The sequence below is a fragment of the Rhineura floridana genome, chromosome 3 (assembly GCF_030035675.1).
Source record: "Rhineura floridana isolate rRhiFlo1 chromosome 3, rRhiFlo1.hap2, whole genome shotgun sequence".
Taxonomy (NCBI): Eukaryota; Metazoa; Chordata; class Lepidosauria; order Squamata; family Rhineuridae; genus Rhineura; species Rhineura floridana.
In genome coordinates this window covers 223220693-223281640 of record NC_084482.1, presented here as the reverse complement: position 1 = coordinate 223281640, position 60948 = coordinate 223220693, and the positions used below count along the sequence as shown (strand labels likewise).

General features: G+C 45.8%; 1 protein-coding gene across 1 annotated transcript; it reads left to right on the top strand.

Annotated features, from left to right (window-relative positions):
• Nucleotides 1-10224: 10224 nt before the first annotated feature.
• Nucleotides 10225-39551, top strand: LOC133379050 (vomeronasal type-2 receptor 26-like). The gene is made up of 8 exons (XM_061613659.1): nucleotides 10225-10410; nucleotides 10903-11029; nucleotides 12544-13436; nucleotides 30372-30611; nucleotides 31864-31915; nucleotides 35520-35671; nucleotides 39120-39347; nucleotides 39453-39551. The coding sequence occupies exons 1-8, from the start codon at nucleotides 10225-10227 to the stop codon at nucleotides 39549-39551; spliced, it is 1977 nt and encodes a 658-aa protein (XP_061469643.1).
• The last annotated feature ends 21397 nt before the right edge of the window (nucleotides 39552-60948 follow it).

The window sequence follows — 60948 nt, the reverse complement described above, 5'->3', positions numbered from 1 at the left end:
ATAATGATGTGATATTAATATTATGTAGGAGAGGAACCACAAAGTACTGGCAAATCCTCTCCTTCTTGTTTGCCATTCAGGATATCAACCAGAATCCCAGGCTCTTACCCAACATCACCCTGGGCTACAGCATCCATGAGAACTTTTTTCAAGAAAGGTTGACGTATGAGGTTTTGTTAGACCTGTTGTCTACTGGGGAGGCGAATGTTCCAAACTACAACTGTGGAAGATGGAATAATTTACTGGCTGTTCTTGAAGGGGCTGACTCTCAAAACTCCATCCAGATGTCAAGCTTGTTGGGCATCTATAAAGTCCCACAGGTAGGAATGGAGAGGGGTGGGGCATGTGCTGGCTGAGCCCAATTCCAGAGAACTTGAAAAGTGGGTGGGATGGATGTCAAAAGCAAGACTGGGAATATTCAGTAGGCCTGAGGAATCACACAAGTATATGAGGGCAAGGCATTAGGAAGTCCCTGCATGCTTCTTCCTTCCAGAGCATCTTGCTAGGGGTCCCTTAAAAAAAAAAAGATTGCCCAGAATCCTACAAAGGGAAGCAGTGTCCCCACCAAAGGACCTTGCAATTGATCGGGGCTGGGGAACCTTTGGCTCTCCAGACATTGCTGAACTACAACTCCAATCAGCCCTAGTAAAGATGGGCAGGGTTGATGGGAACTGTGGTCCAGCAACACCTGGAATCCAAGAGGTTCCCACACCTGCAATAGATGGTTGCGGCCTATTGCCGAAATAAACACAGACACCATTCTTTGGGTTAAATCATGGGCCACTTTATTAAAAAAAACAGAGTCAATTATAACCAATGAACCTGCAGAGGGACAATCCAGTGCGGGGGAATTCGGCTGATCCAGGCAAAGCCTGCTTGCAGCTATAGGGCAACCAAACCCTGCCAGAGCCTGGGGCTGCCCTGTGCCAGGCCCCAGCTCCGGCCACACCCTGAAGATGTGTAGGGGGTCCAACCCGCATCACCGCCCCCCGGAGCCATGAAACCCCGAGCGGATGAGTCACGTTGGCCGCAAAAGCGGCCCGTGTTCTGCTCCCCCGGGATGTATAGCCCAGAGCTGCAGGCCCCCGGACCGCCAATCACCCCTAAAGGTGCCTAAAGGTGTCACCTAGCTGCCCTTTCCCTTTTAACCTTTCCCCCGCGCTTCCTTGCCACAAAAGGGGGACAAGCCTCTGCTTAGTCTCCCCTTGCCCCACAACCGATAAGAATCCGGTGCACACCCCCGTGCAGGTCCATTAGGAAGATGTCATTGCCCACGTCCGTCAAGTGCACGCCATCTGGCCTAAACAACTCCAGCCTATCTTGCTTGATCTCTGGGTGGTGTATGACAGAACCCCCTAGGCCCTTGATGGCCCTCTGAATCTGTCTATTAACCTTCTTCCGCATCCTGTCCATTCCCCGTGGGTCATCAGCCCAATTCCACGTCCTGCGCGGCAGGATGTCAGACCATACCAAGTGCACCCCCGGCCAGCGCAGCGCAATGGCCTGGAGGTCACTGCATGCCTGTTCGATTAGGGCCTCGCCCCTCAACAGACCCAAATTGTTACCTCCCAGGTGGATGACCAGCACCCGGGGCACTGCCCAGTCCACAACCGACCGGAACAAGGTGGGCAGGAGGCCGTCCCAACGCATCCCCCGTCGTCCCAGCCACCGCACTGAGGCCCACTGACTGAGCCCCAGCTGCGTTCCAATGCGGGACTTCGCAGCCCTGCAGCCTGCCCAGAAAATCATGCCGTGGCCGCAGAGGAGGATGCTCACTTGTTCCGATCTTTCCCAGCGGCCTGCCAAAAACGACAACATTGCCATTAGCCGCTGGCCTCATGCATCTCCGTTAGTGGTCTAACATACGTCTTATATGCATCCGAGGACCACCTGCCCACTGCCTGCAGCTGCCCTTTGGAAAAACCCAGGTGAGCAGCGGTGGAGGCTGCCCCTATTCGGAAGGAGTGTGTCCCGAACTTGCGGGCGTCCACACCTAGCCGCTGGAGTGCTGTCTTTGCCACCGACCAAAATTGGTACTTGGTAAGGGGCTGGAGGTCCCTCTGCCTGAACAGGTACCCTGGCTGCAGCCCATGGGCTGCCAGAAAAATGCGGAGGGCCCTGACCGGGCAGAGCTCCTCCTGTTGGCATGGGGATAACCCAATCAGGCAACCCTTCTGGTGTTGGTCCGTCTTTGACTGCCTGAGTCGCAGGCGGACCCCCTCTGCCTCCCAGCTGAGATCAGAAACCAGGAGGGCCCGAAGGGAGCTATCTGTCTTAGAACCTGCCACCACCTCCCCTATTCGGAAGGCCCTGAAGAACAAGGTGAGGGCCGCAGCGTGGTATAGCAGTGCCTCAAAATGGGAAGAACATAGCACCCTCCACTGTCCCCGCAGACCCAACAGTAGCTCTGGGGAAAAGGGGGAGCGTGCATCAGGTGTGTGCGGGCGCTCACGGGACCACCCTTCCAGCATCCGGCGGACCCTAAAGTCACCGGAGTAGTCCTGAAAGCCCCATGCTTTCCCTAGGAAGGATAGACCTGAGAGCTTACCTCTGATGGTCCTGACTGAAAGCCCCCTCCGCTTCCCTTCCACGCAGAACTCCATAAGATGCTCCATGGAGATGGGCCACTCCTGGGTGTAGCCTCTGGACTCCCTGAAGGTTGCCAGGTCCCTACCTGCCCCCTGGTAGCTGGCCAACATGCTGGGTGCCACAGAAAGGCTTATGGCCCATTCTGATTCGGTCCTCCAATCTCCCATAGCGCTGGGGGTACCACGTCCGGTTGAGCCCTTGCCTACGGCGCCAGCTGGTGAAATCTCTCCATCTGGTTCCGTGATAGAGCATCAGCAATGCTATTATCAATACCCGGGACATGGCGTGCAAGGAACTGTATATTATAGCGAAGACATGGGAACACAAACACTCGAACCAGACACATAACATTGGGGTTTCTAGAGGACAGGGTGTTGATGACATGCACCGTGGGGAGGTTGTCGCACCAAAAGTGGACTGAGGAATTGCCCAGTTTGTCAGGCCAAAGGTGTACGGCCACGACAATGGGGAAGAACTCCAGAAGGGTCAGGTCTCTGGTTAGGCCAGCCTGCACCCAGTTCTGTGGCCAGCTGCCATGACACCATGAGTCATGGAAAATGACCCCAAAACCGCAGGAACCTGAGGCGTCAGAGCTCACCTGTAGCTCCGCTTCCAACAGGCGATCCTTTCTCCATAAGGAGACCCCATTGAATTCCCATAGGAAGGTGGACCAAACTGCCAGGTCCTCCCGGAGAGTGGCTGTAACACGTGTGTGGTGGTGGGGGCATGATAGGCCCGCCATGGACTCATACACGTGCCGCAAGAATGCGTGCCCAGGTGCTACCACCCTGCATGCAAAGGTCATATGTCCTGCCAGCTGTTGAAGTGTGGCCAATGTCACCTTCTTCGCCCCAACCACCTCCGAGATTTTCCCCTTAAGGGCCACCAGCTTATCCTGCGGGAGCCTGCAGCATTGGGCCACTGTATCAATCTCTATGCCCAGGAAAGTGAGGGTAGTGGACGGGCCCTCAGTTTTCTCAGCCGCGAGGGGAACACCAAATTCCCCCGCCATCCCCGCGAACTGCTCCATAAATGCCTGACAGGTGCCCGAGTCTGCAGGGCCCGCAAACAAGAAGTCGTCCAAATAGTGCACCACTGATTGCCGGCCAGCCCGTCTCCTGACTGCCCACTCCAAGAGAGAACTGAAGCACTCAAAAACCGAGCATGAGATGGAGCAGCCCATAGGCAATGCCCTATCCACATAATATTTGCCCATGAAGGCAAAGCCTAACAGCTCAAAGTCCCGTGGGTGCACAGGGAGGAGACGGAAGGCAGATTTGATGTCACACTTTCCCATGAGGGCGACCATCCCACAGTCCCTAACCATACGAACCGCACAGTCGAATGACGTGTAGCGGACAGAGCAGAGGTCTGATGGGATGAAGTCATTTACTGACCCACCTGGGGAAAGGACAGGTGGTGTATAAGGCGAAATTTGCCTGGTCCCTTCTTCGGAACAAGGCCCAACGGGGAAACTCTGAGTGAAGGGATGGGTGGTGCCGCAAAGGGGCCCAGCACGTAGCCTGCCATGACCTCCTTCCTAATTTTTCCCCCCACGATCAATTCCATGCCCGCCACTGATTTTAGGTTGCGGGACATGAAGAGGTGCCTGGGACCCAAATAGGGAATCCGGAAACCCTCTGTAAAGCCCTGTAGCAAAAAGTGGGCGTCTTGGACTCGGGGGTAACAGCAGACCAAGCGCTGGAGTTCGGAGAGTTTAACTGGACTGGGGCCCCTTTCCTTGAGCTGCACTAGCAGCTCCCGGTCTCCTTGCGCCAGGTGAGTCCCTGGTCCCACCTCTGAAGGGGCGGCCCCTGGGGCAGGCAGCGCAGGAATGCAGACCCCGCATATTGCGCCCTCGTGTTGAAACCTGCAGGGGTTACGACCACAGCGGCCTCGGGAGCTGAACTCCCAGCAGAGCAGGCGGGGTTGAACCCCCTGCCCTGCAGGCCTGTGGGAAGGAGCTGCTGCTGCCTGGCGGGCCAGGAGGTGGCCGCTGTCCGTTCTATCCCCGGCTATGGGCTTGGAGTGTGACATAAACTGTAGCCACAGGTCCGCTTCCTTTTTGTCCCAGGGGAGGGAGGTATCAAAGGCCGCCCTCATACGAAACGCTTCGTCATAGGCGAGCCATGCTGCCCCCTGGAACTCGGAGTAGCCCCGATATACGATATCGAGGTATTTAATCAGAATAGGGCCCCTCTGTGGCTGTTTCTGCATCACCACCCCCATGTATGTCAGAAATGCAGGCAACCAATTAGCCCAAGTGCGTTCAATGCCCCGCCTCTTGGGCTTGTCAGGTTCTGCCTCTTCACCCTTATCCTTCTCCCTCCTCACTGGTTCCCTGTACAGAAGTGAGAATAAGTCGACGTACTCCCCTTTCCAAATTTTTTGTTTTGTAGCGGGCAGCAGGTGAAAGCCCCGTGGGGCTGATGTCTCCCTGAAAGGTATAGCCCCTTCCCTCACTGAGCCCAGAGGTCAGTGTCCTCTGCTGGGGGGGGTACCGACCAGGAGCGCTGAGCCCCCACTCCCATCCCTGTTCCGGCAGCGGCCTGCCAGACCTGCTCACAGGCCACCCCTAGGGGAGGCAGCTGTTGTGGTGTGCCATGCCCCACCCCCATGGTGATCCCCGCTTGCCCATACCGCTCGGTTTTAGCTGGTGGGGAAAAGGGCCAGTATGGGAACCCCCACGGGGGCCAGCCCCACTGGGGCTGCCCCTGTTGTTGTGCTGCCCAGGGAGACTCACCCCCTATGTTGTCCACTGCATGTGAAGACAACGCTGTTCCAGCTTCTGCTCCGGGCGCTCTTGCTGCGGCCCCACTAGGCCCTGCCTGCAGCGCGTCCAGTCGCGCTAAGATAGAAGTAATAGCCGCAGCGTTAGCCCTGCCAACTGGATGCTGCACTTTCTCCCGGGGCTGCTTGGGGGGTGGTTCCCTTGTTCTACCCGTTGCCGGCTGGGCAGGGCCCCTCTCCAGGGCTTCTAACCTAGCCAGTATAGTGGTCCATGGTATGCCTGCCACCTGTCCCCCATCCTCCGCAGCAGGGGGTGGGCGTCTACCCTCTGCCCTGGGGGCCCTTCCCTTCTCTTTTGGCCCAACTTGACCTTTTTTGGGTGGCATCCTGAGCTAGCGTGTAGGGGGATGATGTCTTCTGCAGTAATGAGAGGTGGTCAGCCTGGGGATACCTAAGGGGGGACCCCGCACCCTCACCATCCAGCTGGACCGTGTCCCCTACTCAAACCAGTCCCCTGCTCCTGGGCCCCTTTATCTCACCCCCACAATCCTGGCCCCTGGGCTGCTAAGCGACCAATGGGGTGGTGTGCAAGATGGGTCTGGGAACCACTCCCTTGCTATGGGCTGAGATCCTTCCCACAGGGGTCCCCTGGATAGTAATTTAAAGAGTAATTTAAAGAGTAATTTAAAGAGAAAAGAACGCGGCCACAAGGCCGCCTCGCCTGAATTTCGCCGCTGCCGCTAGGCCGTGCTGCCGTCGCCGTGCAGCTTCGCTGTGCTGGAGGGCCTCCCGAGGCCTAGGGCTCTCTCCCCCTCTGGATGGCCGCTGCCACCACACCTCCGCCGCTGGATGGCCTAGGGCTCCCTCCGCTGCCCCACCGGGCCTGCCGATGTCTCCTGCAGGCCGTGCCTCCGCAGCTGGATGGCTGCTGCCGCCACACCTCAGCCGCTGGGTGGCCTAGAGCTGTCCCCGCTGCCCCACTGGGTCTGCTCCTACAGACCGATCCTCCGTAGCTGGAGGGCCTCTGGAGGCCTAGGCTCACCACTGCCCCAGCCCGGAGCCAGGGGCTCTTCGCCGCTCCCCAGCCGCACCGCTCCGCGATCGAGCCGCGCTGACCGCTCCTCGCCGCCGGCCCCGCACCAAGGCCTGGCCTGTAGGCCTGGAGAAGCCGTGTGCGTCGGCGGGCGATCTGAGCCGCGTCGCGCCGCCGATGCAGGAGGGCCTCCCGACCATTTAAAATTGCCGCCAAAAATTTGCAGTGAGGGTGGGCGGCTGGCGGTACGGCCTTAAATGGCCGTCTGCCACCCCGCCACCTAGCTGTGTGCTACGTCAGCGCACCAGCATGCTGAGTGCATGACCCCTCACCAAGATGGCGGCTCGGCTACGGCCGCAAAACACGTCCCTTCTCCCGGTAAGTCCCGGGCGTGGAACGCGGGATGGATGCAAAGGATGGAGGACTCTGTCAACACTGGTTTCTCTCACTTTCTCAGTTTTCCAATCCTATGTTCAGTTGTCCACATTCCTACAGCAATTTGTAGGTTGTTTTTTAAAAAATGCTCATAGTTATTCATCAGCATTTTAATGCAAATATCTACTTATACGCATGTTTGCAAGCAATTTCCCACAATAAAAAGCATTATTGCACTTTCACTTATGTATGCATTTTATGTGCACTTCCTGCTAATATATCCTTTTTCATACACGTTGTTTGGAGATCTGCATCACAAAAATGTGGTGAAGTGAAGATTGTGAAGGCTACTTGGTTTGAAAAGTGTGGATTTGGTGGTGGTTCATTAAAATGTAAATTTCTCCCCCATCCCTCATGGGACCTCCCTCCTCCATCCAGCCCTTATCGACCATATTGGGGTAAAAATATTTGGGCCTTGATCCTAAAGAAATCACCACAAACCAAAAGCTCTCTCCTTTCCAGGTCAGTTATGCTTCTGTCTCTCCTGCTCTGAGTGATAAGACCCAGTTCCCTTTTTTCTACCGGATGGTCCCCAAAGAAGAATTCCAGTACCCAGGGGTTGTCAAGCTGCTCCTGCAGTTCAGATGGACATTCACTGGTCTCATCGCTCCAGACACTGACAATGGAGAGAGGTTCATGAAGACCTTGACGCCTCTGCTGCTCAGGAGTGGCATTTGTGTTGCCATCTCAGAAACCTTCCCACGACCGAATACAGATGACGTTCTGATCAATCCATTTCCATTTCTCAAATGGAGACAAGTCCATGTATTTGTTTACTATGCTGAGCCTATTTATATCTCAACAGGAATATTCACTGTACAAAATTTATTCAACACATTTATAAAGCCCATTGAAGGGCAAGTCTGGATCACAACAGCTATGTGCGACATCTCTTTGAACTTAATGTACAGTGGCTTATCTTTCCAACACATCCATGGTATTTTTTCCTTCTTTATTGAGACAAATAAAAAGATACACTATGATGATTTTGTACCTTTTTTCTTCATGATCATGGGGCTTGAGGAGAGAGCTTTTAATTGTTCCTATTCAAAGCATGCATTGTCGGTGAAAAGTTGGACAAGATGCAGAGAGAGAGAGGACCTGGAGATGTTGTCCCAAGACGATCTGGAAAGAGTCCTCTCTCTAGACAGCTACTGGATTTACAACACTGTCCAAGCTGTGGCACGGGCCTTAGATGTCATTTATTCATCTAGATCTAAATGGAAGGTGAAGGACAGACTGGAAGTTCAAAGGCTAAAACCATGGGAGGTATTTCCTTTCCCATCAAAGGCATCTCTGCTGAACATGACCATTGATCGTACAATTCCAGAATCATTGTCTTGGCTTTAGAATCTAGAATGTAGTGGGGAGGTGTAATTTTGCAAACCCAGTTGTGAATCTGTTTGCTGTTCCTTCTTTGTGCCCTTTTATACTGGTCTTGGAGGCCACGGCCTGTCTAGTAACAACCCCCATCAGTGGCTCAACCCCTCCCTTTGCCTGCAGTGGCCCATTTGAAGTAAGCCCTCTTTATCAGAATTCCTTTGAGCAGGGGTGATTCTGTGGCACAGACTCTCTCTAAGCTTTTGTGGCTCCTGACTAGGGATGGGCATGAATTCCACCCACGTTGGTTTTAAAATTGGAATTTCAACAACTTTGCATGCTTGCACTGGGTGTGGAGCAAACATGATTGCCATGAACTCTACACCGGATTTGCTGCCCCTGCCTGCACGGTCAGGCACGCTTGCCCTTCCTTCCCTTCCTTGGGCCCACTCCTACTTCACTGAGGGGTGCCTGGGATCTAGCCCAGCTCAGAGGAGCCAGGGCTGACTCTCTTTCCTTCAGTGGGGGTTGGGACATCCCACCCTGCCAGTTCCTCCTGCCTTTCCTGCTTTTAATGGCAAAGGGGGTGCACAGTATTTGGGGGTTAATACTAGAAAGTGAAAGGGAAGCCTAGAGGTGGTACATGCCCTGGTCACCTCTCGTTTAGACTACTGTAATGCGCTCTACGTGGGGCTACCCTTGAAAACGGTCCGGAAACTACAACTTATACAAAATGCGGCGGCTCGACTACTTACAAATTGTCGTCGCCGGGAGCACATCACCCCAGTGCTGTTCGATCTGCACTGGCTCCCAGTTGTTTTCCGGGCCCAATTCAAGGTGTTGGTATTAACCTTTAAAGCCCTACACGGTCTCGGCCCAGTTTATCTGATGGAGCGCCTCCAACGCCACCAATTATGCCGCCCGACAAGATCAGCCACACAGGGCCTTCTCTCAGTCCCACCAACTAAAACAGCTAGGCCGGTGGGGACTAGAGAGAGGGCCTTTTCAGTGGCGGCCCCCACTCTCTGGAACTCCCTCCCATATGATCTTCGGCATGCCCCTTCCCTGAATGTATTCCGCCAGGCCTTGAAGACCTGGCTTTTCAGACAGGCCTTCGGGACTTCCGGGGAGGGTTAATCTTTTTGACCAATTGCCTGCTACTCTGAACTGTCACTGTTTTACTGTTTTATTCTTGTACTGTATTTATTATGATGTATTTTTAACTGAGTTGTACGTCGCCTAGAGTGGCCATTGGAAAGATAGGCGACTTATACATTAAAATTATTATTATTATTATTATAGAGAAGCTTGTTGTGCCCACATTAATGCAAACCTCTCTAGGCTTCCCTGTTAGTCTCTAAATGCCTTTTCCACCTTGTTACTACTTGGGTTGGGCTCCACTTGCTATCCAACGCAGGTGAAACTGGAAGTTCAGGGGAAAATCCCAAAGATGGTTTGGAAATGCATTCCAATGTGATGAAATGCTTGTGGACTGGAAGCAGAAAGTGGAGCCAAACCGTACTCCTGATCGAGGTGTGACTTTGGCACCTCCCTGTCTGCACTATGGATGTCCCTTCCTCTTCCAGACTTAATGGAGCTTACTTCTGAGTAGGCATGTTTAGGATTACACTGCTCATGGCTTCAAATTTGCTACTCTTTAAAGGTGCCCAAAACACACTATGTGAAGAGAATGTCCCAGAGCTTGGAAAAGTTACTTTTTTGAACTACAACGCCCATCAGCCCAATCCAGTGGCCATGCTGGCTGGGGCTGATGGGAGTTGTAGTTCAAAAAAGTAACTTTTCCAAGCTCTGTTGTCCTGGTTTTCTGCCTGAAACACCAAGCCCAGCTTGCAAATTCTTCTGAAGGTATTTATACATCTTTCCAAACCACTTAAACAAACAGAGGGCATTCAGGAATGGAACCAGTTCCCTTCCAATCATTTTAAAAAGACACACAGTACTTGAGTCTGCAACCAGCTCTGAGTCAGAGGAGATCCAAACATAAAACGGGCAGAAGTGGTTATCCAATGTGGTTTCACGTGTTCTAAATGCTGCTCTTTTCTCTGCCATCCTAGCTCCACCCTTTCTTGAGAAGCCCCCAGTTTTACAATTCCTCCATGGACAGAGTGTATTTGGATGACAGTGGAGAACTGGCAGCCGACTTGGACATTGTGAACTGGGTGGTGTTTCCCAATAACTCTGTCCTTAAGGTGAAGTTTGGGAATCTGTACAGAGAGGGATCCCCAGACCTACACTTCACCATCAACCAGGATGCCATTGTGTGGCCTAAATGGCTCAACCAGGTGGGAGAAATAATCACTCTCATTTCATTCTATTTCCCATCCCTTAAGCTCTGATAAAGATACCACGCTTTCTGTGTGGCTGTGTTTGAATGCCTGCCAACTCAGCAATTCTTCCAGACCTCAGACAGAGGTCTTAGCTCTGCTACCCAGTTGTGCATCAAAGGCATTACATAGCAGTGGACTCCTGCCACAGTGTCTGTATTCCTTAGAATTCCATGGTGGGCTTTGAGGAAGACAGACAAATGAAATCCTATACCTGGGGTGCCAGAACAGAGAAGGCCCAGTCCCCCATTACCATATAATGTGCTATCCTTCATGCACCTCAAGAGACAACACAGTTATTTCAGCATGAGAGGCTTAAACTTAGTTCCAAGCTTCAAGATGAACCAGAACCTAGAGGTTCCCTTGGGTCCTTCCCAGCGCTGTGTCTCATTTCCCTGGATAATTTACCACTAACACATTCTCCTTGATGCTCCTTGTCTTTATACTTAGACCCTGCCTTCTTCCAGGTGTGTGGAAAGCTGCCGCCCTGGATTTGTCAAGGTGGTTCAGGAAGGAAATCCACTTTGCTGCTATGACTGCGTTCCCTGTGGGGAAGGGACCATCTCCACTCAGGAAGGTGGGTGACTCCAGCGGAAAGGGGCACCCTTGGGGAAGAGGGCAAAGATTCTCACAGATATCCAGGGCTTTTTAAAATGAAAATTTAGAACTGCCCAGTGGTGTGTGATTTTAACTCACATGCAAAGTGCATCTCACTTCAACACCCCTTTGCATTTTCATTCTGTTTGCATATACACTATCTTCCTTGGTCACTCTCCATGACAGTTGGAAGCCTTCTCAGAGTGGGAGAAAAACCTCTAAACTGGGCATCTGACAGCACCAATGCATAAAAGTGTTAGCTGAACTTCATGCAAGAGGCTTCATGATCTCCAACATGTGATTATGTTTTCAAGCACAAATTTACTGTAGTTTTGCCATTTTAAAACTTTCTGTTTTCATCCCAATTAGACTTGTGCAACATTTATTTAGGAAGGTGTGTGATTACACATGTGCAGAATGGCATTGTCTCCTCACTAAAAATAATAATCAACAACTATCTGCACATCTATGGGCAGGGGAAGAGCTTCCATGTGAAAGGGCCCAAGTATGATTTTTAGACAAAATTGGCTCCATACCATTTATTTAGAAATTAAGCCATACCACATATATTGGTTACGTCTACACATCTCTTGCTAAAAAACTAAAACACACATACATTTTTAAAAGGTGAGGAAGCCTTGCTTCCAGTTGCATGAAGTTGTGCAAAGTAGGGGAACCTACACTTTGGTGCCAACCATAAGGAATACTTTTCCTGTTAAGATCATGTGAACACCAACTACGGGGTGCTTTTACCACCAGCTGAAGACATACCTGTTCCCCCAGGATTTTTCTATCTTATAATATTATTAATACCAATTCCTGATCACCTTGGTCATATGTGAAAATTTTATTGATTTTATTGATTTTTATTTGATATACTAGGGGCTCTGCCCCTGCTCGCTTCACTCACCAACCCCACCTACATGTGCCAGTGCACCTCCCCACAGATCACCAGTGCTCCCCCTCCCTCCTCCCCTTCTGTTGCCAGCACTCCCCCTCCTTTACCCCTATGGGTCACCAGAACTCCCCTTCCCTCCTCCCATGGGTCACCAGTGCTCCCCTCCATCCTCCCCTCATGAATCACCAGCACTCCTTATCTTCATGGGTCTCCCTCCCTTTTGTAGTGTGCTTACAAAAATATTATGTACAGATATATATATATTCACTAATAGGCTAAAAACCTTGAGGTTTAAGAACGTACCTATAGCCCACAGCTATTTCTATCAAACTTTAAAAAGCAGGGAAATTGGGCAGTTATAGCGAATGCACCAGAGGAGCAGGAGGCCTGACCTCCTCTATGAGATATTGTACTGCCTTACAAATTTGTCGAAATGCAAACACAATTTGGATTGGTCTTTCACAGTCCAATCCACTTCCTGTGTAGCTTGGAAGAATTGGGTAAGATGTGCCTCTGAGCACTGGTTTGACATTTCTTTCTGTAAATGGGAAGCTGGTCAGATAGATACACATCAGATATTACTCCTCTTTTTGCAGATGCAGAGTGGTGCACCAAATGTCCAGTAGATCAGCATCCAAACAAGGACAAAGATCAGTGTATCCCCAAGACTATCACCTTCCTGGCCTATGAAGATTCTTTGGGGATCCTCCTGGCTTGTCTCATCCTGTTTTTGTCCTTGACCACAGGCTTTGTTTTAGGTACTTTCATTGCATTCCAAGAAACTCCGATAGTCAAAGCCAACAACCGGGACCTCTCCTACATCCTCCTCGTCTCCCTCCTGCTTTCCTTTCTGTCCTCCTTCCTCTTCATCGGCCAGCCAAGAAAAGTGACCTGTTTTCTCCGACAAACAGCCTTCAGCATCATCTTCTCAGTTGCTGTCTCTTCTGTGTTGGCAAAAACCATCACTGTAGTACTGGCCTTCCTAGCCACAAAGCCAGGGAACAGAGCGAGGAGATGGCTGGGGAAGTGTCTGGCCAACTCCATTGTTATTTCCTGTTCCAGTGCCCAAGTTATCATATGCACCATCTGGTTGAGTATCTCTCCCCCATTTCCAGAGTCTGACATGCACTCCCAGCCTGGAGAGATCATCCTGCAATGCAATGAAGGGTCTGTCACCATGTTTTATGTTGCTCTTGGCTACATGGGCTTCCTGGCTGCCATCTGCTTCATGGTGGCTTTCCTGGCCAGGAAGCTGCCTGGGGCCTTCAATGAAGGCAAGCTGATCACTTTCAGCATGCTGGTCTTCTGCAGTGTTTGGGTCTCCTTTGTGCCCACCTACCTGAGCACGAAGGGGAAATACATGGTAGCCGTGCAGGTCTTCTCCATCTTGGCCTCCAGTGCTGGGCTTCTGGGCTGCATCTTCATTTCCAAGTGCTACATTATTTTCCTGAGGCCTGATCTGAATACAAAGACACATTTAACAACAAAAGTTTCTCATGAAACAGCTTTTCAGAGGTGTCATTTATCAAGAGCAATGTGACACATTATCTTTCTCAGCATTTCCAGTTTTGTGGGATGATTCCACATGAGAAACTGTATATCTGGCTACTTTCCTGATTCCTTGCACTGAGTGGTTAAAATCTGCACAGAACCTTTATTTTAATCATCACATAAATTGGGCAATCTCTCAATTGTATTTATTTGTTAATCTAATTAACAATATTTATATATCTCTTGATTGTAGAAAACCTCTAAGTGGTTTGTGGCATAAATTTGCCCTATTCCTGTGACTGCAATCTGTTTTAATAGTTTTGAACAACTGATTGTTACACTGTTGTCATCCACCCTGGGATCTGCTAGTGATGTGTGGGTAAGAAATCAAGCTGATCAATTAGAAAGCCTAAGTGTGTGTGTGTGGGGGGGGAGAATCAACTTTTAATGATTGCTGCTCCTTTCAACTGTACCTTACCCTTCTCTGCTCAAATGTGTATAGATGGAACATAGCTGGAGGCATAGAAAAAGTTGCATGTCGCCCCTCAAAGTAGGGAGGTGAACTGCAGTTCTACTTGTAGTTTGCAAGCCCCCTCCCACCAAATCTGGAGACACATTTAGTTTCCTGGAGGTGTTGAATCTGATTTGCGTCAGCCAAAACCAGCTATTTTGGGAATCAAAGTGACCATTCTAGAGTGTCCGAAAAAGCAGAACGTACAGCAGATAGAAGCCTCTTGGGAACAAAATAGTTGCAAGATTATAGGATTACTGGATTCCAAATTATGCGATTTAGAGGAGCCATCTGGGAAGGTTTAACAGAAATGGGTACAGTTCCTAAAAACGGAGGATGCCCAGCTCTATTTCTCTGTAACATCTGAATCGGGAGAGGTAGTGCAAGCCCTGGACCGCTGCCTGGACTTGGTGGTGGGCTGGATGAGGGCCAATAAACTGAGTCTGAATCCTAGCAAGATGGAGGTGCTATGGGTTGGTGGTTCAGGAGTTCAGATAATTGGTCAGTTGCCTGCTTTGGATGGGGTCGTACTCCCTCTGAAAGAGCAGGTCTGTAGTCTGGGGTGCTCCTGGATCCATCTTTGTCACTAGAGGCCTAGGTGACCTCAGTGGTTAGGAGTGCCACTAACCACTCCTGGTAAGAGAGCTGTGGCCGTTTCTGGACAGGAATAGCCTAACCACTGTTGTCCATGCACTGGTAACCTCTGGGCTAGATTACTGTAATGCAGTCTATGTGGGGCTGCCCTTGAGGTTGGTCCAGAAGCTGCAGCTGGTGCAAACTGCGGTGGTAAGACTGCTCACTGGGCACGGTCTGGCCAACATGTCACCCCGCTGCTGAAAGAATTGCACTGGCTGCCCATTTGCTACTGGGCCAAGTTCAAGGTTCTAGTTTTGGTGTACAAAGCCCTATACAGGTTGTGACCAGGATACCTGAAAGACCGTCTTACCCCTTATATTCTCAGTCCTTCACTGTGCCCTGCCGGTGAGGGTCTCCTGCAGATACCATCTTATCAGGAGGTCCATTCTGCACAACATAGGAAGCGGGCCTTTAGTGTGGTGGCACCTATCCTGTGGCATCCCCTCCCTTGAACCATTAGACAGGCACCATCTCTGTTCTCTTTTTGGCATGAAGAGGATTCTGGCTGCCATTCCTTCTAGGCAGGGGAGTCACGTAGACAATAGTGAATTGAACTGCTGTAGCAGACTGAACATGTGCCAAGGATACTGATATTGCAGGAATGCATAGAGGAAGGTGGCTGGTACAGGGGGTAGAGCATCACTGTAGCTTAGAAGAATTGGAGATATCTATGTCTGTATCCACCCGCCATTTATTCCGACCTTTTTATTCCAACAGGCTTTTGGGATAGAAGGTGTTTAGGATTGGGCTCTACAAGGTTTGTTTCATTGTTTTAGGCTGTTATTTGTATCATTTTAAATTGTGTTTCAGTATTTTAAGTGCCTGTTTCATGGTTTTAAGTTTGTGTATAATTTAATTTTATCTTAATTGTATGTTTTTATAATTTAATTTTATCTTAATTGTATGCCTTTTAAGTTGAGACTTTGTCCCAGGTCTGCTTCTGAGTTGGAATTGCTTTTTAATATGTTTTTAAACTTTTTAAAAAAACAAATATTTTTAAACATTTTTTTGTCTTCAAAACTTTAAAAAAAATTTTTAGTTGTTTTGTTTTAATGTATTTTAAAGTCTGTTTTTATGATGTTTTAAAGTGTTTTTAGTGCTTTTGTTTGCTGCCTTGGGCTCTTGCTGGGAGGAAGGGCAGGATATAAATCAAATAATAAATAAATAAATAAAAAGATTAACAAGAAAATAAACTGAACTGTTTTATTTCAAAACAGAGAAAGATCGATTAAAGCTAGTTCTTAAAACTGTCTGAATCACTGCCAGCTTTCTTCGACTGGTTGGATATTTATGTTTTCCAAAAGAGCAGGTCAGCCAATGCTCTAGGTGAGGGATGCTCCTGCTTTCTACCCATAGGGGCCACCTGCAGCAGCCAAAAGGTTGATTTATTTATTATACAGCCACAACAGCGGCTGTGTAGTACAGCCAGCATGGATTTTTCACCATTCTGATGCTTCCGATAAGCTCATTTGTTGCTCTGCTTGTGCGCCATGTGCTGAAGGGACCATCTGAAAGAAAGAGAATTATACTCAGGACCGTCACACCTAATGGAATGGGACTGTATAGGAGAACAGACAGCAAAGAGAAGGATCCATATTTCAAACATGAGAGTCTTCAGGTGGCAGGATGTTGAATTGTTGCTCTTCATCAATGTGTTTCACTCTTCTTCTGGGATGTTTTTTGCTTTGTGTTTGTATCCTTTCTCCTCTGCCTTCAGTGTACTTATGGATAAAAAGGTCGTAGGATACACAGATTGAAAGAAACAAGCAATTACACCAAAGAGGTTTCCCAGCCATGCCATTCTCCATCAAAAGGGCTTTGCTGAAAATCAGGGCATGGGTCGGTGGAACTACAGGTCCTGTTGAGTCCTTTCCATACTCTCTGAATGACCTTCATAGACACAAACACTTCTAACCCTTTTCCTTTGATGCTCCTTCACTTTATGGTTAGACCGTGCCTCACTCCAGGTGTACCAAAAGCTGTCACCCTGGATATGCCAAGATGGTTCAAGAAGGAGAGCCAGTTTGCTGCTACGCTTGTGATCCGTGTGCGGAAGGGACCGTCTCCACTCAGGAAGGTGGGTGACTCCAAGGGAATAGGAAATCCTGGGAGACTAGAAATAGGGCAAATATTCACTCAGAGACACTTTCTGTGAAGATTCTAAAGATGTGAATCCTTTCATGGCTTCTGCACCTTTCATTGCCTTTATTAATTCCAGGAAGTGAGTTGAAATTAATGGTATTGAGGAAGCAATCTCTGGGTTACGAAGTGGGGAGGAGGGAGAGGGCTGAGCATGTACTGCCCACAATGCATTTCTTCTCCTTTTTTAAACTGTTCCTCCCATGATCAATGAGCAAGAACTACACCAAAAAGAAAGAAAGTGGATTCAAGAATTTAATAACAACTGGCAAATGGCGGGAAATTGTAAATGTGTATTTAAAAAGCATGGTACAAAATATGGTATGAAAATTGTTATGGAAATATGCACAGTAACTCAGCGGTCTGAGCTGTGTGTGCCAGTGTGTGTATTTAGCCAAGTAGCAGGCTTTTACTCTGCATTTAGATCACTGAGACTTAAGACTTAGTAAAATAAGAAAAAGCTACTTTATTTATAGAAATACATAGTAGATAGAAAGGCCTACCTAGTTCAGATGAGCTTCCCTGAATATATCAGTCTACAATGGAAGGAAGTTAGCCAGAGAACAGCACAGGTAAAGCCTAGCCAGCTGGAGGACCCTCACTCTATCTTCCTTCTGGAATACCAACAAAATCCAAACAGGAGTTGTTCTTGCCCCACTTCCAACACCGCTTCTCAACGAGTGTTTGGTTCAACCCATGAGGTTCATGTACCTCTAACGAAATGGTGCTTCACATCTATGTGCTTGGTTCGTGAACTCACCCCTTCTGACTCCATGATGCATCCTTGGTTGTGTCATGCATCACATCAGGCCCAGGTATAGAGATGCCTAATTCTTTGAACAGTTCAAGTAGCCATGTCAACAGTCTTCTAGCTTCAGAAACTGACACATACTCTGCTTCTGTGGAAGAGAGTGCTAGTCTCTGGTTTCTTACTTGCCCAGCTGATGACTGAATCTCCATAGTAGAAGATGTTTTCACGGGTGGATTTTGGATCTGTAGTGTCTTCAGCCCAATCAGCTTCTGTATATCCCACTAGTTTAGGATCTCTCAGGTAGCCACTAACTTCAGTTTCATGGTTGCAGTGCCCTTCAGATACTTCGCCATTCTCTTGATTGCTTCCGGGTCCATGGTTGGTGAGCTGTTTTTTGTACACAGGTATCCCACAGCTGCTGCCACATCTGGCCTGGTAACAGTGCTGATATACAGAAGTTTCCTGATGGCTTGTTTGTAACTCTCATGGTCTTCCCATGGTTGTTTGTTGCGGTCTGGTTTCAGGCATCCTACTTCCATTGGAGTAGGTGCTGGATGTGCATCCTTCAGTCTCGAGAAAGTCTTGGACCTTTTGTCTTGGACTCAGCAAGAAGGATCCATCATCTTCTCTTTCAATTTGTATTCCAAGGTACTGAGTGACATCACCTGGGCACTTCATTTCAACCTCCTTCTTGAGATGATTCAGTAGCTGTTGCTCGTCCAGTGGGTCTTGATAAGCCAACAGTAGATCATCCACGTACATCAGTAAGAAAGTCCATTTGTTGCTCCTGAATCTGCTGTACAGGCATGGCTCTACTCTGCCTTGTACAAAGCCTTCTTTAAAGAGCATTTTGCTCAGTTTCACATACCAGGCTCTGGCAGCCTGTTTAAGCCCATGGATGGATTTTTGAAGTTTACACGCTAGGCTTTCTTTTCCTGGAACTTCAAACCATGGTGGTGGTTGCTTGTAGATCTCCTCTTCTATTTCTCCATGCAAGAACGCTGTTTTTATATCCATATGCTCCATCTGCATTTTCTTGTTAGCAGAAACACTTAGCAGAGTTCTGATGGTTGTGTGTTTGACCACAGGAGCAAATGTGGACCAAAGGAGTCTTGGACCAAAGGAGTCTTGTCCATACTTTTGAGAGCATCCTATGGGTACTAGTCTTGCCTTGTATCTCTCAACATTTCCTTCAGCATCTAGCTTTTCCTTGAATGCCACTTGCAGCCTACAGCTTTTCTTCCTTAAGAAAGCTTGGTCAGTGTCCAAGTTTTATTCTTGTGTAGAGCTTCCAGCTCTTCCTTGGGTGTCTGCCTCCACCTCTCAGCTTCAGCTTTGGGTAAGGCTTCAATCTCTTTCCAGGTCTCTGGCTCTGGAAGTTCATCTCTCATGAGGTAAGTGAGTCTCTCTGGTGGTACACCTTTGTTGGTGTGTTCAGAGCGTCTGGGTGCAGGTGCTTCAGCTGAGGGACGGCAACCCTGGACTTAATCCTCAGTGGGGACTGGGACCTGGTGCGAGATGTAAGTGTTGTTGAACTGATTGGGAGCAGTGACCACAGTGCTATTAAATTAAACATACATGTAACTGGCCAATTGCCAAGAAAATCCAACACGGTCACATTTGACTTCAAAAGAGGAAACTTCACAAAAATGAGGGGATTGGTAAAAAGAAAAAGAAAGCTGAAAAACAAAGTCCAGAGGGTCACATCACTCGAAAATGCTTGGAAGTTGTTTAAAAACACTGTATTAGAAGCTCAACTGGAGTGCATACCGCAGATCAGAAAAGGTACCGCCAGGGCCAAGAAGATGCCAGCATGGTTAACGAGCAAAGTCAAGGAAGCTCTTAGAGGCAAAAAGTCTTCCTTCAGAAAATGGAAGTCTTGTCCGAATGAAGAAAATAAAAAAGAACATAAACTCTGGCAAAAGAAATGCAAGAAGACAATAAGGGATGCTAAAAAAGAATTTGAGGAGCACGTTGCTAAGAACATAAAAACCAACAACAAAAAATTCTATAAATACATTCAAAGCAGGAGACCATCTAGGGAGACGATTGGACCCTTGGATGATAAGGGAGTCAAAGGTGTACTAAAGAACGATAAGGAGATTGCAGAGAAGCTAAATGAATTCTTTGCATCTGTCTTCACAGTGGAAGGTATAGGGCAGATCCCTGAACCTGAACTAACATTTGCAGGAAGGGATTCTGAGGAACTGAGACAAATAGTGGTAACGAGAGAGGAAGTTCTAGGCTTAATGGACAATATAAAAACTGACACATCACCGGGCCCGGATGGCATCCACCCGAGAGTTCTCAAAGAACTCAAAGGTGAAATTGCTGATCTGCTAACTAAAATATGTAACTTGTCCCTTGGGTCCTCCTCTGTGCCTGAGGACTGGAAAGTGGCAAATGTAATGCCAATCTTCAAAAAGGGATCCAGAGGGGATCCCGGAAATTACAGGCCAGTTAGCTTAACTTCTGTCCCTGGAAAACTGGTAGAAAGTATAATTAAAGCTAGATTAACTAAGCACATAGAAGAACAAGCCTTGCTGAAGCAGAGCCAGCATGGCTTCTGCAAGGGAAAGTCCTGTCTCAGTAACCTATTAGAATTCTTTGAGAGTGTCAACAAGCATATAGATAGAGGTGATCCAGTGGACATAGTGTACTTAGACTTTCAAAAAGCGTTTGACAAGGTACCTCACCAAAGGCTTCTGAGGAAGCTTAGCAGTCATGGAATAAGAGGAGAGGTCCTCTTGTGGATAAGAAATTGGTTAAGAAGCAGAAAGCAGAGAGTAGGAATAAACGGACAGTTCTCCCAGTGGAGGGCTGTAGAAAGTGGAGTCCCTCAAGGATCGGTATTGGGACCTGTACTTTTCAACTTGTTCATTAATGACCTAGAATTAGGAGTGAGCAGTGAAGTGGCCAAGTTTGCTGACGACACTAAATTGTTCAGGGTTGTTAAAACAAAAAGGGATTGCGAAGAGCTCCAAAAAGACCTCTCCAAACTGAGTGAATGGGTGGGAAAATGGCAAATGCAATTCAATATAAACAAGTGTAAAATTATGCATATTGGAGCAAAAAATCTGAATTTCACATATACGCTCATGGGGTCTGAACTGGCAGTGACCGACCAGGAGAGAGACCTCGGGTTGTAGTGGACAGCACGATGAAAATGTCGACCCAGTGTGCGGCAGCTGTGAAAAAGGCAAATTCCATGCTAGCGATAATTAGGAAAGGTATTGAAAATAAAACAGCCGATATCATAATGCCATTGTATAAATCTATGGTGCGGCCGCATTTGGAATACTGTGTACAGTTCTGGTCGCCTCATCTGAAAAAGGATATTATAGAGTTGGAAAAGGTTCAGAAGAGGGCAACCAGAATGATCAAGGGGATGGAGCGACTCCCTTACGAGGAAAGGTTGCAGCATTTGGGCTTTTTTAGTTTAGAGAAAAGGTGGGTCAGAGGAGACATGATAGAAGTGTATAAAATTATGCATGGCATTGAGAAAGTGGATAGAGAAAAGTTCTTCTCCCTCTCTCATAATACAAGAACTCGTGGACATTCAAAGAAGCTGAATGTTGGAAGATTCAGGACAGACAAAAGGAAGTACTTCTTTACTCAGCGCATAGTTAAACTATGGAATTTGCTCCCACAAGATGCAGTAATGGCCACCAGCTTGGATGGCTTTAAAAGAAGATTAGACAAATTCATGGAGGACAGAATTACAAAATTCGTACCATTTGCATTCACTTAAGGCATAAGAAGAAATCACACATACAGTAAAAAGTGGAATATGAGAAAGCGATTATCTTCTAAGAACCTCTCTCCAGTGCAGCTAACTTCAAAGTTACCTGAGATGTGTGATAAATATATTATGTACGTAAAATAAAACCACTGAGAATGGAACAGGACAGTTTATAATGAGCAAAAGAGGTGGGACCCACAATACAAAATATCTTAATGCCAGCATCATCGGAGGGAATGTTGCTCTTCCAAGTAGCCAGGAACAACATGAAGAAGAGCAGAGTCAGCACCACGATTATATGGACAGACACTGATATGTAGCGAGGGATGGACAGAGAACTGGGCAAAGGGAAAGCCGCTTTGCTTTCCTTTTTGAAAGGAAGACACTGTTAACAAAACTGTTATTTTCTGGGAGGGGAAAATTGGACTGGTAAAAGCAAAGGATAGCGGAAAAATAGCTAACCTGAAATGGAACCATCCGCCAGTTCAACGAAATGCAATCGAACAGGCACCAACAAGCGGATCCCATCCCTACATGCAGCTAGGCCATTGGAGAAGTGGCCAGTGTGCAAACGGCTTGTGGGGAATGTCAAAACTATGGTTATGCATGTGCACTCCAGTTCTTAGAGGTGAGAAGTTTCAAAGGTGCTCCGCTCACTCATCCAGGGTTCAGTTTCCTTTTATTGAGGTCACAGGAGACTTTTCCCATTTCACAATATTTGCATTGATTTACAGACATAGAAGTTGAGCATAAAGGAGAGGTTCACAGCAGGAAGGCTCTCACAGGGACTACTTCCCCATGACATTTTGGGTGGGGGGAGAGGAACGACTAGTACCACAGGATCAGAGCTTTGAAAAGTTACTTTTTTAAACTACAACTCCCATCAGCCCCAGCCAGCATGGCCACTGTATTGGGCTGATGGGAATTGTAGTTCAAAAAATTAACTTTTCCAAGCTCTGCACAGGATGGGTGTTAACCATCCTCCTTCCTGACTGGCTCTCTCCTCACACTGTCCCATCCCATTGGCTCTCTCTCTCCCAAATATCTGGAGGGGACAAGGCTGGGGGAGTATGCGTGTTGTACATGGAGCCACCCTTGATGAAGGGATGGAAGCTACAGCTAGGCTAGTACAGAATGCAGTTGCAAGACTTCTAACTGGGGCAACTCAATGGGAACATCACTCACCAAAACTGAGAGAACTTCCCTGTTTGCCACCAGCTGGTTTCCCAGACCAATTCAACTTTCTGGTTCTGACCTTTAAGGCCCTATATGGCTTGAACCCAGGACCTAAGGCAGTGATGCCTTCAGGGCTGGACTGTGGGGCAGAAGTCCAAAGGGCTCTACAGAGCCCTCTGAATGCAGTATAAGTCTTCCTAACCTCTCCCTCTCTCTCCCTCCCAGCAAAATGGAGCTGCCAACACTAATCTGCCATCTTTGTTGCACACTTTGGAAACAGGTAGTCTTGCCAATTTTTGTGCCTGTCAGGTAGAGAGGAGACATTGGCACTGTTGGGCCCAAGCTGAAAATACGCAAGCCTGAGGAGCTGCTTCTTGACAGGGGTCTCCATGGAGGAGAGCTGCTGTGTCTCAGTGAGAGTTTAAGAACAAAGTTATGTCAGCCTAGATAGCTCCACTAAGAAGACATGCTGAATAGGAAGAACCTTTGTTTTCTGCCCTGCTTCAAGGGAGCTTCATCCCCCTCCAGGTGGACATGGTTTGGCCAAAACAACCTCAGGGGTCAAACGGGGAGGTCTGGCAGGCCTAATTTGGCCAGAGGTTCCCCACCACTGTTCTAAAAGGAAGTCTTGATCCTGACTCTTGTAGAGTGTGTTCATTCACTAAGTTTAGACATGTTCAGCTGCCCCCTCTGCCATCCATCAGAGAGTTTGGAGCCACATCTGGGAGGTTTCACAAACATGTTTATCACCAGCTCTGCAACTGCGCCTGGAGCTGCATAAAGAGGTCAGGATTATGAAGAGACAATCCTTCTTCCCCTTATTATTATCAAAATCATAGTGATATATTCCATCTTCTTCTGCCCAAAGCTCTAGGGATTTGTCCCAATGATCGCCTTTGAGTCCACTAAAATAAACACCAGAATCAAGAGCAACATGAGGTGGCATCTTGCATCCGAACCAGAAAAGACAGTCGAATAAATGGGTGGTGAGATTTAGGGGAAGTGAGGAGGCCTGTGTGGGTGTGAGGTTGACTTCCTTCCCCTTTCAGATGTGAAGCCTTGACTGGGTCCCATCAGCATTAGGAGAGCCTTACCAGAAGGATTTGCCTTCATCTAATGGTTCTCCTAATTTGTTCAGGGGAAGAGTCACAAGGGAGGAGGCTGTTCCAGGCAGGCAGGCGCAGGATGAACCTTCTTCTGCTTCTGCTCCTGCTTCTGCCTTGTGCTGACTGTGGGATGCTGAAGGCAAAATGCCCCTTGACTTTGCAGAGGGATGGGATGGATGCACTCAATTATTACAGGCCAGGAGATCACCTCATTGGCGGGGTCATCTCTGCCACACAAGCTTTATTTCATCCATATAACTTCAACGAGTCCCCCTTTCCCAGCTTTTCCGTGTAAGTCATTTTCTGGGGATGGAGTGATTGCTGTCCTACTCGCGATTGATTTCAAGACCTCCAATCATCCTTAGTTATCAGGGCTGTTCCTGCTCCTACTAAAACCCTGTTTTTCCTTTTTGTGTGTGGGGGGTGCATCAGTGCTAAGGCACTACTGAATGTTCCCCCTGCTTCTGCTGAGCTCCCTTTTCAACTGCAAAAGATACTAGCATAGGACTATTGTTTATATGTGTGTGTGTGTTATGACTTATGGCAACTCCATGAATCAGCGACCTCCAAGAGCATCTGTCATGAACCACCCTGTGCAGATCTTGTAAGTTCAGGTCTGTGGCTTCCTTTAGGGAATCAATCCATCTCTTGTTTGGCCTTCCTCTTTTTCTACTCCCTTCTGTTTTTTTTTACATAACTTTAATCTACATAAAAAACATCTGATTTTCTATTAAGCCCTGTGAATAGGCAGCAGGTGGGCAGCTAAAGTGGTTCTTCTTTGGTTTTCAAGTTCAAAAGGCCAGTAGTAAATTGGGGCCAAATCCACTCTGAAATTCAGCATCCTCTCAGCTGTTTGCAAGTTTGCAAAGAAGGAAACAGAAGTCATTTCCAGATGACCTCTTTATTGAGCATTCATCCTGATTAGTTTGCATGAAGTTTGCAGGGAAGTTACTGCACTTGCTGTCTGCACTTGCTGTCTGTTGAAATTCAGCATCCTCTCCACTGTTTGTAAGTTTTCAAAGATGAAACGGTTATAAGCCATTCCCAGATGACCTTCCATTCATCCTGACTTGTTTGCACAAACTTTGCAGGGACGTTATATGCAGAGCTTGGGAAAGTTACTTTTTGGAACTACAACTCCCATCAGCCCCAGCCAGCATAACTGGCTTGGGCTGATGGGAGTTGTAGTTCAAAAAAGTAACTTTCCCAAGCTCTGGTTATATGCCACTTGCTGTCTATTGAGCATTCATCCTGATTTGTTTGCGTCAGGCATCACTTTCCAGTGCATCACTTTTTAGTTCTTTTTTAAAAAGTGGGTTTGTTGTGCAAGAGCTCCAAGTCCACTTTAACTGTGCAGCTGGAGGGAAATGAATGAAAAGAGCCGTGATCAGCAGCAGGGGGGGGGCGTAGCAACACCAGAAGCAATGAGCCTTAGAGCTTATCCAAACGGAGCGGGATAATCCACAGGTATTTTTGTGGCACAGCGAAGATTCCTGATTTCAAATAGCAAATCGCATTTTTGCCTGTATTGGAAGGAGCAGATTTAACCTGCAAAAATGCGTAACAGCGCGCAACGTCATTTGGACAACCAAAAAATAATAAACACACATTGCGTGCGTGTCACACATTTTGCAGTTGTCTGGATGAGCCCTTAGTGGGAGACCTTGAGGAGGGCCCGGGCTTACATGCATTTCATGGAGTAGGGTCGGGAGTGTGTGCGAATGTAGCCTCTGCGTGTGTTTGCAGGTGAAGTGCGGCTGCAGGTGAGTCTCGCTGCTATGGCATCGCTCGATTTGCAGTCTGGGATAACTAGGGGTGAGGGAGACATTCGATTCTACTTGCCTTTAAAGAGATTTGGGGGAATTGTGGGTCCCAAACAGCTTCCCAGCCAAGAGACTGGATGACCCCACACACACACCCTGATCATCGTGGGGTAGAAGGGCTCTGAGGGGCAGGAGAACCCAGCATGGAAGACTGACAGGAAAGCTGAGGACTCAGAAGAGAGGTGAATAGGGATGATGGAACTGTGAAAGGCAGGCTGGAGGAGAATTTGTGGACCTTGGATTTGCAGCAGAGAAAACGCTGTCGAGTTGTTCTACTGCTTGACTGGATTTTTTTAAAAAAATCTTTATTAAGGAAAAGGAAAATTACCCAAGAAAAAAAGCAGAGAGAAAGAATAAAAAAGAACAAAAATCTTTTACAGGTACAACTTGTTCATCTTGTATATATAGAAGAAATAATACTAATGATAAAAAGAAGCATATTGCCAAAAGCACATAGTGACATATATTGGATGAGTCTGAGGGAGACTCTCACATTTGCCAATAAAGGGTTTTTTCAATAATCGATATGCTTATATCAGCCTGACACTGATTTTATGCCTTCTACATTAAATTTTACCTTTGTAGTCCCTTTAGTACCAATCCCTATATATATATATATATATATATGTATGTATATATATATATTGTATTTATTTTAATTTATTTTAATGTTTTTGTGATTTTACTGTTTATGATTTTATTATGTACGTGTTTGATTTTATTTTTGTAAGCTGCCCTGAGTGCCCTAGGTAGAAGGGCAGGATAGAAATATTTTAAATAAATATACAGCTAAGAGGTTTTCTTAAGCTCACATATTGAAGGTACATTTGTTAAGCTACAGAGGAAATGAGGAAGTGGCAAGCTGTGGCAGCCAACTCTTGCAACAGAGAAGTTGCGGGCTGAAGCAAGATTTCAAATCTTTCTTGGTACTTTTGAGGGATAAGACCAGTGTCAGGTATGACTGGTCAGGGATGATACATGTCAGCTGAAAAGCATACATTATGTGGATAGGAAACTCCACCTGATGTATTGGGTCACTTGCAATATGTGGAATAAGATCTGGAATGTTCTGTGTGGCACATGTACAAATATATAATAACCCTTTGTGTCCATGGTTCGTGAGGGAAACTCTCTGACTCTCTCTCCTGATGTACATCAGCGATTTCTTTATTGCAATAAACTTGTCCAGTCGACTGCTTCTCCCAAATTTCATTGGTGAATTCATTTTTCTTCCACAAGTGCAAGCAGAGAAAATTATTTGTATAGGTACATATTCTCTTGACACATTTGGCTCAAAAAACAACAACACAGAAATTGCCCAGTTTTCTGTATATTTATTTATTTGTGCATTTCCCCCCTCTTAAAAAATGTTACTTTAATCAAATTGGTGGCGTCCCAAATGACAAGAACAGCAAGTTGGCCAAGGTAAAATGGCTTAGCCCTGAGAGATTGTGGGGAAGATCTTGCATGGGTTTCTAGGATGTTCCAAGCTGAGAAAAATTAGGGCATCACATACAGCTGTGGCTTGTTAGGCTAGAAGGGAGGCAGCTGTATCTTATCTGTACTGCCTGGCACTCAAGGTCAGGAGGCCTGAGAAGCCACAAATTAGGAGGCCTGCGCTTGCAATGAACTTCTGGACTATTCCTTCATCAAGAGGTCTCATGATTAACTCTCTGGCCCTCTCGCTGTTGCCGGGCAAATTCCCATAAAAGAAGGGCTAACTTTTAGATAGTGGCCTGGTTCCACCTTGTTTTACTTGTGTGATGTGTATTGGTATAAGGGGCCAAGGGGACCGGCTCTTATGCTTTCCTGTCTGTAAGCATTTAGCTTAGGCATTGAACTTGTCAAGGATTATCAATACCTCGGCACAGTCATTAACCAAAATGGAGACAATAGACAAGAAATCAGAAGAAGGCTAGGACTGGGGAGGCAGCTATGAGAGAACTAGAAAAGGTCCTTAAATGTCAAGATGTATCACTGAACACTAAAGTCAGGATCATCCAGACCATGGTATTCCCGATCTCTATGTATGGATGTGAAAGTTGGACAGTGAAAAAAGCAGATAAGAGAAAAATCAACTCATTTGAAATGTGGTGTTGGAGGAGAGTTTTGCGCATACCATGGACTGAGAAAAAGACAAATAATTGGGTGTTAGAACAAATTAAACCAGAACCGTCACTAGAAACTAAAATGATGACACTGAGGTTATTATATTTTGGACACATAATGAGAAGATATGATTCACTAGAAAAGACAATCATGCTGGGAAAAACAGCAGGGAGTAGAAAAAGAGGAAGGCCAAACAAGAGATGGATTGATTCCATATAGGAAGCCACAAATCTGAACTTACAAGATCTGAACAGAATGGTTCATGACAGATGCTCTTGGAGGTCACTGATTCATTATAAGTCATAATTGACTTGAAGGCACACAACAACAATAACAATGTAAGCTTTGCTGTTGTCTGTGTGGAACTTTCTTACTGTATTTTTGTACAGATGTTGACTGTACAAAACTGACGACTGAACTGGGCTGGGTTGAGGTTCCAGAGTAGGGAGTGGATAGTTTGGCTTTTGCTCTTGGGAATCTTGGCCAGTCCATTGGTGCTCTGCTTTCCCCTTGACTCAGAGTGGGAGATCAAGTTAAGGGATGGTGGCACTCTGCCTACCTTACAGGATGGTGTTTGGTTTAACTCAGCCCTGGTAAGGGAGGTACAGGTTGTGCCAGGCCAGGTTCAATTGCCCAGGGAGGCGACACCAGCATTTTTGACACCAGATACTGTTGAAACAGTCAAGAACTGATGGTGCTCTAGATTGCTTCCAAATGTTTTGCAATTTCATTTTTTTGCTAATATTAATAAAGTTGCTACCATTTCCAAGTCTGTATCTATAACTACATCTTTCAAGATAATTTAGCAGAACAACATGTGGTAATCTATATCCAGTTATTACATAGGATGTTTTAGTATATTGTCCCAATGTTTTTGTCTTTTTGAACATTGCCAAAAATATGTAGGCGGTCGGCCTTGTTGTGATCTTATCGGGCTCTTTTAATCCCATCTTAGATTCCCTTTTAAACTCAACTGTGACTTCATCAGTCACACATTTATTTTACCCTTGATGACACAATTAAATGGGAATAACAGGAGCATAATAACAGCAGTGGCTATTTATTGTTGTAAGGTTGGGGTGAGTCTGGATGTCACCTGAGGGGTCTCTTACAGCCCTGAGCCTTGGTTGTTTTAAGACTGGGATTTGGTCAGGAGAGGGTTAATGAAACATCCAGATATTGTTTTAATTATAACATTTGCATGTTATGCCATTAATATGAAGTTCTCCCAGCAGCTTACAATAAATAAGTAAAAAACAATTGCAATACTATTATGCGCACCCTAATTTCTGAGTGGTGATAGAATTCGGGGTGCCAGTGCTCACATTTGGTTCAATTTCCTTGGAATGAAGGTCACTGGAGACTGTGGTGTCTTTGTGATATACACAGGCTGAGCCTATCATGGAGGGCCTCACACGATTGATACCCCAAGAGATTTTGCTGCGCAACTGGGATTCCAGGGAGCCTATGTGTCTTGCCACCTCCAGTGGGCACAGGTCACTGTGGAAAGGTGGCACATAAATAAATCCAATCAATCAATCAGATGAGACTAGCACAGACTGGTCCTTGGCCCTTTTCCCTCCTACAATAGGATGATGTGGCCTCAAGCCATGCAAGGGCGAAAAGACCTACCCCTTTAGCTGTTTCTGCAGCATCACATCTGAACCTGAACAGCTCTTTAGGCATGTCACGAGGATGCTTAACAGGCCAGACCAGGCTAGGGCCATGAACTTAAAGAGACTACTTTGAGCACTTCAGCAGTTTTTTCTGCCACAGACTCCACACCTTACAGATATAAAACCATAGACTCAGAGGAGACCCAAAGATGTTGCCAAACCAACCAACCCCCCAATCCTATGACCCACTACAAAATAGAATGATAAAACCATTACAATGAGACACCTAGAGAAATACCACTTTGACGACTCTGACAGCAGACTGGCTCAGCTACCCTGCGTTTGCTAAAGTAAGGTCTCTCCACAGATGAACTCTTGTGGAGGGAGAGCAAGGACCTACCTCTTCCCCTCTCCACCCCCCAGGGCTATCAGGGTTTTGAAGAGGAAGCTTTAATTTTGGAGATAATTTGGGGAAAGAGAGCTGTAGTATTTCTGGGGAGTGCCAAAGGACCTGGTTGTCCCCCTTCTGAAAATGTAGGATCTCTTTGTGCTGTGAACCTTCCACGAAGGCTCAGCCTGCATATATGTGTAAATAAACCCCCCAAAAATGTAAATATAAAAAAAGGCCACAAAACTCCAGCAACCTGTCTTGGCATATCTAGCCTTGACACTGATGTCACCACCGATTTCAAATCAAGCGAAGAGAACCTGTCTCAAAAGATATCCAGAGCATGTCAAGAGCGCAAGACACTGCAACTGAAATGAAGGCAGTCCAACTCTCCCCTCTGTCTCATTCACATAACAGAAAGAGAGAGAGGCTGATTACTTCGCTTAACTCCCTAATTTAGAGGCTGAGTTTTCCATTTTGAAGCACATCCCATTCACCCCACCTTCTACCTAAATCACATAGATAACAGAAAATGTTCCCCATCATTTAACAAACCGTTTGAAGCTTGTATCTGTGATTATTTTTTGTAGGGCTGTGAATGCCTATTTCCATCACTAGAAGGATCATCTGCCTTGGTTTTGTTTTCAAAAGGATAATGGCTATTGATTCACGAACAAAGCTATCCCTCCCCCATCCAGATATCATGCAGTGAGGATTGGCTGTTGAGGTTGTAGCTTTGCCTCTGGATCAGTGTTAGCATAAGGAAAGTTCTAGAAATTAAATCCAGAGCTTTATATTGTCTCTTAAAGCTTGTCAAAAGAGTCAGCGTTGAATCTAATCTATCCAATGATGCATGATAATGATGTGATATTAATATTATGTAGGAGAGGAACCACAAAGTACTGGCAAATCCTCTCCTTCTTGTTTGCCATTCAGGATATCAACCAGAATCCCAGGCTCTTACCCAACATCACCCTGGGCTACAGCATCCATGAGAACTTTTTTCAAGAAAGGTTGACGTATGAGGTTTTGTTAGACCTGTTGTCTACTGGGGAGGCGAATGTTCCAAACTACAACTGTGGAAGATGGAATAATTTACTGGCTGTTCTTGAAGGGGCTGACTCTCAAAACTCCATCCAGATGTCAAGCTTGTTGGGCATCTATAAAGTCCCACAGGTAGGAATGGAGAGGGGTGGGGCATGTGCTGGCTGAGCCCAATTCCAGAGAACTTGAAAAGTGGGTGGGATGGATGTCAAAAGCAAGACTGGGAATATTCAGTAGGCCTGAGGAATCACACAAGTATATGAGGGCAAGGCATTAGGAAGTCCCTGCATGCTTCTTCCTTCCAGAGCATCTTGCTAGGGGTCCCTTAAAAAAAAAAAGATTGCCCAGAATCCTACAAAGGGAAGCAGTGTCCCCACCAAAGGACCTTGCAATTGATCGGGGCTGGGGAACCTTTGGCTCTCCAGACATTGCTGAACTACAACTCCAATCAGCCCTAGTAAAGATGGGCAGGGTTGATGGGAACTGTGGTCCAGCAACACCTGGAATCCAAGAGGTTCCCACACCTGCAATAGATGGTTGCGGCCTATTGCCGAAATAAACACAGACACCATTCTTTGGGTTAAATCATGGGCCACTTTATTAAAAAAAACAGAGTCAATTATAACCAATGAACCTGCAGAGGGACAATCCAGTGCGGGGGAATTCGGCTGATCCAGGCAAAGCCTGCTTGCAGCTATAGGGCAACCAAACCCTGCCAGAGCCTGGGGCTGCCCTGTGCCAGGCCCCAGCTCCGGCCACACCCTGAAGATGTGTAGGGGGTCCAACCCGCATCACCGCCCCCCGGAGCCATAAAACCCCGAGCGGATGAGTCACGTTGGCCGCAAAAGCGGCCCGTGTTCTGCTCCCCCGGGACGTATAGCCCAGAGCTGCAGGCCCCCGGACCGCCAATCACCCCTAAAGGTGCCTAAAGGTGTCACCTAGCTGCCCTTTCCCTTTTAACCTTTCCCCCGCGCTTCCTTGCCACAAAAGGGGGACAAGCCTCTGCTTAGTCTCCCCTTGCCCCACAACCGATAAGAATCCGGTGCACACCCCCGTGCAGGTCCATTAGGAAGATGTCATTGCCCACGTCCGTCAAGTGCACGCCATCTGGCCTAAACAACTCCAGCCTATCTTGCTTGATCTCTGGGTGGTGTATGACAGAACCCCCTAGGCCCTTGATGGCCCTCTGAATCTGTCTATTAACCTTCTTCCGCATCCTGTCCATTCCCCGTGGGTCATCAGCCCAATTCCACGTCCTGCGCGGCAGGATGTCAGACCATACCAAGTGCACCCCCGGCCAGCGCAGCGCAATGGCCTGGAGGTCACTGCATGCCTGTTCGATTAGGGCCTCGCCCCTCAACAGACCCAAATCGTTACCTCCCAGGTGGATGACCAGCACCCGGGGCACTGCCCAGTCCACAACCGACCGGAACAAGGTGGGCAGGAGGCCGTCCCAACGCATCCCCCGTCGTCCCAGCCACCGCACTGAGGCCCACTGACTGAGCCCCAGCTGCGTTCCAATGCGGGACTTCGCCGCCCTGCAGCCTGCCCAGAAAATCATGCCGTGGCCGCAGAGGAGGATGCTCACTTGTTCCGATCTTTCCCAGCGGCCTGCCAAAAACGACAACATTGCCATTAGCCGCTGGCCTCATGCATCTCCGTTAGTGGTCTAACATACGTCTTATATGCATCCGAGGACCACCTGCCCACTGCCTGCAGCTGTCCTTTGGAAAAACCCAGGTGAGCAGCGGTGGAGGCTGCCCCTATTCGGAAGGAGTGTGTCCCGAACTTGCGGGCGTCCACACCTAGCCGCTGGAGTGCTGTCTTTGCCACTGACCAAAATTGGTACTTGGTAAGGGGCTGGAGGTCCCTGTGCCTGAACAGGTACCCTGGCTGCAGCCCGTGGGCTGCCAGAAAAATGCGGAGGGCCCTGACCGGGCAGAGCTCCTCCTGTTGACATGGGGATAACCCAATCAGGCAACCCTTCTGGTGTTGGTCCGTCTTTGACTGCCTGAGTCGCAGGCGGACCCCCTCTGCCTCCCAGCTGAGATCAGAAACCAGGAGGGCCCGAAGGGAGCTATCTGTCTTAGAACCTGCCACCACCTCCCCTATTCGGAAGGCCCCGAAGAACAAGGTGAGGGCCGCAGCATGGTATAGCAGTGCCTCAAAATGGGAAGAACATAGCACCCTCCACTGTCCCCGCAGACCCAACAGTAGCTCTGGGGAAAAGGGGGAGCGTGCATCAGGTGTGTGCGGGCGCTCACGGGACCACCCTTCCAGCATCCGGCGGACCCTAAAGTCACCGGAGTAGTCCTGAAAGCCCCGTGCTTTCCCTAGGAAGGATAGACCTGAGAGCTTACCTCTGATGGTCCTGACTGAAAGCCCCCTCCGCTTCCCTTCCACGCAGAACTCCATAAGATGCTCCACGGGGATGGGCCACTCCTGGGTGTAGCCTCTGGACTCCCTGAAGGTTGCCAGGTCCCTACCTGCCCCCTGGTAGCTGGCCAACATGCTGGGTGCCACAGAAAGGCTTATGGCCCATTCTGATTCGGTCCTCCAATCTCCCATAGCGCTGGGGGTACCACGTCCGGTTGAGCCCTTGCCTACGGCGCCAGCTGGTGAAATCTCTCCATCTGGTTCCGTGATAGAGCATCAGCAATGCTATTATCAATACCCGGGACATGGCGTGCAAGGAACTGTATATTATAGCGAAGACATGGGAATACAAACACTCGAACCAGACACATAACATTGGGGTTTCTAGAGGACAGGGTGTTGATGACATGCACCGTGGGGAGGTTGTCGCACCAAAAGTGGACTGAGGAATTGCCCAGTTTGTCAGGCCAAAGGTGTACGGCCACGACAATGGGGAAGAACTCCAGAAGGGTCAGGTCTCTGGTTAGGCCAGCCTGCGCCCAGTTCTGTGGCCAGCTGCCATGACACCATGAGTCATGGAAAATGACCCCAAAACCGCAGGAACCTGAGGCGTCGGAGCTCACCTGTAGCTCCGCTTCCAACAGGCGATCCTTTCTCCATAAGGAGACCCCATTGAATTCCCATAGGAAGGTGGACCAAACTGCCAGATCCTCCCGGAGAGCGGCTGTAACACGTGTGTGGTGGTGGGGGCATGATAGGCCCGCCATGGACTCATACACGTGCCGCAAGAATGCGTGCCCAGGTGCTACCACCCTGCATGCAAAGGTCATATGTCCTGCCAGCTGTTGAAGTGTGGCCAATGTCACCTTCTTCGCCCCAACCACCTCCGAGATTTTCCCCTTAAGGGCCACCAGCTTATCCTGCGGGAGCCTGCAGCATTGGGCCACTGTATCAATCTCTATGCCCAGGAAAGTGAGGGTAGTGGACGGGCCCTCAGTTTTCTCAGCCGCGAGGGGAACACCAAGTTCCCCCGCCATCCCCGCGAACTGCTCCATAAATGCCTGACAGGTGCCCGAGTCTGCAGGGCCCGCAAACAAGAAGTCGTCCAAATAGTGCACCACTGATTGCCGGCCAGCCCGTCTCCTGACTGCCCACTCCAAGAGAGAACTGAAGCACTCAAAAACCGAGCATGAGATGGAGCAGCCCATAGGCAATGCCCTATCCACATAATATTTGCCCATGAATGCAAAGCCTAACAGCTCAAAGTCCCGTGGGTGCACAGGGAGGAGACGGAAGGCAGATTTGATGTCACACTTTCCCATGAGGGCGACCATCCCACAGTCCCTAACCATACGAACCGCACAGTCGAATGACGTGTAGCGGACAGAGCAGAGGTCTGATGGGATGAAGTCATTTACTGACCCACCTGGGGAAAGGACAGGTGGTGTATAAGGCGAAATTTGCCTGGTCCCTTCTTCGGAACAAGGCCCAACGGGGAAACTCTGAGTGAAGGGATGGGTGGTGCCGCAAAGGGGCCCAGCACGTAGCCTGCCATGACCTCCTTCCTAATTTTTCCCCCCACGATCAATTCCATGCCCGCCACTGATTTTAGGTTGCGGGACATGAAGAGGTGCCTGGGACCCAAATAGGGAATCCGGAAACCCTCTGTAAAGCCCTGTAGCAAAAAGTGGGCGTCTTGGACTCGGGGGTAACAGCAGACCAAGTGCTGGAGTTCGGAGAGTTTAACTGGACTGGGGCCCCTTTCCTTGAGCTGCACTAGCAGCTCCCGGTCTCCTTGCGCCAGGTGAGTCCCTGGTCCCACCTCTGAAGGGGCGGCCCCTGGGGCAGGCAGCTCAGGAATGCGGACCCCGCATATTGCGCACTCGTGTCGGAACCTGCAGGGGTTACGACCACAGCGGCCTCGGGAGCTGAACTCCCAGCAGAGCAGGCGGGGTTGAACCCCCTGCCCCGCAGGCCCGTGGGAAGGAGCTGCTGCTGCCTGGCGGGCCAGGAGGTGGCCGCTGTCCGTTCTATCTGCTTGGGGGGTGGTTCCCTTGTTCTCCCCGTTGCCAGCTGGGCAGGGCCCCTCTCCAGGGCTTCTAACCTAGCCAGTATAGTGGTCCATGGTATGCCTGCCACCTGTGCCCCATCCGCAGCAGGGGGTGGGCATCTACCCTCTGCCCTGGGGGCCCTTCCCTTCCCTTTTGGCCCAACTTGACCTTTTTTGGGTGGCATCCTGAGCTAGCGTGTAGGGGGATGATGTCTTCTGCAGTAATGAGAGGTTTTCAGCCTGGGGATACCTAAGGGGGGACCCCGCACCCTCACCATCCAGCTGGACCGTGTCCCCTACTCAAACCAGTCCCCTGCTCCTGGGCCCCTTTATCTCACCCCCACAATCCTGGCCCCTGGGCTGCTAAGCGACCAATGGGGTGGTGTGCAAGATGGGTCTGGGAACCACTCCCTTGCTATGGGCTGAGATCCTTCCCAGAGGGGTCCCCTGGATAGTAATTTAAAGAGTAACCGCTCCTCGCCGCCGGCCCCGCACCAAGGCCTGGCCTGTAGGCCTGGAGAAGCCACGTGTGTCGGCGGGCGATCTGAGCCGCGTCACGCCACCGATGCAGGAGGGCCTCCCGACCGTTTAAAATTGCCGCCAAAAATTTGCAGTGAGGGTGGGCGGCTGGCAGTACGGCCTTAAATGGCTGTCTGCCGCCCCGCCACCTAGCTGCGTGCTACGTCAGTGCACCAGCATGCTGCGTGCATGCCCCCTCACCAAGATGGCGGCTCGGCTACGGCCGCAAAACACGTCCCTTCTCCCGGTAAGTCCCGGGCGTGGAACGCGGGATGGATGCAAAGGATGGAGGACTCTGTCAACACTGGTTTCTCTCACTTTCTCAGTTTTCCAATCCTATGTTCAGTTGTCCACATTCCTACAGCAATTTGTAGGTTGTTTTTTAAAAAATGCTCATAGTTATTCATCAGCATTTTAATGCAAATATCTACTTATACGCATGTTTGCAAGCAATTTCCCACAATAAAAAGCATTATTGCACTTTCACTTATGTATGCATTTTATGTGCACTTCCTGCTAATATATCCTTTTTCATACACGTTGTTTGGAGATCTGCATCACAAAAATGTGGTGAAGTGAAGATTGTGAAGGCTACTTGGTTTGAAAAGTGTGGATTTGGTGGTGGTTCATTAAAATGTAAATTTCTCCCCCATCCCTCATGGGACCTCCCTCCTCCATCCAGCCCTTATCGACCATATTGGGGTAAAAATATTTGGGCCTTGATCCTAAAGAAATCACCACAAACCAAAAGCTCTCTCCTTTCCAGGTCAGTTATGCTTCTGTCTCTCCTGCTCTGAGTGATAAGACCCAGTTCCCTTTTTTCTACCGGATGGTCCCCAAAGAAGAATTCCAGTACCCAGGGGTTGTCAAGCTGCTCCTGCAGTTCAGATGGACATTCACTGGTCTCATCGCTCCAGACACTGACAATGGAGAGAGGTTCATGAAGACCTTGACGCCTCTGCTGCTCAGGAGTGGCATTTGTGTTGCCATCTCAGAAACCTTCCCACGACCGAATACAGATGACGTTCTGATCAATCCATTTCCATTTCTCAAATGGAGACAAGTCCATGTATTTGTTTACTATGCTGAGCCTATTTATATCTCAACAGGAATATTCACTGTACAAAATTTATTCAACACATTTATAAAGCCCATTGAAGGGCAAGTCTGGATCACAACAGCTATGTGCGACATCTCTTTGAACTTAATGTACAGTGGCTTATCTTTCCAACACATCCATGGTATTTTTTCCTTCTTTATTGAGACAAATAAAAAGATACACTATGATGATTTTGTACCTTTTTTCTTCATGATCATGGGGCTTGAGGAGAGAGCTTTTAATTGTTCCTATTCAAAGCATGCATTGTCGGTGAAAAGTTGGACAAGATGCAGAGAGAGAGAGGACCTGGAGATGTTGTCCCAAGACGATCTGGAAAGAGTCCTCTCTCTAGACAGCTACTGGATTTACAACACTGTCCAAGCTGTGGCACGGGCCTTAGATGTCATTTATTCATCTAGATCTAAATGGAAGGTGAAGGACAGACTGGAAGTTCAAAGGCTAAAACCATGGGAGGTATTTCCTTTCCCATCAAAGGCATCTCTGCTGAACATGACCATTGATCGTACAATTCCAGAATCATTGTCTTGGCTTTAGAATCTAGAATGTAGTGGGGAGGTGTAATTTTGCAAACCCAGTTGTGAATCTGTTTGCTGTTCCTTCTTTGTGCCCTTTTATACTGGTCTTGGAGGCCACGGCCTGTCTAGTAACAACCCCCATCAGTGGCTCAACCCCTCCCTTTGCCTGCAGTGGCCCATTTGAAGTAAGCCCTCTTTATCAGAATTCCTTTGAGCAGGGGTGATTCTGTGGCACAGACTCTCTCTAAGCTTTTGTGGCTCCTGACTAGGGATGGGCATGAATTCCACCCACGTTGGTTTTAAAATTGGAATTTCAACAACTTTGCATGCTTGCACTGGGTGTGGAGCAAACATGATTGCCATGAACTCTACACCGGATTTGCTGCCCCTGCCTGCACGGTCAGGCACGCTTGCCCTTCCTTCCCTTCCTTGGGCCCACTCCTACTTCACTGAGGGGTGCCTGGGATCTAGCCCAGCTCAGAGGAGCCAGGGCTGACTCTCTTTCCTTCAGTGGGGGTTGGGACATCCCACCCTGCCAGTTCCTCCTGCCTTTCCTGCTTTTAATGGCAAAGGGGGTGCACAGTATTTGGGGGTTAATACTAGAAAGTGAAAGGGAAGCCTAGAGGTGGTACATGCCCTGGTCACCTCTCGTTTAGACTACTGTAATGCGCTCTACGTGGGGCTACCCTTGAAAACGGTCCGGAAACTACAACTTATACAAAATGCGGCGGCTCAACTACTTACAAATTGTCGTCGCCGGGAGCACATCACCCCAGTGCTGTTCGATCTGCACTGGCTCCCAGTTGTTTTCCGGGCCCAATTCAAGGTGTTGGTATTAACCTTTAAAGCCCTACACGGTCTCGGCCCAGTTTATCTGATGGAGCGCCTCCAACGCCACCAATTATGCCGCCCGACAAGATCAGCCACACAGGGCCTTCTCTCAGTCCCACCAACTAAAACAGCTAGGCCGGTGGGGACTAGAGAGAGGGCCTTTTCAGTGGCGGCCCCCACTCTCTGGAACTCCCTCCCATATGATCTTCGGCATGCCCCTTCCCTGAATGTATTCCGCCAGGCCTTGAAGACCTGGCTTTTCAGACAGGCCTTCGGGACTTCCGGGGAGGGTTAATCTTTTTGACCAATTGCCTGCTACTCTGAACTGTCACTGTTTTACTGTTTTATTCTTGTACTGTATTTATTATGATGTATTTTTAACTGAGTTGTACGTCGCCTAGAGTGGCCATTGGAAAGATAGGCGACTTATACATTAAAATTATTATTATTATTATTATAGAGAAGCTTGTTGTGCCCACATTAATGCAAACCTCTCTAGGCTTCCCTGTTAGTCTCTAAGTGCCTTTTCCACCTTGTTACTACTTGGGTTGGGCTCCACTTGCTATCCAACGCAGGTGAAACTGGAAGTTCAGGGGAAAATCCCAAAGATGGTTTGGAAATGCATTCCAATGTGATGAAATGCTTGTGGACTGGAAGCAGAAAGTGGAGCCAAACCGTACTCCTGATCGAGGTGTGACTTTGGCACCTCCCTGTCTGCACTATGGATGTCCCTTCCTCTTCCAGACTTAATGGAGCTTACTTCTGAGTAGGCATGTTTAGGATTACACTGCTCATGGCTTCAAATTTGCTACTCTTTAAAGGTGCCCAAAACACACTATGTGAAGAGAATGTCCCAGAGCTTGGAAAAGTTACTTTTTTGAACTACAACGCCCATCAGCCCAATCCAGTGGCCATGCTGGCTGGGGCTGATGGGAGTTGTAGTTCAAAAAAGTAACTTTTCCAAGCTCTGTTGTCCTGGTTTTCTGCCTGAAACACCAAGCCCAGCTTGCAAATTCTTCTGAAGGTATTTATACATCTTTCCAAACCACTTAAACAGAGGGCATTCAGGAATGGAACCAGTTCCCTTCCAATCATTTTAAAAAGACACACAGTACTTGAGTCTGCAACCAGCTCTGAGTCAGAGGAGATCCAAACATAAAACGGGCAGAAGTGGTTATCCAATGTGGTTTCACGTGTTCTAAATGCTGCTCTTTTCTCTGCCATCCTAGCTCCACCCTTTCTTGAGAAGCCCCCAGTTTTACAATTCCTCCATGGACAGAGTGTATTTGGATGACAGTGGAGAACTGGCAGCCGACTTGGACATTGTGAACTGGGTGGTGTTTCCCAATAACTCTGTCCTTAAGGTGAAGTTTGGGAATCTGTACAGAGAGGGATCCCCAGACCTACACTTCACCATCAACCAGGATGCCATTGTGTGGCCTAAATGGCTCAACCAGGTGGGAGAAATAATCACTCTCATTTCATTCTATTTCCCATCCCTTAAGCTCTGATAAGGATACCGTGCTCTCTGTGTGGCTGTGTTTGAATGCCTGCCAACTCAGCAATTCTTCCCGACCTCAAACAGAGAGCTCTGCTACCCAGTTGTGCATCAAAGGCATTACATAGCAGTGGACTCCTGCCACAGTGTCTGTATTCCTTAGAATTCCATGGTGGGCTTTGAGGAAGACAGACAAATGAAATCCTATACCTGGGGTGCCAGAACAGAGAAGGCCCAGTCCCCCATTACCATATAATGTGCTATCCTTCATGCACCTCAAGAGACAACACAGTTATTTCAGCATGAGAGGCTTAAACTTAGTTCCAAGCTTCAAGATGAACCAGAACCTAGAGGTTCCCTTGGGTCCTTCCCAGCGCTGTGTCTCATTTCCCTGGATAATTTACCACTAACACATTCTCCTTGATGCTCCTTGTCTTTATACTTAGACCCTGCCTTCTTCCAGGTGTGTGGAAAGCTGCCGCCCTGGATTTGTCAAGGTGGTTCAGGAAGGAAATCCACTTTGCTGCTATGACTGTGTTCCCTGTGGGGAAGGGACCATCTCCACTCAGGAAGGTGGGTGACTCCAGCGGAAAGGGGCACCCTTGGGGAAGAGGGCAAAGATTCTCACAGATATCCAGGGCTTTTTAAAATGAAAATTTAGAACTGCCCAGTGGTGTGTGATTTTAACTCACATGCAAAGTGCATCTCACTTCAACACCCCTTTGCATTTTCCTTCTGTGTGCATACACAGAGTGGGAGAAAAACCTCTAAACTGGGCATCTGACAGCACCAATGCATAAAAGTGTTAGCTGAACTTCATGCAAGAGGCTTCATGATCTCCAACATGTGATTATGTTTTCAAGCACAAATTGATTGTAGTTTTGCCATTTTAAAACTTTCTGTTTTCATCCCAATTAGACTTGTGCAACATTTATTTAGGAAAGTGTGTGATTACACATGTGCAGAATGGCATTGTCTCCTCACTAAAAATAATAATCAACAACTATCTGCACATCTATGGGCAGGGGAAGAGCTTCCATGTGAAAGGGCCCAAGTATGATTTTTAGCCAAAATTGGCTCCATACCATTTATTTAGAAATTAAGCCATACCACATATATTGGTTACATCTACACATCTCTTGCTAAAAAACTAAAACACACATACATTTTTAAAAGGTGAGGAAGCCTTGCTTCCAGTTGCATGAAGTTGTGCAAAGAAGGGGAACCTAAACTTTGGTGCCAACCATAAGGAATACTTTTCCTGTTAAGATCATGTGAACACCAACTACGGGGTGCTTTTACCACCAGCTGAAGACATACCTGTTCCCCCAGGATTTTTCTATCTTATAATATTATTAATACCAATTCCTGATCACGTTGGTTATATGTGAAAATTTTATTGATTTTATTGATTTTTATTTGATATACTAGGGGCTCTGCCCCTGCTCGCTTCACTCACCAACCCCACCTACATGTGCCAGTGCACCTCCCCACAGATCACCAGTGCTCCCCCTCCCTCCTCCCCTTCTGTTGCCAGCACTCCCCCTCCTTTAGCCCTATGGGTCACCAGAACTCCCCTTCCCTCCTCCCATGGGTCACTAGTGCTCCCCTCCCACCTCCCCTCATGAATCACCAGCACTCCTTATCTTCATGGGTCTCCCTCCCTTTTGTAGCGTGCTTACAAAAATATTATGTACAGATATATATATATTCACTAATAGGCTAAAAACCTTGAGGTTTAAGAACGTACCTATAGCCCACAGCTATTTCTATCAAACTTTAAAAAGCAGGGAAATTGGGCAGTTATAGCGAATGCACCAGAGGAGCAGGAGGCCTGACCTCCTCTATGAGATATTGTACTGCCTTACAAATTTGTCGAAATACAAACACAATTTGGATTGGTCTTTCACAGTCCAATCCACTTCCTGTGTAGCTTGGAAGAATTGGGTAACATGTGCCTCTGAGCACTGGTTTGGCATTTCATTCTGTAAATGGGAAGCTGGTCAGATAGATACACATCAGATATTACTCTTCTTTTTGCAGATGCAGAGTGGTGCACCAAATGTCCAGTAGATCAGCATCCAAACAAGGACAAAGATCAGTGTATCCCCAAGACTATCACCTTCCTGGCCTATGAAGATTCTTTGGGGATCCTCCTGGCTTCTCTCATCCTGTTCTTGTCCTTGACCACAGGCTTTGTTTTAGGTACTTTCATTGCATTCCAAGAAACTCCAATAGTCAAAGCCAACAACCGGGACCTCTCCTGCATCCTCCTCGTCTCCCTCCTGCTTTCCTTTCTGTCCTCCTTCCTCTTCATCGGCCAGCCAAGAAAAGTGACCTGTTTTCTCCGACAAACAGCCTTCAGCATCATCTTCTCAGTTGCTGTCTCTTCTGTGTTGGCAAAAACCATCACTGTAGTACTGGCCTTCCTAGCCACAAAGCCAGGGAACAGAGCGAGGAGATGGCTGGGGAAGTGTCTGGCCAACTCCATTGTTATTTCCTGTTCCAGTGCCCAAGGTGTCATCTCCACCATCTGGCTGAGTATCTCTCCCCCATTTCCAGAGTCTGACATGCACTCCCAGCCTGGAGAGATCACCCTGCAATGCAATGAAGGGTCTGTCACCATGTTTTATGTTGCTCTTGGCTACATGGGCTTCCTGGCTGCCATCTGCTTCATGGTGGCTTTCCTGGCCAGGAAGCTGCCTGGGGCCTTCAATGAAGGCAAGCTGATCACTTTCAGCATGCTGGTCTTCTGCAGTGTTTGGGTCTCCTTTGTGCCCACCTACCTGAGCACGAAGGGGAAATACATGGTAGCCGTGCAGGTCTTCTCCATCTTGGCCTCCAGTGCTGGGCTTCTGGGCTGCATCTTCATTCCCAAGTGCTACATTATTCTCCTGAGGCCTGATCTGAATACAAAGACACATTTAACAACAAAAGTTTCTCATGAAACAGCTTTTCAGAGGTGTCATTTATCAAGAGCAATGTGAAACATATTCCTTCTCAGCATTTCCAGTTTTGTGAGATGATTCCACATGAGAAACTGTATATCTGGCTACTTTCCTGATTCCTTGTACTGAGTGGATAAAATCTGCACAGAACCTTTTTTTTAATCATCACATAAATTGGGCAATCTCTCAGTTGTATTTATTTGTTTATCTAATTAACAATATTTATATATCTCTTGATTGTAGAAAACCTCTAAGTGGTTTGTGGCATAAATTTGCCCTATTCCTGTGACTGTAATCTGTTTTAATAGTTTTGAACAACTGATTGTTACACTGTTGTCATCCACCCTGGGATCTGCTAGTGATGTGTGGGTAAGAAATCAAGCTGATCAATTAGAAAGCCTAAGTGTGTGTGTGTGGGGGAGAATCAACTTTTAATGATTGCTGCTCCTTTCAACTGTACCTTACCCTTCTCTGCTCAAATGTGTATAGATGGAACATAGCTGGAGGCATAGAAAAAGTTGCATGTCGCCCCTCAAAGTAGGGAGGTGAACTGCAGTTCTACTTGTAGTTTGCAAGCCCCCTCCCACCAAATCTGGAGACACATTTAGTTTCCTGGAGGTGTTGAATCTGATTTGCGTCAGCCAAAACCAGCTATTTTGGGAATCAAAGTGACCATTCTAGAGTGTCCGAAAAAGCAGAACGTACAGCAGATAGAAGCCTCTTGGGAACAAAATAGTTGCAAGATTATAGGATTACTGGATTCCAAATTATGCGATTTAGAGGAGCCATCTGGGAAGGTTTAACAGAAATGGGTACAGTTCCTAAAAACGGAGGATGCCCAGCTCTATTTCTCTGTAACATCTGAATCGGGAGAGGTAGTGCAAGCCCTGGACCGCTGCCTGGACTTGGTGGTGGGCTGGATGAGGGCCAATAAACTGAGTCTGAATCCTAGCAAGATGGAGGTGCTATGGGTTGGTGGTTCAGGAGTTCAGATAATTGGTCAGTTGCCTGCTTTGGATGGGGTCGTACTCCCTCTGAAAGAGCAGGTCTGTAGTCTGGGGTGCTCCTGGATCCATCTTTGTCACTAGAGGCCTAGGTGACCTCAGTGGTTAGGAGTGCCACTAACCACTCCTGGTAAGAGAGCTGTGGCCGTTTCTGGACAGGAATAGCCTAACCACTGTTGTCCATGCACTGGTAACCTCTGGGCTAGATTACTGTAATGCAGTCTATGTGGGGCTGCCCTTGAGGTTGGTCCAGAAGCTGCAGCTGGTGCAAACTGCGGTGGTAAGACTGGGCACGGTCTGGCCAACATGTCACCCCGCTGCTGAAAGAATTGCACTGGCTGCCCATTTGCTACTGGGCCAAGTTGAAGGTTCTAGTTTTGGTGTACAAAGCCCTATACAGGGTGTGACCAGGATACCTGAAAGACCATCTTACCCCTTATATTCTCAGTCCTTCACTGTGCCCTGCCGGTGAGGGCCTCCTGCAGATACCATCTTATCAGGAGGTCCATTCTGCACAACATAGGAAGCGGACCTTTAGTGTGGTGGTGTAATATAAGAAAATTGGAAGTTTTCCTGTACCTATAGAAATGCTGACAACACATGTAGAATGATGACAATGACCTTTGATAAGTTGGCAATATTAAGGGAATCAGCAGGACTCAGCAAACTGAAAAGTATCAAACAAATGAACAAGCTAGCAGCTTCATTTCTTATCTGCAGTACAGAGCATGACTAACCCCCACCTTTGGAATGCATGTGAACAAGAAACTATATCTGTGTTGCTGTGTTACTGTAACTTTTAGATCTCACAGACTGACACGAGTCTACTGTGAGCTCTCGACTTGCAAGTGACAATAAACTAGGCCTTGGTTGCTATTCTGAGTCTCCGTTGTTTGATATTGGGCCTCAACCAGCGGGAACGAACCTTACTTCTAGTGTAACAGTTCTGGCGAGCCTAGCAGGCAGGAGTCCTCTGGTAAACCTTGCGGGTGCTTGGGCCGCGCCGGAGAGCTAGGGTAAGAGCGCTCCAGGTCGTTTTGACCTGTCCCTAGGGCCGGGCAGACGGAGAGCAAGCACCACGTAAGTAGTAATTGAGGGCTCCCATAAAGACTCAGATGAACCAACGCTCATCCGGACGCAGATTTCCTCCTCTCCTGTTAGAATCTGGTAAGCATTGCCAATGTATGTGGAGAGGGAGGTGTGGATGACGGCCTGCTAAAAAGCTCAGGGGATCCTGGGGAATATGGAAACTCCCAATTGACTCTGAGTGTTGAACACAAGATGAGTCAGATTTTTCTTGAGGAAACAGGTGAAAAACCTGGAAACTGAGAGCAGGCGTCACGAAGAAAAAAAGCATTGTAGAACCCTGGGTACATGGGATAAAGTTGTAAATGTTTGTATGAAATGGTCATGCGCTTGGGAGAAAAAGAGAAAAAGGATGGTTGGGCATAAGATGTGGTTGGAATGGAATGGAATGGAGTCAGTTGTCTGGCTCCCGTGTGTGTAGCATTTTCCCGGGAAGTGAGAATGATTTTGTTTAAACAGATGTGTATGAAATGAGTACTCATGTGTGAATGTGTGAAGGTTTCTTGAAGTGTCTGTATAAAGGTTTTCTGTGGAAATGTTATAAGAGAATTGTTCCCCCTTGGCTATTGCTGTTTAAAACATCTCTGCTTGCTGCCTTTGTTTTCACAAGACTTAAAGAACCTAATCTGTTCCTTTAGCAATCTTTGAAGTTAGTGTGAAGGAATTTGCTCTGTTTGTTTAAGCAAGTGATTAAGAGAGCTGAGGAACAGGGAGTATAGAGATGGTCCTCTTCCTTAGGCTAAAGTAGACAGAAGGTTTGAGCTACGTAGACAGTGAAAGAGAATGGGTGAGAAATGTTTTGGGCAAATTCGTGGATTGTTTTAGGATGAAGAAAAGAGAAACTTAACAAAGAGAACGTGTGTTTTTGTATGACTTTTGAGAACGTCTTTTTAAAGGCTGGCAACATTTCCTTTGTAATGCAGCACAATTTGGAAAAATTGGGGGTCACCATTTGGGAACTGGGAAAATTGGCAAGAAAACCAGGCTTGGGTTTTTAATAATCATCCAGCCTGCAAAACTAGAGATCTTTAGCACAAATTTTGTAGCTACAGGAGGAGGTGATTCTCTCCTAGAACAGAGTGTCATGGATCACAATGCAAGACCTTCTTTGGCACAAAAGGGACAAGAAACAGTTGAAACCAGGAGGGCTCCTGTCTTTGAGCAAAGTCCTATTAATGTTCTTAAAGGGGAACATACAAAAGCATCTTCTGAAAGTGCAGGCCCTGGCTTAAATGCTTCAGAGTTGCTTGAAAACACACAAGATGTGTCCACTTCCATGGAAAAAATACTGATTTGAATGCTTCCCTTGGGTCTAGTACACCACAGTCTTTTGCTAATGAACATTCTTTTCCAGAGGAACAATCTCTTGCTGGCAAACAGCCTTTGGATCAAAACAAGACTCAAAGTATAGAGCTTCTAGCTTCAGGAAGAGTCTATCCAGATGTTGAATTTACTTTGAAAATTAATATAATTGGGCTTCCAAAATAACAGCTGGTTTCTAATACCATCTGTATGCAAATGGACAAGTTGCAAAGCCCTGATTCCAACAGGGAGTTGCTTTGTCATTTGTGTGTGCAAAATTTTGGCACTGATGTAAATGTGTTATTGCATGCAGTCCTTGATAAGATGAGTAACAAGGAACCCAGAGGAATTGATTTGCAAACAGGGTGTTCACTGGTGAAAATTCCCTGACAGGGTACAAATGGAAGCCAATAAAGTCCAGTGGTTACAGACATTGGATGAATTATGGTAAGAAACAAGGAAAGCGTATTCAGACATAAGGATAAGACTTACAGAGATATTGATAAAGATGCATGCAGGACTAAATATTTTCTTTGGGCCTCATTGAAGGTACAAGTTTTTGTAGTCAAGCAGTGGAAGGACAAACCGCTTGATGTGTTTTCTCCCTCCAGTCCTAGTTGTGTGCATGCATCCCAAATCTAGGACTTCAGTACCCAGGAGGTACAGTAATATGGTATTCTTTAATGGGCCAGCTTAAAGGGTGTGATATGCATGTTTTGTTTTAACTATGCTAATTCTTTTCAGCCAAGTCATGACCAACGAGAAGAATTTGGGAAATTGTAAAAGGCCTTATTATTAAGTTTAGTAGCTACAAAATGTTCTTTTTTTATCACAAATGCCGGCTTCTCTTCCTTCCTATATCTGTGAACTTTTTCTACAGATGGATTTGCATCTTGCAAAGAGAAACTTAATTTTCCTCTCTGGGGCTCCTTTTCCTGTTTTTCCCAGTATTTCTGTATCTTTCCAGCAACCTCTGCACATGATCAGAGGCTAGGGAAACCTGTTGTGTGTTTGTCTGTCAGAAACCTTTCTTAATTGTTTCTTTTTCACTACTAATGGCCTGTATATAAGGCTGCAAAAAGTGTAAATACAAAGGTGCATGAGGGTTTCACCCCTCCTTTTCTTTTAGTAGAGATCTGTTTTCAAATGTTGAAGGCCAAGCTGTATGGTATGTACAGATGTGTGCAAAAATATTAATGATGTGGAAAAACAACATTACAACTTAGTGTTTGGCTATCTATGTGAGAAAATGCATGAATCATACACATGTTTCCATACCTCATTCAAATAATGAGTGATTCTATATCGGGTCTTATAATGTGAGAGAATGTTACAGATGCCATACAAGATTTCACCCAGATCAACTATAAAAGAGTGTTGGAAATAGGGTTTGTCTTTAATTATGACCAAATGGATATGTAAATCTCTGAGGCTAAAGAAAAAGGTCCTCAGGGAAAGATATCAAGGTTATTTATATTGTGCATTGTATTATATTTCATGAACCTTATGAATAGCATTGTAATCAGTCTAGAGTTAAAAAAGCACAGTCTCTTCCCACTAATGTTCCTTGTCATTAGTAAAAGGGGGAAATTATGTGTGAGAAGTAGTAATCTTTTGGATTCAACCTTTTTCAGTTCTTGTATTCCGCCAATATAGCAGTTAAAGCAAAGAAACACAGATGCCCTCTCAACCATGGGACCCTGATGCTTTGTTTTCCTCAGAAGGACTGTTTTTAAAGGATCTGATGAATTCCCACCCCGACATGCCAGTGGGACTTGGAGATTTTTCCAGGAGCAGCTAACCAAAGGCTGTTATTGCCTCTGCCCATGCCAGTGGGAGAAAAGGCATTTCTAAAAGTCACACGGGGAGAGGTGGGTTCTGAGAAATACAGTCTCCATACTTTTTCCTTCCAGAAAGAAAGCTGCTGCAATAAACTGTTTTTCTCATCATTTGAATTTCTGATTAGCATCAGCAACGCACAGACTGATCGATTAAGCTGACTATCTGATCTTTTGAAGATGAACTTTGTACAAACCTGCAGTGTGTTTCAAGACCATGATACTTGTTTTATTTCAATTGTAATGTTGAATGTAACCATTTATGCATTGTGTTTTATGTGACGATTTAACCATTGGCTGTTTTTCCTTACATAGTTTAAGTGTTAAGAATGTTTTGCTCTTGGGATGTTTTTGGCCTTTTAAATCCCTCGTGATGGGGTCTACAGAATTTGGCTATTTCAGAACAATGGTTAGGAATAGTGCAATGCCCAGGAAGTGCACCAGTGGGCTATAATTAAGCATGCAAGATGGGTAACAATGAATGTGAATGGATGACAACACCATAAGAATCTAGCATTTGTTTGTGAAGATGATAGTTTGGAATCCCATCAAGATTGCTTTTCTCTCAAAATGATTAATGTATCTTATGGCTCTTTTATGCTAAGAAATGAATCAAGTTCAACTATTGTATATTCTGGACATGGGCAGAGCTTGGAAAAGTTACTTTTTAAAACTACAACTCCCATCAGCCCCAGCCAGCATGGCCAATGGATTGGGCTGATGGGAGTTGTAGTTCAAAAAAGTAACTTTTCCAAGCTCTGGACATGGGTGCATGTGCCTTAGAACATTTTGTGATTATGTTGTTATTGATAAGTGTTATATACAACCTATGCTAAGATATATCAATGGATCCTTTGTGGTATTGAGGAAATAGTAGGATGTGATTTTTCATTTAAAGTCCCTGTATGGACCATCCAGAGAATAGATCTGTTTCAACACCTCAAACCCATTGCATTAGGTTATGGCCTAGCTGATCTCCAGAAGTTACTTTCTCATCCTATGTTACAGAAACAATTAGAAGCAGTTAAACAAATGGGAGAACAAGCTACACGTCAGATAGCACATGATTGCTATACAGTCACTTACATTATAGATAAGTTCTTATAGATAGAGACACACAGATGGTGGAATTCTCTCTTTGGTTGGGGTGAAGACGCCAAAGGAGGTTTAATTCTTATAGTGCATCCCATTGTGGTGATTTTGATATTTTAATTCTGGTCTTCATTTTAAGGGCCCTTGTGATATGGATTCAAACTCAAATGGCACAGTTACACCGAATGGAAGTCAGCATTGGAGCCTGGGGGCAAGATAGTGACTGAGGGGTGAAAGGACATCTGTATGAGTATGCCCTTCACTGGGGGAAGTGTAATAGCTTGGCTAACCCTATTTTGGTTCAAGTGGAATCTAGGAGGTGCAAGGCCAAGAGCTATAGCTTCCACCCCAACTCTCACACATACCCCCACCTGATGGTATGACTGGTAATGCGTTCCAGAGGTTTTGTGCAAAGGAAAACAAGGGCAGAGTTAAACGCTGTTGCATAAATGTTATCTTATTCCTTGGCGTGTACACTCCCCACCTACAGTGAATCCCATTGTTCGTTAGAAAGAGCCTTAGTTGTTTTTAGTGCCAATTAAAAGCATACATGCAGATATACTCGCACTCATATGAAGTTTTCTGGCCTGAATTAATGGAAAAAGCATTCAGGACAGTGAAACAATCCAGAAGTAACCTTCCTGTGTTAGCCATTTAAGCTAAAAGGTGGTTCAAGCATTTAGTGTAGCAAAGCTCTCCACAAGAGGAAATTAACGGTTTCACTGCCCTAAACGCTTTTTGAGGGAGGATATTGTAATATAAGAAAATTGGAAGTTTTCCTGTACCTATAGAAATGCTGGCAACACATGTAGAATGATGACAATGACCTTTGATAAGTTGGCAATATTAAGGGAATCAGCAGGACTCAGCAAACTGAAAAGTATCAAACAAATGAACAAGCTAGCAGCTTCATTTCTTATCTGCAGTACAGAGCATGACTAACCCCCACCTTTGGAATGCATGTGAAACTGCTTGGAAACAAGAAACTATATCTGTGTTGCTGTGTTACTGTAACTTTTAGATCTCACAGACTGACACAAGTCTACTGTGAGCTCTCGACTTGCAAGTGACAATAAACTAGGCCTTGGTTGCTATTCTGAGTCTCCGTTGTTTGATAATTGGACCTCAACCAGCAGGAACGAACCTTACTTCTAGTGTAACAGTGGTACCTATCCTGTGGCATCCCCTCCCTTGAACCATTAGACAGGCACCATCTCTGTTCTCTTTTTGGCATGAAGAGGATTCTGGCTGCCATTCCTTCTAGGCAGGGGAGTCACGTAGACAATAGTGAATTGAACTGCTGTAGCAGACTGAACATGTGCCAAGGATACTGATATTGCAGGAATGCATAGAGGAAGGTGGCTGGTACAGGGCGCAGAGCATCACTGTAGCTTAGAAGAATTGGAGATATCTATGTCTGTATCCACCCGCCATTTATTCCAACCTTTTTATTCCAACAGGCTTTTGGGAGAGAAGGTGTTTAGGATTGGGCTCTACAAGGTTTGTTTCATTGTTTGAGGCTGTTCTTTGTATCATTTTAAATTGTGTTTTAGTATTTTAAGTGCCTGTTTCATGGTTTTAAGGTTGTATATAATTTAATTTTATCTTAATTGTATGTTTTTCACTACATGTAGTTTTATTTGTCAGCCGCCCTGAGTTCCAGTTTGGAAAAAGGGCGGGGTCAAAATAAAGTTTCATTCATTCATTCATTCATTTTAGTCGAGTTATGTACGTTGCTCCAGTAAAGCACTTTGCTGAATAGAAACCTTAAAACAGCCGTTGGCTTCATTATTGGGTCTCCTCCAAAAATAACCCAATGGTAAAGTCCACGACAGGTGCTTATTGAAGACCTTCCTCTTTCAACAAGCCTTTTAAGGTGAGACCTTGTCCCAGGTCTGCTTCTGAGTTGGAATTGCTTTTTAATATGTTTTTAAACTTTTTAAAAAAACAAACAAACATTCTTTAACATTTTTTTTGTCTTCAAAACTTAAAAAAATATTAAGTTGTTTTGTTTTAATGTATTTTAAAGTTTGTTTTTATGATGTTTTAAAGTGTCTTTAGAGCTTTTGTTTGCCGCCTTGGGCTCTTGCTGGGAGGAAGGGCAGGATATAAATCAAATAATAAATAAATAAAAAGATTAACAAGAAAATAAACTGAACTGTTTTATTTCAAAATAGAGAAAGATCGTTTAAAGCTAGTTCTTAAAACTGTCTGAATCACTGCCAGCTTTCTTCGACTGGTTGGATATTTATGTTTTCCAAAAGAGCAGGTCAGCCAATGCTCTAGGTGAGGGATGCTCCTGCTTTCTACCCATAGGGGCCACCTGCAGCAGCCAAAAGGTTGATTTATTTATTATACAGCCACAACAGCGGCTGTGTAGTACAGCCAGCATGGATTTTTCACCATTCTGATGCTTCCGATAAGCTCATTTGTTGCTCTGCTTGTGCGCCATGTGCTGAAGGGACCATCTGAAAGAAAGAGAATTATACTCAGGACCGTCACACCTAATGGAATGGGACTGTATAGGAGAACAGACAGCAAAGAGAAGGATCCATATTTCAAACATGAGAGTCTTCAGGTGGCAGGATGTTGAATTGTTGCTCTTCATCAATGTGTTTCACTCTTCTTCTGGGATGTTTTTTGCTTTGTGTTTGTATCCTTTCTCCTCTGCCTTCAGTGTACTTATGGATAAAAAGGTCGTAGGATACACAGATTGAAAGAAACAAGCAATTACACTAAAGAGGTTTCCCAGCCATGCCGTTCTCCATCAAAAGGGCTTTGCTGAAAATCAGGGCATGGGTCGGTGGAACTACAGATCCTGTTGAGTCCTTTCCATACTCTCTGAATGACCTTCATAGACACAAACACTTCTAACCCTTTTCCTTTGATGCTCCTTCACTTTATGGTTAGACCGTGCCTCGCTCCAGGTGTACCAAAAGCTGTCACCCTGGATATGCCAAGATGGTTCAAGAAGGAGAGCCAGTTTGCTGCTACGCTTGTGATCCGTGTGCGGAAGGGACCATCTCCACTCAGGAAGGTGGGCGACTCCAAGGGAGAGAGCATTCTTTTGGAGTACAGAAACAGGGCAAAGTTACTCAGAGACACTTTCTGTGAAGATTCTAAAGATGTGAATCCTTTCATGGCTTCTGCATCTTTCATTGCCTTTATCAATTCCAGGAAGTGAGTTGAAATTAATGGTATTGAGGAAGCAATCTCTGGGTTACGAAGTGGGGAGGAGGGAGAGGGCTGAGCATGTACTGCCCACAATGCATTTCTTCTCCTTTTTTAAACTGTTCCTCCCATGATCAATGAGCAAAAACTACACCAAAAAGAAAGAAAGTGGATTCAAGAATTTAATAACAACTGGCAAATGGCGGGAAATTGTAAATGTGTATTTAAAAAGCATGGTACAAAATATGGTATGAAAATTGTTATGGAAATATGCACAGTAACTCAGTGATCCGAGCTGTGTGTGCCAGTGTGTGTATTCAGCTAAGTAGCAGGCTTTTACTCTGCATTTAGATCACTGAGACTTAAGACTTAGTAAAATAAGAAAAAGCTACTTTATTTATAGAAATACATAGTAGATAGAAAGGCCTACCTAGTTCAGATGAGCTTCCCTGAATATATCAGTCTACAATGGAAGGAAGTTAGCCAGAGAACAGCACAGGTAAAGCCTAGCCAGCTGGAGGACCCTCACTCTATCTTCCTTCTGGAATAATAATTTTTTTTTACGGTCATAGACCCAACCTAGTACAATACATTTTCCATATTTGCAGTGTATAATACAGGAAAATTTGGAGTAATAAAATTAAAAGATTAAAATATTACATTGGATTTAAAAGAAAGAAAATTACATTTTTGGTCGAATAAGCTAAAACAGCTAGACTCCCGAGCGTTGTAATTGGGCCGTATAAACAAATTTAGCCACATTCAGTGTAATTTACTTGTTCTGTCCGGATAATAGATAACGTAACCTATTCTCGGGTGACATTTTTGATGTATTCTCTATAATTCTTGATAGAAATTCGGCACGTATAGAATCATATAGAGAACAGTCAAACGCTACATGATAAAGTGTTTCAATTTTTCCAGACCTACAAGGACATAATCGTTTTTCAATTGGTATTCCTTGATATCTCCCAAGGAGAAGGGATGAGTGAAGAACGTTGAATCTGTCTTTTGTAAAAGACAGACGTAGTTTTGGAAGTGTGAGAAAATCTAGGTATAAGGCGTAGTGAAGAGGTATTGGATTTAATTGAAAGTATAGTGGCGAACAGATTTTGGTGGCCATAGAGATGTCATTCTGAAAATCGATATCTTTGAGGCGAGTACGGATTAGTAGCATGGCCGTGGTAAACGGTTGAGTAGAAAGATATGCCATAGATAGCCCTATTGAAGAGAGTTTGCACCCAAAGTTTTTATTCCAGCTTGACACATATGAGTCCCTCCAAATTTGTTTTAAAAGGCCCGGGGGCTGTTCATATGATATTTTAGTCCAGAAATTTGAGGCTATCAACCAGGCCTGAGAATTTGTGGAGGAAATGCCAGCCTCCAATCTGAGAGCTGCCGCCGGAGCGCACCTTGGCACACCCAGCAAGCATCGTAGAAAAGTTGTAAGTATTGCTTCAATCGAAGAGCTAACAGCATGAATCCATATTGGCACGCCAAATAGTAGCTGGGGGATAATTTTAAGTTTGAAGATCTTAATGGCTGCTGGTACATATTTTCCCCCTTTATGGTAAAAGAAATGAAAAAAATTATTGATTGCGATTCGTGCTTTAGCTATCATGGCCTTTATATGTGGGGCCCAGCTTAGTGACGAGTGAAAAATTATGCCTAGGTACTTATATTGAGAGACTAACGCTATCTTTTGGGCATTTATTGTCCAAGTACCAGTAATTCTCCGTGTTGAGAATACCAGTATCTTAGTTTTGGAATAATTGATTGATAGATAATTTTGGGTGCAATAGGCCATAAAGGTTCGAATTAAGCGTTTGAGTCCAACCTTGGAAAGAGAGAGAAGAACAGCATCGTCGGCATATAGGAGAAGAGGACAGGCTTGTTCTCCAATTTTTGGGGGGTGATAATCCTTAGTTAGGCATGTTGGGTTTAGGTCATTTAGATAAAGCGAAAACAACAGGGGAGCTAAAACGCACCCCTGTCTTACTCCTTTGGCAATGGGGATCAAATTGGTTATACTGCCCTCAGAACCACAGCGGACCTGCATTGAGTTCTGACAATGTAGATTATAAATTAGAAGAAGTAAATGTTTATCAATTTGATATTTTTCAAGCTTTCTCCAGAGGTGATCTCTTGAAATGGAATCAAATGCAGCCCTTAGATCCACAAATGCCGCATAAAGTCCATTTCCCCTACATTTCGCGTATTTTTCCGCAAGAAAGCTTAGCGACAAGCTGTGGTCCAGAACAGAACGACCTTCTCTAAACCCAGCCTCTTCATCACCAAGTATATTCTTTTCTTCCATCCAATTATACAATTTTGATTTTAGGAAAGCTGAATAAAGTTCTCCAATTACAGAAAGTAAACTGATTGGACGATAATTGGATGGGTCCTCTCTGTCACCTTTTTTGTGAATTGGTATCACAATTGCTTTTTGCCAAGCATCAGGAATATGGCCTGTGTTATTAATTTTTGTGAAAATATTCACTAGCAGCAGAGCCCACCAGTCCGGGAAATTGAGCTGTGTGTGCCAGTGTGTGTATTTAGCCAAGTAGCAGGCTTTTACTCTGCATTTAGATCACTGAGACTTAAGACTTAGTAAAATAAGAAAAAGCTACTTTATTTATAGAAATACATAGTAGATAGAAAGGCCTACCTAGTTCAGATGAGCTTCCCTGAATATATCAGTCTACAATGGAAGGAAGTTAGCCAGAGAACAGCACAGGTAAAGCCTAGCCAGCTGGAGGACCCTCACTCTATCTTCCTTCTGGAATACCAACAAAATCCAAACAGGAGTTGTTCTTGCCCCACTTCCAACACCGCTTCTCAACGAGTGTTTGGTTCATGTACCTCTAACAAAATGGTGCTTCACATCTATGTGCTTGGTTCGTGAACTCACCCCTTCTGACTCCATGATGCGTCCTTGGTTGTGTCATGCATCACATCAGGCCCAGGTATAGAGATGCCTAATTCTTTGAACAGTTCAAGTAGCCATGTCAACTGTCTTCTAGCTTCAGAAACGGACACATACTCTGCTTCTGTGGAAGAGAGTGCTACAGTCTCTGGTTTCTTACTTGCCCAGCTGATGACTGAATCTCCATAGCTGAAGATGTTTCCACTGGTGGATTTACGATCTGTAGTGTCTTCAGCCCAATCAGCTTCTGTATATCCCACTAGTTTAGGATCTCTCAGGTAGCCACTAACTTCAGTTTCATGGTTGCAGTGCCCTTCAGATACTTCGCCATTCTCTTGATGGCTTCCCAGTCCTTGGTTGGTGAGCTGTTTTTTATACACAGGTATCCCACAGCTGCTGCTACATCTGGCCTGGTAACAGTGCTGATATACAGAAGTTTCCTGATGGCTTGTCTGTAACTCTCATGGTCTTCCCATGGTTGTTTGTTGTGGTCTGGTTTCAGGCATCCTACTTCCATTGGAGTAGGTGCTGGATGTGCATCCTTCAGTCTCAAGAAAGTCTTGGATCTTTTGTCTTTGACTCAGCAAGAAGGATCCATCATCTTCTCTTTCAATTTGTATTCCGAGGTAGTGAGTGACATCACCTGGGCACTTCACTTCAACCTCCTTGTTGAGATGATTCAGTAGCTGTTGCTCGTCCAGTGGGTCTTGATAAGCCAAAGGTAGATCATCCACGTAAATCAGTAAGAAAGTCCATTTGTTGCTCCTGAATCTGCTGTACAGGCATGGCTCTACTCTGCCTTGTACAAAGCCTTCTTTAAAGAGCATTTTGCTCAGTTTCTCATTCCAGGCTCTGGCAGCCTGTTTCATTCCGTAGATGGATTTTTGAAGTTTATACGCTACGCTTTCTTTTCCTGGAACTTCAAACCCTGATGGTTGTTGCTTGTAGATCTCCTCTTCTATTTCTCCATGCAAGAACGCTGTTTTTATATCCATATGCTCCACCTGCATTTTCTTGTTAGCAGAAACACTTAGCAGAGTTCTGATGGTTGTGTGTTTGACCACAGGAGCAAATGTGGCCCAAAGGAGTCTTGGACCAAAGGAGTCTCGTCCATACTTTTGAGAGCATCCTTTGGCTACTAGTCTTGCCTTGTATCTCTCAACATTTCCTTCAGCATCTAGCTTTTCCTTGAATGCCACTTGCAGCCTACAGCTTTTCTTCCTTAAGAAAGCTTGGTCAGTGTCCAAGTTTTATTCTTGTGTAGAGCTTCCAGCTCTTCCTTGGCTGTCTGCCTCCACCTCTCAGCTTCAGCTTTGGGTAAGGCTTCAGTCTCTTTCCAGGTCTCTGGCTCTGGAAGTTCATATCTCATGAGGTAAGCGAGTCTCTCTGGTGGTACACCTTTGTTGGTGTGTTCAGAGCGTCTGGGTGCTGGTGCTTCAGCTGTCCCTTCTGGCTCTGATGCCTCTTCTGTCTGAGACTCCTTGCCTTCCTCTCCTGGTGTATTACTGTGATCCCTTCTGTTGTGGAAGAATAGCTGAGTTTCTTCTTCCATTTCACTGTCATTTATTTGGTGTGGCTCCCCTTCTGGTTGGTGTGCACCCTTTCCTTCATCAAAGTGGACAGCTCTGTATACTCCACCAGTTTTGGGATCTATGACTCAAGGCTCATCCAGACGACCTCAAAATGTGTGACACTCGCGCTATGTGTGTTTATTATTTTTCGGTCGTGCAAATGATGTTGTGCGGTGTTACGCATTTTCACGGGTTAAATCCGCTCCTTCCAATACCAGCAAAAATTCAATTTGCTGTTTGAAATTGGGAATCTCGCTGTGCCAAAAAAAAGCATTTTTCCAAATGGGAAACAGCAGGGGGGAAAGGCAAAATGAAGACTATCAGCTGACAACCCAAACAGGAAACAGTGGATTATCCTGCTCTGTTTGGATAAGCCATCAGTATCTCTTCTGTGTGGAAGAATATCAGATAAATATTACTTTCTTGGCAGTGTTGTCAAATCTTGACCTCTTCTGTTTTGGGATACACCCAAAGGCCTTGCACCCACATCCATGAAGGTGAGATACACTTGATGTGCAGCCATGTCATAGCTCAAAATGTGTCTTGTTGGTTGCATCTGCCAGAACGGAAGGAAGTTAGGTAGAAAAGAGCACAGGTAAAGGTAGGTAAGCCTAGCCATCTGGAGGACTCTGTCTTCCTTCTAGAATACAAACAAAAGGACCCAAACAATAATAAAAACTACACAGAGTGTATTACCCAAAGATATCAGAATAAGATAAAATGAGATAACATAAAATAAATATAATAATTTGAACAGTAATATTACATACTCATAATCATATTGCAAACTCCAAGAAGGAGATTACAAGATTCTACAATGCATAGAATTGATTCCTGACTTGTTTTACATGTTGCAACACGAAATAGATGGAAAATTACAAAATTCGTAGGAACATTACATGGAAGAAAAATAAAACCATTTGCATTCACTGAAGGCATAAGAAGAAATCACACATACAGTAAAAAGTGGAATATGAGAAAGCGATTATCTTCTAAGAACCTCTCTCCAGTGCAGCTAACTTCAAAGTTACCTGAGATGTGTGATAAATATATTATGTACATAAAATAAAACCACTGAGAATGGAACAGGACAGTTTATAATGAGCAAAAGAGGTGGGACCCACAAAACAAAATATCTTAATGCCAGCATCATCGGAGGGAATGTTGCTCTTCCAAGTAGCCAGGAACAACATGAAGAAGAGCAGAGTCAGCACCACGATTATATGGACAGACACTGATATGTAGCGAGGGATGGACAGAGAACTGGGCAAAGGGAACGCCGCTTTGCTTTCCTTTTTGAAAGGAAGACACTGTTAACAAAACTGTTATTTTCTGGGAGGGGAAAATTGGACTGGTAAAAGCAAAGGATAGCGGAAAAATAGCTAACCTGAAATGGAACCATCCGCCAGTTCAACGAAATGCAATCGAACAGGCACCAACAAGCGGATCCCATCCCTACATGCAGCTAGGCCATTGGAGAAGTGGCCAGTGAGCAAACGGCTTGTGGGGAATGTCAAAACTATGGTTATGCATGTGCACTCCAGTTCTTAGAGGTGAGAAGTTTCAAAGGTGCTCCGCTCACTCATCCAGGGTTCAGTTTCCTTTTATTGAGGTCACAGGAGACTTTTCCCATTTCACAATAGTTGCATTGATTTACAGACATAGAAGTTGAGCATAAAGGAGAGGTTCACAGCAGGAAGGCTCTCACAGGGACTACTTCCCCATGACATTTTGGGTGGGGGGAGGGGAATGACTAGTACTACAGGATGAGAGCGTGGAAAAGTTACTTTTTTAAACTACAACTCCCTTCAGCCCCAGCCAGCATGGCCACTGTATTGGGCTGATGGAAGTTGTAGTTCAAAAATGTAACTTTTCCAAGCTCTGCACAGGATGGGTGTTAACCATCCTCCTTCCTGACTGGCTCTCTCCTCACACTGTCCCATCCGCTTGGCTCTCTCTTCTGCCCATCTAGGATGAACTTTCCCTCTCAATTTTTCAATTCTTTATTATACAGTCATAGACCCATTTTAAAACAAAATACAAAAACAGAATACAATAAAATATTTTAAAAGGATTTAAATTTTTCAGATTTATCATGAACCAGTCTTTTACGTGTAGATTGGGCTATAAACAAATATTTTGCAACTTGTTCAGTTTTATCTTTAAGATTATCTGATAGAAGATATTTTATTTTCCATTCTATAGATCTACCAGGAAAGCCATCGATAAGAGGCACAATAAAAAATTTTCTTGCCTCCAGATATAATTCACACTCCAAAAGCACATGTCCAACTGTTTCTGGCAACTTCGCCTTACAAATACAGTAACGGTTTTCCAGAGAAATGCCATTGAAGCGACCTGACAGGAGTGCAGAAGGTAAACAGTTGAATCTGGCCCGAGAAAACAAAAATCTATAATGTGGGAGACTCAACTCTTCTATATATAATGCGTGATAGGGAGAGCGAAAACTTAAGCCAAAGTAAAGGGGAGAGCAAGAGGAACGTGCCTTAGATGTTAAGTATTGGCAATCTAAATCCTTTATCCGCTGGTCTAAATTTTGTTTGGCTACCCTGAAATCCCAGGTGACCATGAGTTCTTTAGACAGGCCTAAGTAGTTTAATTTTCCATCAAATATTTTGGACCAATGGCTTTTGAAAGGATCTTTCCATATTAGATGGAGATAACCCAGGGAAGGTTCTGAATAAGCCATCTTGGACCAAAATCTAAAGGCTTGCAGCCATGCTGTGCACTCAACTGAGGAAATTCCAGCCTCAAGGTAGAGTCCTGCTGAAGAGGCACAACGAGGTAAACCAAACATGGCCCTCAAAAAGCTTGAGAGTACCCATTCAACTTTTGCGTTAAAATTTTCTATCCAAATCGGGAAGCCATAGAGAAGTTGAGGTAGTAACTTAACTTTAAGGATTTTTAATGCAGCAGGAATGTATCTACCGCCCTTGGTGTAGAAAAATCTAATAATAGCTTTCGAGGTATTTTGCACTGCCAGAATTACAGTCCTGATATGGGAAGACCACGAAAGAGAAGAACAGAAAGTGATTCCAAGATATTTAAATTTCTTTACTTGTTCGATTTTTTGGCCTTTAAATTTCCAATTTAATTTCTGAGACCTATGAGAGAAAACCATAATCTTAGATTTTGTAAAATTTATGGTAAGGAGATTTTTTTACAATAATTCATAAATACCTGAAGAAGGCGTTTTAGTCCAATTTCTGAAAATGACATCAGGACCGTGTCATCTGCATATAGCAGGATGGGACATCTTACATCAGCAATTTTTGGCGAATGGAAATTATCAGAACTGCAATTTTTACTTAGATCATTAATAAAAAGGTTAAATAAGGTGGGAGCCAAAACACATCCCTGCCTTACTCCGATGTCTACTGAAATAGGGCGCGTCAGATCACCATTTGGTCCATGGCGGACTCGGATTGATGTTGATTGATATAGTCTACTGATTAGGAATAGGAGGCATTTGTCCATCGAGGTCTTACTTAATTTGGTCCATAGTAGATCTCTTGGGACTAAATCAAACACCGACTTAAGATCCATGAAGGCTGCAAATAATCCCCTGTTTTTACCACTCATATATTTTTCTGCCAAATATCTTAGTATTAGGCAGTGATCTATGGTGGATCTGTTTTTACAGAAACCAGCCTGCTCTTTACCCAAATTTTTTTCTTCTTCTAGCCAGGATTGTAGTTTAGAATTTAGGAAGCTTGCATAGGTCTTACCCACAACTGAAAGAAGGCTGATAGGCCTGTAATTTGCCGGATCCCCCCTATCACCCTTTTTGTAAAGAGGAATGACCACCGCCTCTAACCAAGAAACAGGGATTTTTCCCGATAGATTTATAAGAGTATAGAGAGATGCTAACAGCGGTGCCCACCAGTCCTTATTTACTTTTAACATTTCTGATAATATCGAATCAATCCCTGGGGCCTTTCCATTTTTAAGAGTATTTATTAGAGCAATCACCTCTGTATGTGTTACTGGAGGCCATTTTGGTAGAAAATTTGGATCAAGTGAAAGAGAAGGCCAGCCAGGATTTTCACTGTTTTTTTGCAAACTGTCGTGAAAAATAACTTTCCCAGATATCAGGAGAAATGGTACATTGCACAGGCACAGATGAGCCAAGGGCGTTTGTGACTAACGCCCAAAAAAGTTTGGAGTCGTTGTTTAAAGAGGCGTTTGTTAATAACAGCCAGTCATTCCGTAAGGCCTGTTTCTTTTTATAAGTAAGTAATTTTTTATAGCTTTTTTTAGCTAAATGATATTCAGGTGGAATAACTTTTTCTTCATATTTCCGATAAGTTAGATAAATGTTTTTTAAATGATGTTTGGACTTCCTACATTCCTTGTCGAACCAAGTTGGGCACATGTTGGTTTTTTGGCGGGGGCGAATTGGTGTTTTTAAGATCTCAGCTAGTGCAAAGGATAATGAGGAATATTCAAGTAAAACTTCCGATATATCCTTTGATTCTATTATACGAGATCTGAAGAGAAGACCTCTCGAGGAGGTTAGAAATTTCTCCAATTTGGCCATGGTGTGTTTATTCCACCGCACTCTCTCGTAGGAGGAGTTTGATGATATGCTGATTTGCAAA

Bases quoted from the DNA above. Each gene is read 5' to 3' on its own strand.
- LOC133379050 (XM_061613659.1), top strand. From the start codon at position 10,225: ATGGACAGAGTGTATTTGGATGACAGTGGAGAACTGGCAGCCGACTTG. The intron at 10,411-10,902 runs GTGGGAGAAATA...CTTTATACTTAG, and splicing joins GGCCTAAATGGCTCAACCAG to ACCCTGCCTTCTTCCAGGTG. The intron at 13,437-30,371 runs GTTTCTCATGAA...TTTGCCATTCAG, and splicing joins AGACACATTTAACAACAAAA to GATATCAACCAGAATCCCAG.